This window comes from Aythya ferina (genome assembly GCF_964211825.1).
Source record: "Aythya ferina genome assembly, chromosome: 4".
Classification (NCBI taxonomy): domain Eukaryota; kingdom Metazoa; phylum Chordata; class Aves; order Anseriformes; family Anatidae; genus Aythya; species Aythya ferina.
The window spans coordinates 34,821,873-34,893,961 of NC_140300.1; the positions used below are offsets into that span (position 1 = coordinate 34,821,873).

The following is a 72,089-nucleotide window of genomic DNA, read 5'->3' on the forward strand; positions in this document are numbered from 1 at the left end:
TTACATCATAGAATATGATGTTTTCTAATTTTGTTTTCATGTACAGCTCAAATACAATGTCTCTGATGAATGTGGAGATTAATTAATGGCTATTTATAACAAAGGTCATCAAAAGAGTCCCTGTGACCTCATTACCATGCTACATGCAATCTAATTAACTAATACAAAGGCTGTTTCAAACCCCTATTACAATCTTGAAGTGCTAGATTCTCTGTATAGGTACATATTCTTAGATTGTTGCCACTCTAGGAAGTTGATGGAGGCTGATAAATAGGATGTACTTCAGAAAACAAACATGCTGTTCTTCAAGTGGTAAGGGAAACTAAGGTACAGTTGCATAATGATTTGTTTTCTGAGTCTCTGAACACATTTATCTGGGAAAAAAAAAAAAAAAAAAAAAAAGTAAAATCCTCCTCCCCCCCTTTTTTTTTTTTTCTTTTAGAAATATAGTACTTTCTTTATTTATCCTGAGATTTTTCTAGGTAATAATGTTTATTACTAATAACGTATGAATAATAGTACAAGAAAATACCTAGCCAGCATTTCAAATGAAAGCTGAGACTATACAATCTATTTATCAGGTACTGTATATCCTTGGTTCTTGAGCTTTAATCAGAATTTCACACGTTTGTTTTTTTTTTTTCTCCTGTAGTTGTTGATTTCTTTTTCATTTCTTACATGCTTACTCAACGACATTTACATGTATTATACCTTGACAGAAACAAACTGAGTTGTGAAGAATAAGGGATAGTGACATGTAAGTAAATGGAAAGCTACAATAATCATGACGGGAAAAGGAGATGAAACAGAGACTTCTGATTTACAATATTTAGTTATAAATTAAAACAATGTCATTTTTCTGCTAAACAGAAACACTGAATAGTAGTCTCAGTCTCTAAGAGCTGGACTTGGTGGATCTTCTTCAAGTTCCTTGGAAAAAAATATAAAATAATTATCTTCTATAAGCCTCTTTGTGCCATCCTTTCCCTCTATTTCCCTCTTTCTTATTTTGCTTTCTGTGTCAAATTTACTATTTGCACCGGAATGTGATTGCTAAGAGCAGGAGACAAAGGACTGCAAAATGTGTGCAAGAAGACATTTTTAACTGTTAGAAAAGAGAGGACTGTTCCCCATGTGAGCTTTTTCTGGAGGACCATGGGTCTTGTGCTTTGCTTAGAGACAGCCATAACACATCATTACAAAAATGATACATTCTGGGCAGTAGAGCAGATCAATTTAGTAATATTAACTATGTTGAAACTTGAGTACAAATCTTTCATGCTAAGGTCACATATAAAATATATCTGTTACTCAAAACTAGTGTATTCCCCAAAACAAGCCCTCAAGAAAGTAACAGTCTTCTTATCTATTTTGGGACTCTCATTTGAATTAATCTGAATGAAAATGTATCTGTACAGGTTAAACTGTGCTGAAACACAAGTGGATAGCTTCATTTAAAATTCAGGTACATTTTCTTCTTTCTTCAAAGTTATATTATCTCAATACAAAAAAAAATGAATCAAAGTGAATCTTAGTAAGGGTGATTAGTATTAAATTAGCATTGCTGTACCACAAGTCTGTGCATCTAACTAAACTTAACTAGAATATTCTAAATGTATACCTTTAGTTGATTCAGAAGAACTATCCCGAGCCTTGGTAAATTTGGCATTTTCTGTCTATCATTTCTGGAGGCAAACAGGTCAAACCTTACATGAACAGAGCAAGGCCCAGAGCTCCTGAGGACTGAGCTCTTAATACCCACATGAATCTCTGAGATTAGTATCACCATACTGCTTACACAATTCATTGGCTTTTGCCCAATGAACCTACTCCAGCTTCAGGAGAGAGACTTTGTGCTTGCAGTCTGTGGTGTTGCTCTGCACAAAGCCAAGAAATTCTTGGAAGCAAAGAATTTGTTTGCCAAAATCTGCAGTATATTTTCACCCCAAAACTATTCACAGACTTAAGCTGAATGCAGTCAACAATTGTGGCTGGAGGTACTTTTGGCCAAGTATAATTTAGTCTGTGATACACCAAAGAACACAATAGCAAGAACAGACTTTTACCCAGTGACCCAGTGATTCATGGTACCATACGGCTGCAGGAGACCATGGCACAACTTCTCCTTGTAGATATTTGTAAAAGAACTTGGAATATCTTTAATCTCTGTCATACCCTTACATTTATAGGCAAAGTAGGAAAGTTCACACTTGCCACTACTTGCTTCAGATGACTAGAAGACCTAAAAATCTGAAGCACATCTTTGCTAACAGACCTCTGCTGACATTAGTGTTGTGTATATTTTGTAAGCAAATAATCTGTCTCTTGCCATTAAATTACTCCTATTTTTTATTCTAATTGCAAGTAAGGAAAACTGGTTGTATGATATGATCCTCCTAATAAAAAAGAAAAACTACCAATGCATTGACTCTTCTCCCTCCCTCCAAAGGCACATATCAACACTCTGTAGTGTTTAGATTATATACGTGTAAAAAGTAAGAGAAGAAATTGGTTAAGCAGTTAGTCTGCTTGGTCCAGTTGCAGATACAGCATACAATTCACAGAAGAGCAATAGTGGAGTGACAGTGTTGAAAAACAGGGCTTCAAAGGAAAGTTACTTAAAAAACACAGACAGCACACAGAAGAGTAATAACATCTTGGCTTAATCTGACTTCAGAAAGGAAGCCTGCGATGGCTGTGATCTCACAAATGATACTGGGACCAATATGAATGCAGGTGGGGGTTTCCTTCCTCATTTTATGTTCTTCTTGGCTTTTCTTCAGGGGCTGTTTTTTATCAGTTTGGAAAGTCAAAATCTTAACAAAGTGCTTGAAAAAGAAACAGTGAAAACCAGAACATGTCTGAAAATCCGGATGGCTAGAGGACTATTTTTCATTCCACCTCCTTACTTATCTGCATTTAGCCATTGCATATTAACATATTAATACAAGGAAATGCATATTAATAGCACTCCGCTTATCTGCCCAGAGCAAAAAGCAAACGAATACAGCATATAAAGGAGCAACACTAGGTGCAGAATTCAGACCCATGTGCCTAAGAAGAAAACAACACAGCCTATTCTTTAATCTGTTGGTGTTGTCATATTAATGAAAGGAGAAGTTAGCCCTTGTAGTTTAATCTACACCACACCATAGACCTATCTTGGAAGTAGCTTGTGTTAACTGCATTAAGAAGGTAGGCAAAAGGTTGCAAAAAAAATGAATAATTTGGCATTCTCATGTTTGTCATTTTCCTTTTTAAAATAAAGCATTTGAGCTTGACTGCCTGTTTTACTTATTTTTATTAGACACTTTACCTGATAAATAAAAAATGATCCATCTCTGAGATATTTGCTGTCTATAACATTCTCTTTCTGATAAAACCTTACTAATTTGATAATATTTTCAATACTTTGCATGAAAAAAAAAAAAAAAAAAAAGATATACTCTCACATGAAAATAAGCTCTCCGAGTCTTCATTCAGGTAGGGCGATGTTGTGCTGTTTCATTGCAGATCAATATGCTGATCACAGCAACAATGGTAATTATGGAGTCCATCTTCTGGGAGGGGAGGATGCACAGCTCCCAGGAAATCTGCAAAAGTCAACAGCATTTGACGTCTTACATCAGGAGACTTTAAAACAGAGAAAAGCCAACAAACAAGTGAGCCAACAGACAAAATCCAGCTTCTACTTCAGAGAGGGTCAGTAGATTTTTCCTCTTCATCTATGTACTTGTGCCAGAGCTAAAGTACATCATTATGGACAGTCTCCTTCTCTGAAGCTAATTAATTCAGAGACCATTTTAAAAATAACCTATTGTTTTGTTTTTTATTTTTTTTCCCCATCTTGAGCATGTTTATATCTCTGTACTGTGCTTTCTGAGAGACCAAGGAAAATAACTAGAATCACCTATCTTTTTGCCCATTTTTGAAAGATTATGAGAAGCTGCATTTTTCTTTATAGACTGAAGCTTTAATCTTTAGGAGGCATTTGGATTTAGATGATAAGCTAAGTGGAATGTTCATGTTAGTGCTTTATATTTAAAAACACCTTAATGTCTGCACTAAATAAAAAAATGCTGGAGGTCCATGGGGATCACAATATTGATATTGTAGAACATTCTGTGTTTCCAAGTTGCTTTTTAATGTGACTCAGAATATTTTTAGTTGCTTTTGTTGTTGTTGCTGTTGATGTTGTTAAGTATTTTTGATATAAGAAAGTAAAATCAGACTTGTTCTGACCAGCTTTACCACAAAATAAATTCTTCCATGACAAATTTTACTACCATACTGCAAGTAGCAATATGGGTCTATGAGACTTTTATTCCACCATGGCAACTCATTTTCTTTTGATCTTCCATGGTTTACTTTACAGGCTCTTTGAAGCAGGGGCTTTAATACCAAGTTTGTGCTGAGAAGCTGCCATGACCACTTTTAGGGCTATAAAAATAAATCTAATACAGCACTCTTAACAGCTTGTAACCCCAAATATTTAGTTGAGGCTGGGTAAACTTTCTCCCATACGAAAAAAGTCTGTTAAACTGGTAGCAGTTGCAAGTAGACTGATATTCAGTGCCAGTAGTTAAATGAAAGCTATTGTAGAGGATTTATTTGTCATGCTTTTTGATCAGAAGAAGAAGAAGAAAGTGTAGCAGTGCTGATATTTTCAAACATTATCAGAAACTTAATTAGTTGTTTTTGATGTAGGAAGAGGAAATATGAATTCAAGATACAGTATCTAAGTTTGTGTAAAGTATTTTTTTCCAAAATTAGTAGGTGACAAATCTGAAATGTCTTAGGGGTTTCATTTTCTATGAGATCCCAGAAATATATGACGTTAATCTCAACTCCTGTAAGTTAGGAAATAAGACTGTGTGTTCCAGAGGGCTTGTGTTCCTCCCGTGTCTGATCAGACATAAACACCCTGAGGATGGATTATACAGAAGGATATTGAAGTTTTTGTGAACACCATGAAAGACAGCCTTTAGCCTTCAGCTGAACAAGAACAGAAGCCTCTTGTGGTATAGCACTCTGCAAAACAAAGCACATCAAGCTAGATTTGACAGAGAAGTTTTAAGTTACAAGTAAAGATGTTTTTTTAAAAAACTCACGTGTGGGAATTTTTATTTCCAAATTCTATTTTAAAGAAAATTTTAAACCTAAGAAAGTATGGGGATGGAAAGTAAAGGCTTGAATGAGATTTACAATTGTGTGAAGAAGAGCTGTGTGTAGCTGGGCAGTAGCACACACCATAATTGCCAAGTTCCTGCTTCACATCTGAGGCACTTCATTGACATCGGCCTTCTGTTTCACCCTTGCTTTCCCACTTTTTCTTCTCCAGATTCATTCTCCCAGAGGAGGTCCAGCCTCCTCATCTGTTCTAAGTGTCTGCGCTTTAGCAGGCAAAAATTGATTAACTGCCATAGCAAGTGCTAATGGATCATGGGCAAATGATCATTCATGGTGGCCAAGGAAGATTTATCTAATTTCTTACTGGACAGCTGAACAGTATGAAGGAAAGGTTTCTGAGATGTAAGCTTCAAAAGGAAAGAATGAAGCTGAAAAGAAGTGAAGTACAGCACCAAATCCATAAGCACCTGGAGCATCAATACTAGGAAACAGAACAAAGCATAATTGGGTTGGATTTGATTGACAGTTGGACTCGATGGTCTTGAAGGTCTTCTCCAGCCTAGATGATTCCATGATCCTGTGGCCTGCAACTCCAGCTACTCTACTCTCTCCCCAGGTGAGCTTATGGCTAACTGAATGTTACAGTTCATGGAGTATGCTGAAATCCAAGAGAGATACAAAGAGAACCAGAGCAAGAAACAACTGATTTTGACCAATTATTAATGGCCTTTTTGAAGTACTCCGTTTGTGATTACTATTTTTAAAGAAGCACAACTCCTTGTCTCCAAAGACAATTGAAAATATATAACTTTTTGCCACCTTGCTTGGACCACCCTGCAATGCCAATGGGTTCCCCATAGTTCAACACCATGAACAACACCTCCAATGCAAAGCTGCACCTATGGGTTGCAGGGAAAGAGTGATTTGGACCATTATCAGTCATCTAACATATCTACAAGAGCTTAGACAAAACACTCTCATACTTTTTGACACCATTGAGCTACGCTTAGGGGCACAATGTCCTATGTAAGTTGGTGGGGGCTGTGTCCCATGCACACCTTTGAAAAGCCTGACATTCAGTCTTTTTAAGTACAGCTTGAAAAGCATCTGCTTCCTTAAGGAAACCAAAGCCGATTTCTATTTACATGTATGTTATTAGTAGCAAAATGGTTGGAAACATTTTTCATGGGATTTATCTATTGAACTGCTGGCTTTTCCCTGTCAGGATACAAGGCCATTTTGGGCAAAATGAATAGTGAAGTTTAATAAACATAGATCTCTGCTGACTGCACTTCACACAAGTGAGGTGGCAAGAATTAAAGTCCTTAATGGATATTTAATGGTGGATGAAATGAGCTTTCTCCTTATTAGTGCAGCGGCTTATTAGAGCAGGTTGCCCTCTCTAAAGCGGCCACCTGACTCACCTCTCAGGCTGGTGTTTAAAAGCCCTGCTCTGATTGCTAACCTCAGCTTCCCTGATCTGCGGCTCTTACATACAGTAAAACCCCTTTTCAAAAGGCTTCCTGTGAGATCCACAGTGGTCATATTTCTGAGATTTGTGGCATAATTTGCAATTTCACTGAGGTCATCACGTTCTTCTCTTTGATGCCTCTTTACAGGGAGACTTTAATGCCTGCTTTAATGCCTCCTTCCCACCCCGAGTCAAAGGCAAAAAAAAAAAAAAAAAGTCATCAGTGTTTTCATTTTCATGCTCTGACATTATGCCTACATGTGATGCTGAATTTTTAGAACGGGTTTCCCTGACCACCTCTCCTTCACCTGACTTGAATGCAAATAGAACATTTGTGGCTTCCCACTGGCTGGATGCTGAGCTAAAGGAGATCAAGATCAGACATAAGGTTCTTTTAAAATTTCCATCTGTGTTAGTTGGGATTTCAGGGTTGTCACTTTTTCAAGAAATTAAAGCAATGACTAACATTTCCCTCAGTATGGTTTCAGCACAGATGAGGAAAACCCTTGGGTATGAGGGAAGAAATCCATGAATCAGTTCTGACACACATGGGAACATGGGTTACTGCCATGGGTCAAGCAAAACTACTCACATCTCACATTTTCAAAGTGGTGGGCATCCGAGACCAAGGCAAGTGGGTAGAGAAGAGGTGGCTGCCCTGTGAAATCATTGGGAACCTGCAGAACCAGGTCCTGTTTGCAGCTCTGCTGTACACTCTGAGCTCTATGCTTGCTTGCTGTTGGACCAGGCCCATGACTTTCTGTGATTCACATCTGTCCTGGCCAAGTTAGTTAATCAGCTTTTACAGAGCTGTATCTAATCTGCATTTAAATACTTGCAGGTTTCCTTCTGTACTTGACAGAGGTAAAATATTACAATTTGTGAGGGGTTTGGAAACTGCAGTGGAGAGTGCCATAAAATATCTGAGTAGTAATTCACATCAAATAAGATAGCAAGAGATTACTGTATATGGTCGCATGAATGGAATTGCAGGTTCTTATTTGAAGGTTTGAATATGAGATGTGAAAAGCCATACATTTGCCAGCATGGAAAATATCTTCTTATGCATGTGGTTTGTGGAAATCTGGGAGGAGATTTTTAGCTCCACCTGAAGAAATTGGAATTTTAGTTATGGAGTTCATTAGATCTGGATTTTACCTCAGCTTTTGTAATGGGAATAAGAAATTAGATACTGATATGTACAGAACTTTGGATGTATAATTGGCCAGTGCCTGGCATTACATATTCAGCAGAAGTAGTGGTAGTTATGACACAGATTGTAGTTATAGCTTCAAGTCAATGAGAGGCACTAAGTCAGTCAGTCTTGTCAAATGAGCCAACATTTTTTTTCCTGTTGAATTGAAATTCAAAATTCAACTCTGACAGCTTTGGCAGAGGAATTATTAAATGATGAAAATAGAAAAATCTTTGCTTAAACAAATTACCTAAGGAGAATATTGGAAAATCTCCGTGTCTTATTTTTGAGTGCCAGTTCTGGCAGAGGCACTCAACAGCTTTACTCATTTGAAAAATATATCCTGGTTTATAAGATTATAAGTAATTGATCTGTCTTAACATGTTCAAGCCTGGTAGTAATTCAAGAAGGTGTTTGGTTTTTGTCATTGTGTGTATATATCATCTGTACCCCTTTCGCACATTGCATGGACATAAAGACTTTTATTCTGCATCTGGACACAGAACGTTATGCTCCTTGCCCATCTGCCTACACTTATGGTTGGCCTTATCAGTGGCATCAACAGCTTCAATTCTAGAAGACGAAAAGGGTCTTACTGCCAGCAGCACAGCTCTCCTGAAAAGTGAAGACAAGCTGGGGAGTCTAGTGCAGGCAGGAGTTCAATCTGGACACACCACAGAGAACCCAGAATTGAAATATTTTTCTGAATATCAAAGAGCTCATTCTTTTAACTCATCCCTGACCTGGAAGTTATCAGGGACAGTGTGCTACTGGAAACACAAAGTGATTGGAAAGGCACTGGAGGGTAGCAGAAACGGAGACTAGGGGGCTGGTGGGAAGTGTGGGAGTCCCAGGGCTGATGGCTGGGAGGAGACAGTGGGCAGAGGGGATGATGTTTGCAGACCTGCTCATGGACAGGGGGCTGGGAAGTCTCCCCCAGTATAACAGAGGATGGTGTTTGCATCTGAGGCATTGGAAGAGCTAAACATCCACCCATAGCAGGGGTCAAGGGGTGGGGAGGTGGAGAGTGGAGCCCTGTTGGGCATTTTTGGAAGGGACTTGAGTGGGATGTGGGCACTTTTGCAAAGCTGAGCAAGGGAAGTTGCAGGAGCTGTGATGGAAAATGCGTAAGGGAGGTGAGGAGCGGGCTGTGAGGGATTATTGTCTGAGCAGAATGGGAAGGCCAGGTGTTGAAAAGAAAGGCTGTGGAGGAAGAAGCAGCAGGCTTCGGATCTGGCATTCACGCAGAGTGCGAAGTAGCTGTGGTTTATTTACCTTGGAAAGGCTCGAAGCACTTCTCCCTACTGAGAAAATTAAACAACGTGAGTGTTAACTACAAAACTGTGTACGTTACAATCACCTCTCAGGAGGTCACACAAGTGACTTCAAATCTTGGCTCCACCGTCTTCCTCCTTCCTTCCCATCATGCACACACATCTATTTGCCTCCACGATCATTTCTTTGTTGGAGGCTCTGAAGGGCCAACCGCAGGGGCTGGCATGCACGGGGTGGGCTGCGGCAACCGCGATGGATGCCTGTGCCTGCTCCTCTGTGTCCTCCAGGTTGGACGGGCTGCCCCTGCCCCGGGGTGCTGATGGAGACCAGGCCATACAGCCTGCGTGCTCGTATCAACAGGCCACGGGGCCCACACCAAGGTGTTGTCTGTCCACGTCCTCCAACATGGTCACCCCTCGCTGTGGCTGGGATCAATAAGGGGTTTGGGCTTTCATCTCAGGGCCTTCTTTTGTCTCCTGAGTGAAGACAAAACAGGAGAGCCTCTCCCAGAAGTGAGAGTGAGCCATGGCATTTCTATTCTTCACACATTGCATTTCTGTGATGCGGTGCTGAGTGTGTAATTTTATCTGGTAGGTGGTCTAACACTCAGCTCAGTCCTTTGCTAAACTCCTGACATAAATTTCCATTTCTTACATCCCCGTAAGCTACACTCCAGTGAAGTATGTCTTTTTGGAATATTGCTCAGCAGCTCATGTGAGTCTCTGAAAACAGGTAAAAAATCCCCATATTGACCTCTCAATCAGTCTGCATCAAAAGAACATCCATCATGATTACTGAACTTCATAATTGACCTTATGAGACTGCTAGAGAAAACTCGCTAAAATTATATTAATTTCTCCTGTGACACCACTATTTTCTTCCATGTTGTATGAAAGACAATTAAATGAAGGTCGCCTAAGGTCAAAACATCTATTCAATAGATTTGAGCCCATTTCCATACACGCGCTCTGTGAGCAGGGGTTATAAACATGACATCAATTTCAATTATATGTACTGATGCCTAAGAGACAATGAGCTGATTTATGAGGACGGCACATGGTGCTGGAACACATTCATTCATTCATGGACTTGCAGGAAGATTAGTGCCTCTGCTGTGCTGTATATGTTGAAAATATGCAACATTTCAGGATACATAAGCAATAGTACATTACTGGAACATTAATATAATGTAGTTGTACTTCTGTGATGCCTTATTAGTCAATGCTATGAATGATGTAATGTCAAACAGGTATAACAAGTAATGAATAATCAGCAAATTTGATTATTTATGAAGAAGAGATCCATAGTTAGGATCCTTTTCCTGCCCATTGGCCACTCATTCTTGAAAAGAACAGGACTGAAGAAGTTCCAGCTTAGTGAAACCAGATCAGTTTAGGTGACATAAGGCAGCTACCAACAACAAAGAACTGACTAAATTTGTCTAAAATTTAGTTTTTATTTGGAATAAAACAAGATTATTCTCCAACAGTAATTCAGATGACTAGACCTGTTTTTTATATATATATATATATATATATATATAAACAATAATGTTGTTTAAATAAACGTTTAGCTACAGAACGCATGCTTTTACTTTATATTAACTGTCATAGCTACACTGTTTTATCATGATAGAGGGGCTGTTCTGATATTTCTGAATTCATAATAACAAAACTGACCCTGTGAAACTAAGCTGAGGTTTAATAATGCATTTTCTCTGAAACTACCTAGTATTTTTAATCTGGACAGAATATAAAAATGCATATCTTTTATAGATATAACACGCTGTGGTTGGGAAAAAAAAAAAAAAAAAAAAAAAAAGAGAGAAAGCATAAAGAAAGAAACAAGGAAGGGTACAGATGAGAAGCAGAATAGGAATTTACCCCAAATATCAGGAATGCTCTGGGTAATTATTTATCTTGAAATAGCAGGTTGTAAAAGTAGCTTCTTTCTCCATTAACCTGTCCCAGTAGCTATCTGCTGCTGCACTGAAGGCCCTTTGTTAATAAAGACAGTTCCTGATGGTGGTGAGCAGATAACCCAGCTGATTGTAATCGAGGTGCTGATGCTGACCTTGCCGGCTGCTATCTCATTTACTGGTGCAAGGGGAAAGAAGCCTCCTCTGTCCTCTCCCCAGAAACCTGTAGGGCAGAGGATGACAAAAGAGAAACAGCAGTGGTTGGGCTCTTGGCACCGAGGAGTCAGCAGCCAGTAGGCTGCCTGTTTGTTGGATGGGAAGTGTGGGAAACACTGTCTTGTTGAAGAAAAAAATACTTTGAAGCACAGTATTAATAGAAGCAATGCGATTACTTATCTCGCTGGATGGCTGATACACCCCTGCTGCACAAATAAATGCCGGGAAAAACATTTGTGAAGTGCAGGCCAACCATCCTGTCACAGGTGAATGGCCACCGGTCAAGCTGATGAAAGTCTGGGATGGCCAGATGGAAAAAAGAAGCAGGGAAAATTAAAGCTACTCCAAATAAATAAATCCGTTCCCAAACCGTGACAGACTTATCCCACTGAGATGCCATGTGTCATTTTGCCTGAACATTTCACAATTTTCTGCAGTAATTATGTGTTGCATTTACTATTTAATTTCTCTACTTTTAAATACAAGAATCCAGCAAATAATTGCCTGTTAGTTAGAGCAGTTGCCTATCTGAGAGTACATAATTAGTCCCTTCCCTCAGCAACTGCTACAAGCTACTGGCAGAGACAGGCTATAGGAGGAGGTGTTTCAAAGGCTTTTTCTTATGGATTGTATAAAAGATTAAAAAAAAAATGAAAATGATGATATTATTAATGCCATCATATCCCTGGAGAAAGGACTGAACAGCTCTGCCACCGTTCCTCCTGTGCTGACAGCTCGCTTGAATCGGTCCTCTTAACTGTAAATCATAATTAATGAAAATGACAAGAAAACATCATGTCTGAGCCTTTCCATTTCAGAGGGAGAGTAATTGAGTCCCAGTAGCCCTGGTTTGTGCCTTGGAGCCACTGGGAACACAAGGAAAACCGTACATGGGGCCTTCCAACCCTGCAAGCACACAAAACTCCCCGACCCTCGTTGATGATCCCACTGCACATGCCAGCAGTGGACTTCGCTCACTGGTTCTCACACAGTGAAAGTCAGAAGCAGTTTTCTCCTTGTGGAAAAAAAAATAAATAAATAAACAAGGATGTTGATTAACAGAGCTGGAAGTGTTTACTTCAGCCATTCACATGCAGAAAGATTTGTTGCTCCCTGCTCGGAGACCAGCAGTGATGCTTGCCACCTCTCCCTTTTTGCTCTGGATTCCTTAGTTTTTGCCAAGTTCACCTACATCCAAAACATCCAAAACAATTGGTTGGATGAACAGCAATAATATATATATACATACAAGAACTACGCTAGGAGAGATCATGCTCAGGCTCATATTACTTGTTTTTCTTCCAGACAGGATTTAATGCACACTTATATCCCCAAAACTGGTCTGTCCAAGAAAAAAACTAACACTGTTCTCATGGATTTAACATAGATTTCATCAGAATTAGAAGTGAACTGACACTGTAACCTCCGCAACAAATTGCTCATTACTCAGCACTGATGTGCCCTCCCTTATGAAGCAGCGGCCAGCCACTCACCCCTGCTCCATCGGTGCAGGGTTCCTGCAGCACAGGGGGCATCCAGTTCAGCAGACATGTACACAGTGCTCTGGGAGCCTAATTGCAGTGGACTGAGGTGTTTCCCACTCAGATTTAAACAACCAAACTGGGCACCATTGATTCCACATGGTAACATGGGATTCCAAATTAATTTCAAAATAGCCGGGCAAGCTGCCTGCTTCGAAATCTGTGCTACATTGCTCTGTTGCTGCATCCCAGGGAGTGAGCTTAAAGGTAGATCGGTATGTGGACACAAACTGTAGTCATACCACCAGACTGCAAAAGAGACCTGCCCTTCATAAGTCCTGGATACAGCTGATTAGGTGTGAGGAAAAGAAAACAAGAAAAAAAAATGAATATTAGCTCTTTGGCTTTCAGCATTCAGCAGTGAAATAGCATCATGCTGGCAATTAAAGTAATAATAATAAGACAAAAATCATTCCAACAGAGAAATTATATTCAGCCATGTGCCCTTGCTTCAGTCAAGCAATACAACACAACATGTCATGTCCAGCAGTCTTAACTTTTGTCATGTTTTCTACTTTACAACAGTATTGCTTCATCAAGAAGGAAATCCAACGGGCTCTCACTTGAGTTGACTCCAGGGAAGAGTGCATTGCAGGGTTTTCTAGTCAAAATTTAACTATATAGCCAATCCATAACTAGCCTTTTATTTATTACTCTAAATCCGACATTTCATAAGCCTTGCCTCAAACCAGCAGAACACAATGAGGCCACAGAGAAGTACGATCCCAGAGGCTTTTCCCTCAGTTTTCCTTCAGACAAGTCTAAAGATTAAACCTGAAAAAACGTCCATCTGCTATTAGCAGTCACAGCTCTGCTCTGGCCAGGATGGGATAAGTGCTTGGCATCTTCGGGGCCTTTTGTCCTGCTGAGGATGGAGGGTTTGGAGATGCACTCCTAATCTCTAACTTCAGCCTGGTCCTTCCCTGTTTCCTGATCTGGGGGGAGGAAGAGGAAGACAGAAATTTGGATTCTGCCTGGTTCCCCACCCGTAAAGAAAGTCTCATGGCCGCAGGGGCTCTCTGGTGCCGTCAGGAGCTGGGCAGGACTGGCCAAGGCAGAGGATGTCTAAACCCACCCCTGGGCACTCCCCACTCCAGATGTCCCTGAAATGGCCCCTGCCCAGTGTTTCTATTTAAAAGGCATTTGGAATGAGCTTACCATTGCCAAGATAAAACTTGTTACGGGATTTTTGTCCAGTGATGCCTGCATGAAATCTTTTCATTTGGAGGTCATTGCAGTGATTTAACGGTGCTTGATGGTTTTGTCTTTTTTGTTTTGTTTTGTTTTTCTTTTCCACTGAATGTGGAACCAATCTGATCTCAGTGCTTACTTATGTGTTGCTGGGTTGTATCACCACGTGGCACCAAGTTTGCTATAAGCAAAGCCAGAAGATTTCTGTTCCATCAGAGAAACCATTTCCCCTCTTTTGTTTCCCATAAAATCCTGTTGGGGCAGAGTGGTGAACTTTAAGCAAGCTGCAAATTCATTGTATCAACACTACTTGTGCCCAGCTTTTCTTTGTTACACTCCTTTAGGAGCTGAAGCAGTCACAGCAAGAAGCTGGGATATGTCAAGAAAGCTGAGCATTGAGATTTTATTACCAAAACTGATCCGTGGCCATAACTCCTCAAGATCTTTGAAATTTACTGAATTTAAGTTAATATTAAAGTTGGTACCAAAGAGAATGGACTGTTTTGCAAATGTTCTCTTACTTGTGCTGAATAATATCATTTTTTGCGGGGAGGGGGTTTATCCTACAACCTAATAGTAACTGGTTATGAACGCCATGAGATCTGTATTGAAGACAGAACTGCAACACTAAGCCAATATGTGATCGTGAATGATATTTTTCTGTTTCTACATACCAAATTGCTCTAATGCTCCATCTTCCAAAAGAGGTAAAGAGGTGCTGTGTTGATTCAGATAATTTTGACAAAGAATAATCACACAATGAACTATTTCAGCAGATTCACTCTATAAATAGCATGGCCTCATTCCACCCTAACACATTTTCCATGCAACCATCTTTATAAGCAGCTTGGAAAGATTCTCCTGATGGCTACCAATAAAAACAACCATCCGTTGCAATTTCGACTGTGCAAGTAATGTCTAACCGCTCCATCTGTATAAAAGATGTTGTCCAGATCTCCTGATGATGTATAGCACTTGCCCTGATGGCAATGTGTTAAGGATTAGAATAATAATAATAATAAAAAAATCCAGTTCTATGATATGAAGCCTAAAAAAAAACACACAACACAGGACTTTTGTCTTTGGCTTTTTCCTCTCTGGTCTCCAAGGTGTCCAGACAATCTCAGCAATGTATTAATTTCTGCTCACTTGCCACAGCCCTAGAGGAACAATCAGTTTGTGGGAGGCACACATTTCCCAGGGACACATTTCCTGTTAGAGACAGCAGGGTGAGCCTTGCCTTCCCACAGAGTGCATCCAGCAAGCTCTGGCCTTCTTCTGGCAGTGCCTTGTGATGATGCCCAGTGGCTGTGGGCACACTGAGCTCTTCATGATATGTTTGGTATCTTCATTTCTCCCTATCTTTGCCATTTAATTGAATGGCATTATTTCACAGAACAAACAGGAGAATTCTCACCAAATTTACCACAGTCCCCCATGCTTTTAGGGGGTGAAACATAGTTTAATGGTTGAATTACAGAAGTTAATAGTCACTGTTGTCCAGTGATTATCAATCAGCTCCTTTCAATGTCTCTCAAGAGAAAAATTCCAGCTATCATCCTCATTAACGATGTAAATGCTCCTGGGGCAACTGATAGTTGAAATATGGTCTTTTATTTGTCCTGCCTCCCGTGGACACTAAGACACATTTCACTATGCTGGTGTGTATTGTAAACACGAGCAAACACATTCAAAGGCAACCTTATCCTATAACTTTTTATTTCCAAACCTCTTAAAAATGAAAACTCTTCATTGTCAGGAGAGCTTTTAATAGCTTCCACGTTCATCTATCACAAAGAGGGCTTACTCAATCCGCCACCTCTGAGCTGTCAACCATTTCAGATTGCCTTGTTTATACGCCCTGGAATTTTGTAAGAAATAAAACTGATATTCTAAGTTGTATAGACTTGCAGACTTATTCTAAGGCTAAGGCCACAGCAAATTCTGTTTGTTGTATCAACATTTAAAAACTAGCACGGAACAAATCTCTCTGCTTAATGGCTCATGTGCAATTTGAAATGGAAATAAAATTATACGGTTAAAGTCTGTATAATACATTTAAATGGTTTAAAGAGAGAATAAACAATCAGTGACAATACATGTGTGCATTAATGCAGAGGAGGATCAAGTCTTTCAAGTCTTTTAGATTTCTAAGGGGCCTCCCTGTTTTAAAAGTGGCAGGAGAGCTTGTTCACAAGAGGATCAAAATATATTATCCTGCAAGGAAAACACAATTTATCTCCACACAGACAAAAAAAAAAAAAAAAAAAAAAAAAAGGAAGCACACACAGATCACCAAGGAAAATGAAATGAAAAGCCAAATTCAAATCATCTCAGCCCAACATCTACTTCTTTTGGAGATCCAGACCCAAGAAGGTCCTGTGTGGTGGGTCTCCTCGCCACTGCTTGGAGAGGGCAGCGTGGTGCTACGTGGGACACGGTGCCACATGCTGGGTGTGAACGTGTGTCTTCATTCAGACCATGGGATGTCTTGGGAAACAGCCGCTGCCACAGCTTTCCAGTCAGTGTCCTGCATTCAAGCATTTGTGGTGCTGGCAGAACATGGTGCAGGCATCTCCTGGGTGCTTTATCCTCCCCTACGATCCTGGAGCACGCAACTGAGATATGCATAATGGCTTCTTCCCATCCAGAAATACCAACAGGAATGGGCCCTGCCTGGCTTGCATCAGAGAAGTCCTGACTAAAGCAATATGGTAATTATTTACTGTACAGAGCTTTTTAGTAAGTGTTTTGCTATAAATATTTAGTTGTACCACTGCAATTCTTTCCCCAGCTAGAGTGTTGCAAGCTGTAGGTAATCTTCTCTTATTGTTATTTTTCCCCTCTCTTGAGAGCTGCCCAGAATAACTCAAACTGAGTCTTTTTGGAGAAAGGACCATCTCACTACCTAAGCAGAATACCAAAACCTTTATGCCAGGTAGAGAAGGAAGCCAGAGGCTGATAATCAAGATGTAGTATGTAGGTTTAGCAAAACTGTAAATTTTCAGCTTTGGGAATCTAATACATTAAGTTACCAAAGGCCTGATCTTTCTCAAACTGCACACAATGTACTCAAAAACTGAGCTGAAGCTTCAAATTTTGTTGCCAGACAGTTAAGCTGGTGTGGCTTTTGTTTGACACCAACCTCCAACTGAAAGGCAGTGGGATCTTCAAAGGGGCTGCATGTGTTTGTGGGAGGGAGAGGGAAAAAAAGATACAAAAATGTTCTCTCAGTTTCTTAACAGGACCCTCATTTTAAGAGGTACATCTGAATGTTAGCTCAAGGATTTAAAACATCTGCTCCCATAGGTCAGTGAAATTACACTGTGATGTATATCCTTGGGTTGTGGCAAGGATGAAGCTTGGTGGGGAGATGGTGGTGCTGGGAAACTTGGAAAAGCTGGACTGCTTTGGAGGATGGCTAAGCAATGGCTTGGTTTCCTATGGTGCTTTGTCTTATAATGAGAAGTGTATCTCACCCCTGCAAGACTTTTAGGTAGTGGGATCAGGCTGGTTTAGACTTACTGGTGATGTGCCCACCCAGCTCCTGGTCTGAATGTTCCCCCTGCCTCCTCCCCATACCTCTGACATGGCCCTGCTGGGTGTACTGGGGTCCCCATCTCTGCCCATATTCTTTCTCTTCTGTTCCTTGGGATATCAAAGTCCCTATATGCCTGAGGAAACAGTAGCATTTCTATTAGACCTCTATCAAACAGCATCAAAACTCGGAGAAGTATGTTCAAAAATAGAACGGGGTTCACAGGCTGAGGGAGGGCAGCTTCTATAAAGTTGTGCAAACACCCAAGGAAGCAGCCTCTCCCATGTGCTAATTTAAAACCCCTCTGCAAATGGATGATTATTTCTACATTAAATATACATGTACATACTGTTAATGTTTGATAAATAATTCAGTGCTATAATACCACTGAAAAAATAGGGTGCTAAGCACAGATTTGGTAATGCATTGTATATTATATTTAGCTTCAGTCCTCTATTTACACCAACCTTTTTCTTTTCTATTTTTCACCCATATACATGTATATATATACATACATATGTATACATATATATAATAAAGAAAAATAAGGTAAATTCCCTCAAAAGCTTTGTTTATGCCTTTATGAAATGCAAGCTACCCCATGGCAACTGCTGGTTCATCCCTCTGTTACATATGGTCCAGAAGTGTCTATCAGATTAAAGTTTAAAAGGTTTAAAGTCCTTAGAAGTGGTGGGGGAGGAACGGGACTGTGTTCCTTGTGCTGTGATGAGTATTTCCCTCATCCAAGCTACAATCTTCATTGTATGACATTAGGAAAGGCACAGAGGGTCACAGCAGCTGGCTGCCTCGTGTAGCCACCTCGGTAGGGGAGAAGGCAGGGCTGGGGCAGATGGGGAGTCCTCTCCTCTGCTTGGGATTGAAAGTGGGGAGGTTGTCTTTTGCCCCCCGTAATGGATAAATATTCTTCAGCATTGGCTGATGAGGGTGGTATCACCATTTATTGAAGTACCTTGCAGTGCAAGAGGGTTACATAAATAAGGGCAGCATCCTGAAGACTTCTGAGGATATGTAATAGCTTTGCTTTCCCCTGGCACACAGAGATTTACCTCTTGCACTAGACATGGTAAATTTAGAGTGCCATCAGCCAGGCAGCTGGGTCAGCATTTCATCAGGTCTATAAGCCCTCAGCCTTCAAAGCACCAGCAGAAGTTGATGCTGTCAAACCAGATGGGTTTTGACATCAGAGAGCTGCCCCTGGGTGCTGCTTGCAGATTGGGGTTATTGACCTTCTGTATTGAGTTTGTGAAGAGCAACATCCCTTTCCCTGTCAAGGAAAACCTCTCCCAATGCCAGTGCTGAGTCTTCTTGCTGAACAAAACTGCATCCATACAACTAGCCAAAGGCCAAGGCCCTCCTACAGAGTGAGCCTTGATTTATGATTATGTTCACAAATTAAAATTGTGAATGATTCAGGGTAGGCATGTTGCCATTTCTCTGTGAGGACTCTAATCATGAGGGGTTTGTGAATGCTGAATGTTTCACGGATTGTACGATGAGTTATTATCAGTCCAACATTTTGCATCAGAAAGTGTAATTTATAATCAGAGCTCTCTGTTCCTTCCTCAGATCCTTCATTCACCCAGGTGGGACAGAAACAACACACAAGGTCAATGGCTAATCACACAGCCACCTATGAGACAATCCAAAGAATCCTTTAACACACAAGGATTATTCATCCAAACTGCTCTGAGTGTATTTATTAACAAATACCTGCTATCATGATCAGCTCACTAATGACTCACTTCGAATCTGGATAATTTTCAGATGAAAGGGAAAGGACAGTGGCAGAATCATAATTGCAAGATGATTATGAGCATCTCCTCCCTTTCCCTCCCTCACCACTGCGGGAGCTTTAAGGAGTAATTGGATATTCATGTATGAAGGCTGAGGAGCTAAATCATGAGCAGGTCAGGCAAATGCCCTATCTTTTGTTCACAGAAAACTTTAAATGACTGTTGCTATGCAATCATTTCCAAGACAGCTCTTTTGAAAAAGCATCATGGTTACCAAGATGCTTCAGAAATACTGCACATAGACACAAGGAATTGGGAGTCTTCAGAATAGTGGATTAACTACCCAGGATGTATCAGTGCAAGAAATGAACGTCCACACATGTTATCATCAGGAAAGCAACACTATGTAGCAGAAATGGTTAGCAAGGAACGCATGAAATGGAAAACTCTACCTCCATGGGTGGTAATAGTTGGTAATATTTCAATATAAACTATGGAACCATTTAGTTGCTGTGATGCATTAATATGATGTCTCTTAGCAATCCTTATCAAACTTGTTCCTCAAAAACTGAGACATTGCTGCAAAGATCTAGGTGGCTTTTTGAGGTCCCTATCAGCCTTTCTATTTGTGAATTTATTTTTAATTAAAAAATTAACAGTTTTCTTTGGAGAGCATCCAATGTTAAAGAAATTCCCATTCTATGTGGTTACAAGGAGTACTACTGCAAATATTTACTGCAGTGCTAAAACATTATTTCCTGCTTATCCATTGTGATTAACTGAAAATAAACTAGGATTTTACAAATTTGATCTCATAGTACCAGGACAATTTTTGTTGTTTATTCTCACATTTTATTGTTTCATATTACAGGTTTTGTGCAGACATTTCCAGATTTTCCTAATGTGGCTGTTTTTCTTCCTGGAAGATCTTTGTACCTCGGTGAGTTGAATTGCATGACAGCTTTCCTGAATTTCAGAACTGATCAGTAATGAAGCATGTATTTTCTGTGACCAGTAATAAGTAGAAATCATTGGCTGAATGTAGAGTGCACCATGGAAAATTGTCTGAAGAAGTGCAGTGAGAGAGAAGAAAAGGTATCTTGGACAAGTTGCTTGTCTCTGTGTCTCCTTTCTTTCATTTTCATGCTTTATAACCCTGAAAAATTGTTTCTCTGTCTTGGTGCCAGCCAGGTACAGCATAAGCAGATACAGGATGAAGTGTGCAGCACCTGGCAACATTTCTGAACCCTGAGCTGAAATGACAACTGTGAAAGGACCAGAAGGGAAGTGCAATTTCTACAAGAGAATCCCTGTCATGCCCGCTAATTAATGCCTCCGGCATGTGAACCCCTGTCCCTATCACACTGGGCTGAAACTGAAGCTGTCAGCTCATTTGGGGCAAGTCACCATAAGGGCTATGAGGCTGTAATATCCCCTACAGCCCTGTCATGTTGTTTGCAGCCCAGAACAATATAGTCAGCACAGGGAAGCATCCTCCAAGGAGGAAAAAAAAAAAAAAAAAAAAAAAAAGGTGTTGGAAAACAAGAGAACACAGAAGCAAAATCACATAGCAGTAAGAATTAACAAGAAACACATGAAAATGAAAACTACCTCCATGTATGTCAATATTTGCCATCTCCAGCAGCATGACCCCCAGAACAAAGGCGACGGGTTCCCTGCTGCCTAGTGACAGAAATGAAAACAAACATTTCCTACAACCCAAGCCTGGCTGCAGAGCTTGCAAGTAATCTCTTATTTATATATGCTGCTCAGGGGATAACCTTAGCTCCAGAAACGCCTGGCATTTCAGCAGAACAAGCCCGTCTTTGGGAGGCACACAATGGCCGAGCTGCAGGCACAGGGCTCCCTGCTGTGTTCTGCAGGAAGGGCTGTGATTTCCCTTCTTGGTTTCTCTGCATTTGCAGGGGTATTACTGCTTATTCACATAAAACAAAAGAAGGAATACAGTGCATATGGTCCCACCTTTTTCTCCCCTGCTTCAGCATATTTAGCAATTACCACGAGACCCCATGCTGGAGAGATGACTTCTCGCCTTCACTCTCCTATCAGAAATGCATTTCCAGGATCATTCCCAGCAAATTAGTCAAATCAATGACTCGGTTGTCATTAGATGAGAATGTAACACAAACTCTCATTACTTTCCACACTGGCCTCCCAGAAGCACCAACTGCTTGATGAAAATGCTTTTGACTAAGCAGTACCCAAGGGTAAGACCTGGTGGCACTTTGAACTGACCCTTAGCTCCTACCCCATGGTCCACAAGTGCCCGCTCCCTCAAGGGCACTGAGACAATGAAACCATCCTCAAACCTTGTGTCTCTCTTCAGAAAAGATTACTTTTAGCTCCTTAACATGCCTTAAACCCATCCACGTGAGCTGTAGGGATGGGTGGCCAAGGGACTCGGGAGAGGAGTATGGGACCACAGAAGCTTTGCTTTGTTTCTGGTGGCTCTCATGAAGTTCAGGAGGAGGCTCTTGCCAGCACAACAAACATCACACAGCAGTGTGGCAGGTTCCCACTCGCACAACCCTTCTGATGGGGAGCCTCACACTTACTTTTTTGTCATACTACACACACATAAAGTCTTAGGGCATGTGGTTCCTTAGTGCATTTAAGGTCTGGGTGTTATAGCTTGGAATAAATAGTAATGCCATGTAAAAAGTGGGGGGTAGGGTGAAAAAAGGGAAGAAAACTGCTTTCATCTCCACACCACCTGAGTTTCCAGTTCCTAATCAGCAGTTGCCTGAGTTTAACGAGGTTTAGCTAACTTGTCTGCTTGGGATCAGTACCATCAGAGCCAGCCCCGTTGGTATTCCTGTCACCCAGGTGCTTCTCCCCGCACCTCTCGGGATGTCATACACCCTGCCTGGACCATGCTGTTAGGTCCCTGGATGCTGCACACCCCATCTCCCTCTGCTCTCTCCCTGCCCCTGCTCAGGCGATGTGGGAAGACGGATTCATTTGCAAATGTAAATACCGGCTGTCAGAGAGGGCAAGGGATTAGCTTTACATATGAAGAGGGAGGTGGCACTGCATGCTGTCAGGCTCATTAGGGAAGCAGGGCCCATGTAGCTGGACCATTTGGTAATGATCTACCCACTCTATCCTTCCTTTGTTTCTTTAACAACCCTCCGGCTCAGGCCAGGTCCCCTGGGCTTTGACATTTTCCCTTCAAAAAAAAACCCTATAGCCCTGATCCATTTGTAAGACGGGTTGAGAAATCCAATACAGACGCAGAAAGGATCTGTACAATAAGATATATATATATATATATATATATTTTTTTTTTTTAATTAAATGTAACCCCAGCCATACCTTTCCATCACCAGCCTTGTATCAGTTGGTGCATTCGCATAGCAAACTGGATCAGCTCACAGATCCTGCCAAAAATAAATTCTGTAGGATAGCAGTGGACTTCAGCAGGATCCATGGGCTGACTGCATTCACTGTACAGCTGCATGATCAAACGCACAATATTCAGTGCAAACACACAGGTGGAGGTGGGAGAGTGCAGGTGGAAAGGATGGAGAGTCAGCAGTCTGCTTCGGGTGGCTGCGTCCTGAAACAGACACAGAAAGCTAAATTAACTTGACAGGAGCTCATATTGTGCTATGCATCTTGGGCCCAGCGGATGCTGCAGGCCAGAACAGACGTGATACAGAAAACACCTGGGAATTTCACCACGTAGCTCTGGAACCAAGCCCATAGCTTTACAAAAGCCAATATTTATTAAAAAAAAAAAAAAAAAAAAAAAAAAAAATCAGATTTATTACCACTACAGCTGTGGATCACTGGGTTCCTGAGGACTTGTCATCTAGCTGAAACCAAACTTTGATTTCAGCTTTTTGCATCACTAGCATGAGCTTTTTGCAGTAGGGTCATTAGGAGGTGGAAGGGAAGTCCATGGCTGCTGCTGCACCGCCAAGCACACAGCTGAAAATTGGTAACATATTCTCTGGATTTCCATACACAGGAGTCGAAACCAGATGACCTGGGTGAAAAAAATCAGGAATCCTGACCATGAGAGAGTTCTAAAAGGATTCCCCTACACCCTGTTTTCTCTCTCATTCAGATCCCTTGCTTCTCTGCAGTTATTTAGACTAATGTAAAAACAAAATTCTCTGTAAGAGGACTTCTGTAAAAATTAGTTGAAAATTGGCTGCTTATTTCAGATGCTCTTTGAAGGCAGACATGCACAGCCACCACACCATGCACTCATCAGCTCTGCGCTGCACCACCCATACAAGTTTCAGTTCCTGGTCCAGAGATGGCCAATCTCTTCAACATTCACGTTGTCTAAAATGAAATTCCTTAAGTCAACACCCACTGCCCAAACCATGGTTACTAACCCAGCCCAAACAACTTGGGATAAAATGCATTTATATTCTCAATTTGCATAAAAATTAGTACAGAAAATGTTCTTAAAGGCAGCAGTGGCATGAAATAAAATGCAATTCTGCTCCATTTCCTACTGGCTGCAGCCCATGCTGGCCATCCTGTTTTCCAATTTCAGTCTCTCCTTTGAAGTTAATTGTTTGCTAGTGAGAGCCGCTGAATAGCAAACCCAATGTGACTCACTGATAGCCTTTCCTCTGTTCGGCAATTGCCTTCCAACACCTCCTGCAGCCCAGGAACCTCTGGGGGCTCACACTTCCCCGCCAGGCATCTTACACCAGGACCTCCTCCCACGGCTCCGTGGTGGGACCTGCCCAAGGACGGCTCCAAGCTGCCCATGCTCTTACTGGGGCACCTGACCTTTGCGACTTGAAGTCACACACTGGTTTCTTTTGGCTAATTCAAAGGCTTTCACTGTTTAGAAACGAGGAGCAGGTGGCTCTCTGTTTTGGCAGGTGAGGTCTGTATACTGTTGTTTCTGTATGCTGGGGAACTGCTCGGTGGATTCCCTTTGTGAAGGGAAAAGAGCACTCTCCAGACATCTTAACAAACTCTTGATTTTTTAAAAGGGACTAAATTCTTCACAGTGTGAAAGTAAGAGGGAGAATTAAGATCTTTTTTTTTCCTATCCTTTCAATAAAAGCCTACAGAAAGTTTTCTATTAAAAGCCCCTTTTCACATCCACACAAAGGAATTTGCATTTACATGCTTCTGCGCTCAGGAAGCCCGTGGTTTCATCACCTTGTCTTCCCGACTGTGAGAGCTGGGGTCATGATGCACAAGTTTAACCAACCATGTTTTTTTCTCCCATAAGAGATAGTACTTCATTATTTCTCTTAACAACTGCACATATGCTTGCAAGCAACACATTCAGGTACAAACAATATTATAAAGGAGAAAATAAATTTTCTGTAACAAGCCATGCATACAACATCATTCACAAAGGCACTCAGACAAGAACACATTAAAATACATGCAGCACAGTCAAAAAAGTTGCAGATTGCTGTATTGATGGGTTTATTTTCTTTATTATTTCTTCAGCTCTAGCTTTTAGCTAATAAAGTCTTATTATGCACCTCCCTACACTGAGAAAGAATTATATTTACTAGGAGAAAAAGAATACTATATTGCATCCCAGACCGCCTAAGACATTTTTCTATTTCTGTGGGTTCTATAAATGGACTTTATATTTCCTTGAATACATTTTAATACATAAATGCAGGAAAATTATTCTCTTGCCTGAAGCAGACAACTTGGCAAAATGAAACAAAACAAAAGAAAACAAAAAAAAACCTGAGTGGAACAGCTGTGTTCTCTAAAAGCTGCTAAGAGCTTGGATAGTACCGTTTGTTGCTTTTGTGAGAGAAGACAGGAAATAAAAAGGTCAGAACTGTGTGAAAAGCACAAAATAAAGGGAAATCAAAGCAATTCAAGGTTTAATTTAATTTTCCTTTGGTTTCTTCTGGAAATGTTAAGACTTTCATAATACAATGGAATTTTGCCCCAACATTAAATTTAGCTAAGCTAGATGTTTTAAAACATATGATTATGTTTTATTAATTCAATGACTTTTCACTCTTTTGCCCTCCTGTTCTTCTCATCCCTGCTATTCAGCATGCTCCATTACCACAAGGAAATGCAGGAGCAGGAAATAAGAGGAACTTAATTAAATTGCAAATCTCCTTAGAAATCTATGTGATCTACTTTCCAATCACCTTTTGGATCTGTCTCTGAAATGACCACTGCCATTTTCTTCATTTTTACTATCTTCTAGGGTGTTTTTCTCTCTTTTCTAATCACAAGTAGTCATTCCTCTTTTCTGAGGAGCTATACTCTTCATATAGTGTACAAGTCAATTTTCTTGGCTAGCAAAATGGTTCAGTTCAACTTTGTTTTTTCATGAAAATGTGTCTGTTTTACTCAGTTGAAGGGAGTTGGAGAGTTTCTTTAGCATCCTACCTTCTAAACTCGAGAGGTCTGCTACAAATTCAATAGTGCAAAACCTCAGCTAAGTTATAAATTATTGCAGTGAATTCATATCTCCTGGAAACAAACCAGCATTTTGTTTTGGTTTAGTTGATTTTGGCTTTGTATTGCTTCTATATAGAACAACTGTTTTGAGAAAGTGCTCTGGTCCAGGGCTGTGATGAGTCTCTGCCGCCTGTGCCAGACAGGGAGTTGCCACCACTGTGCCAATAAAACACAGGAAGAAGTCCATCTCCCATCTCTGGAGCTGCCCAGCCCTGAGTTAAGACCTTCTCCTGTCACTAGTCGCTGCAGGGACAAGAAGGGAGAAGTTGGTCAGATCAGGAACACAAAAGCGATGCATGTGATGTGCTGGCCTGCATCACCTCCTCCCACCCTAACCCCTGCTTCCACACCCAGCCCGGCACTCTCCCCTCCCACTAGCACTATTTTGTATCTCCCTTCAGAAGTATGGAAAAGCAAGGCATGTTTTTCAAGCTTTGAACTTTAATGAAATAGGTGTGGGCTACACAATACAAATACCTATTTTCACTCAGGCCACTGCTGGGAGAAAGTGAAAGAAGAGACCAGGTGTTATTTGTTTGCTGCTCCCTGTAGGATTTTTGCTTTAAAGTGCTGTGTATCCCAGCCACTCTCCATTCTGCTATCCATAGCATGGCTAAATATAATTCTTCAGGACTGAGGAGGAAGCCATCAGCACTGAGGATGCTGGCAGCCTCAATGAAAAGCACTGATCTTACACAGCTTATGCTGTAAAGCTACAGGATCATGACATCTTAATGCAAGCAAGGATGAAAGCAACTCTAAGCAGACCCTTAGGTGATGTATAAACTAGCAGCAACAAGCCGGTTCTCCAGCTAGGTCTACACTAGGGCGACTGGAAGAGCACTGAAGTGTGAGGTCCTGGTGTCAGACACGCCATGACTTCAGGCTGGGTGGCTGCACTCCATTTCCCTTGACTCCATGTCTGGAGTGTCCCCTGAACCAGCATGTGTTGATATTCATCTGAAACCCAAACTGGTCAGATTTAATCATGACGTGGCTTATTAGACTTACATTTTATTTTTAGTGTGGTGTGAACATGACTGAGGAAAACAAAGATGCAGGTAACTGCAGTGCACTATATCCCTGCCAAATTGACATTGTATGTGTCACTTCAGCTCAATCCAAAGCAAATATACTTCTCCACATGCAACTGCCCCGACTGGTACTCCTGAGTAAAATCAACATGCAGGGCTTTACACCCTGCTGCAACCAGGCCAAGTTCACTTATGGCCAGACCACCAAGAGGAATAGAGATTTCAGCAGGAATTAAGTCTTTTTTCTCTTCATAAATATGAATTGTGTTCCTGTTCCTACAGTTTTGCAGGGTACCTGGAGGCAGGGGAATTCTTTTCAGTGTTGAGCAGTAGAATCATTTCTATATTTTTGTAAGATATGGTGAAGATGGGTATCAAAAGACAGAACTGATACTGCCTGTATTTGCTTATGTATGATGTTTATCTCATTCTGAACTGAAAAGATGCAGGTTCCCTTATACAAATGCCTTATAAAATAAAGCACAATCTACCTCATCTACCTCTACTTGACTTTAAAACATAAAAGTGAGGTAATAAGAGAGAGAATCACCATTCAGGGTTTTCCAAAATCCCCAGTACAGACATTGTTTTTCATTTGGCATTTCAAACAACAAAGCTTGAGGGCCTACCCCGATGTTTCTTTATTCACCTGTTTTCAAAATAAAATAACTTTAAACATATTCCTTGTTAACTAGGAGTTAATCCTACACAAAGAATAAAGACTTGGCTGTGAAAGTGGTTTTTGCCCTGCTTATTAGTCTCCTGGGGGGGAAAAAATGTAATATCAATGCATCAAAAACTTGATGCAAGCCTCTAAGTCGGCAAATACCTGCACCTGCACTCACATGTGGAGAGTAAGAACCTGACCCAATGAAAGTCAGTGGGATTTCTGCCCTCAGCTCCAGCATGGTCACTGCTTTACCCTGTGAGCAGTCAGATTAAATGAGAACTGTGCACAATCAGCTACTCCAATATTTGTAGGGGATTGTGCCCATGTTTTTAATTCTCTCTTAAATTAAAGATTAATTATTTCAAAGTGTCAATTGTATTATTTTGCTAATTTGTCTGTGTGTGATTCCCCATGCCAGCTGGGCACATAATAATGTAAGCACCACTCATTTTGAAAAAGGCTCAAACCAGGCAAAATGTTGAACACCCTTTGTAGCGATTAAGTCCTCTGAAAAGAGCAGAGGATGGTGTGGTAGTCAGCTTGATGTTCCCAGCACAGAGCTATATAACAATCTCCTGGTGTGAAACTTTGAGCGAGTTCCTGGCTGAAATGTAGAAAACAAAAGGAAGAGGATTTCTTGAATGTTTTGCAGTTTATGTTGGAAGCCAATTGGGTTTTCTTCCATAGTAAGCAGGTAATAAATACCTTGCAGAAGCAGGAGAGAAAAATCACAGTTAGCAGTTTTCAAGTGAAAACTGTTTTCAAGTGAAGTCTAAATTATGTTTCCTCCCAAATCTTTATCACTCACAATCCGTGTCAGGAAAAAGAGCAGACATTGACTTAGGCACATGCAGCATTAAAACCAGTTCCATCCATGTTCTGCTTCCCAAGGTGAATACAAATGTGGAAACTGGCAGAGATGTAATGCCTTTATCTTCAGGTAGTTTGTGAAACTTAGATCAAAACAGTCTTTGGGGGAGCTGCCATTATTCCTGTTTGTGGCAGAAGCACCCAGCAGCCTGACAAAGTGAGATGTAATGTAGACAGATGGAATTCAACCTCACTTTAGGAAGGAGAAAAACTACCTTAATGACGGTTTATTTATCTTAAGCCATTGCCAGTCCACATCTCAGGATTTTTGTTAAACCTTTCATATCAAATGGCACATCATGTGCGGCAACTCATGAACAGCTGCAACTTTGCTGTAAATATTTTATATGACTTCAATTAAACATCTGTTTTGTTGGTGTACTGCAGCCAATGCTTAACCTTGGCTCCTATCAGAATAATGTGCACCTCAGAGCATTTCAGTTTCTGAAATCACATTTAAATAAATCATTAGCTTCATAAATAGGGACATCTTATCATATGTATTGATTGTTAAATGGATCTTCTCCAGGAAGAACAGTCTAGTGAAGTAAGATTTCTTCTTACATGCACTGATGTTCAGCTTCAACAAACATGTGCAGTACATACATGGGCAATATGCACCAACAAAAGGTGTCCATCTTCTTGAAAAAGCAAGGCCTGAATCTGAAATGACTGGCACAGGTTTCTTTCAAAGAAAATCAAAGCCAGAATCCAGAGTGTGAGAGCCTCAGAAATAGTATCTTTCTGTTGCTCAGCAGGGTGTGAAGTTATCCACTGCCCCCATGAAAATTACCTTACACTTTCACTGTAATGGTTTTGACATCTTTCTGCCCAGGTGAAGAAAAGTTGATTTTCTTTCCCCTTAGTTTGATTTAAGATCAGACAAAGTATGTAGAAGTAGCAACACTCATACTGTGTTTATCAAAATGCGGAGAAAGAAACTATAAGCTCTAATATACAAGGATGAATGATTACAAGAAGAGAGTTGTACAAATAAAGAAATGGGATGTAGAACTGCTTTGCCACACTATGCAAATCAAACTGTCATTATCTCTACAAGTTTAATCACTCAGCATTTATCAGACTGATTTTTTTCAAGAATTCAAATTAAGGGTCTGGTTTCTTATTTCAGGATTCAACACCTCCATAACCAAGTGGAAAAACTACATTATCAATCAGCAGAGAAAATGGAAACTGTATATCACAGATCAGAGCGGCCCTGCGTATGTCTCAGAAATGCACAACATATTGGATAAATTTAATAGGATGAGTTCACATCACACAAACAAACTCAGCAGGCAAGTTACCAAAAATTAGGTGTAAAGAACTGAAAATCTGTAAACTTCAGAAGACAACCACATGCTTAACAGGAATCCTAAACATGCTTAAAAATAGACATTTCCCTGAGCTGGAAGCTGCTGAGTCCCACATCCGTTGCTCAGAGCTATCTGAATGCATTCCCAATTAAAGGCACTGTTAGCAGCAGTGCAAGTTCAAGCTCAGGCTTTCCATGAAAATGGGCCAAGGACACTGATTTTAATATGACAGTGAATGTAGTGAATGCTCATTATCTCTTGCTGATTTTGATGGAGAGCTGAGAGAAAACATCACTAGAGTGAGGGGGAAAAAAAACAAGAACAAGAAACCTTACATAGGCATGTTTGATATTCTGATATAATGAAATTTGGGGATTCAGCTTTGGTGACTTTAACACAGGAGAATTTAGTCTAGCAACTTATATAAATTCCCAACACCCTGCTAGAAAGCAGAGTGGAGTTGAAAAACATTAAATGAAAGGTGTTTTGCTTCACATTTTAACTATGAATCCCAACACATCTAACATGCAGTATTAGGCCCAGCATCACCACATTGCTGGCTTGCTTTGGACATGCTCAGCCATGATTAGTGTTTATTTATGACACCATCAAGCCTTTAGCGCATGCCTGGGACCTGCTCAAAAGCTGTTTTTTGTGTCTGTGTGGGGGGCACATCCACTGGCATGGATGAAAGCTAAGTTGGGGAGAGTAGCTGCAGCTTTTGTGTGATGTCCGTAACTGAGGTTTTTGGTCATTAAAACCGAAGGCCTTACTATTAATAAAGGCCAAGCTGTTCTAGTAGTGGATTTTACCTCATTTAATGCAGCCATGTTACTTGTGATCTTCCCTTCAGCTTCACCTATTTAAATTCAGTCAGAAACATGATGCCTGGTTGGGTAAGAAGGCCTAGGGCCTCATGTGCCTCAGCTGTCCTTTCTTTCCCCAAGCTGTCATGGAGAAATGAACACTGCAGATGCCTATGGAAATAGCAAAGGAATCACTCGGTCATTTTGAAGAAAAATACATTTACATTTACAAGGCCCAAGGTGGGCAGGGCCTTGAGGGGCACATTTTAGAGGCCCAGCCAATGCTGGGCTTGTTCTTCCTTCCCTCCATGACACAACCAAGGCTTGGAGAGAAACCATGTGTCCTTGCATCAGAAACACCTCCACAGCCATATATTCTTGTGCTGGAGGGGCACCTTCTGGTGTTTTGGGGATAAGGAAGAGAGGTTGTGCCTCTGGTTCCTGGTCAGGTAACGGGCACAGCCATCCTGTTTGCCAGATCATCTCAGTCCTCGGGCAATTACAGGACACATTCTTCATCTATCACATGGCACCATGGCTCTTTCTGAACGCTGTTGGCCCGCTTGCCACAACTGTGAAAGGCACAAGGCCTGGGCCGAGAGTTTTTGTATTGAATTCAGTACTGATGCTCAGTGCCAGCCACCGCCTCAGATCCCTGGGAGAACAAGGCCCCACTCGCAGCCCAGGCTTTGTGAGCCCAACAGCTATCGGTGTTTCCAGCGATGAAAGGAGAGATGTGTCTGCCCCTCATGTTACACGGTTGTATGCTGTATTTTGCTAGGAAAGCTAGATGTGTGCTAGACCTGTTGGCAGATTTATCACTTGCTTTGCAATGCTGTAGGTTCTTTAGAGAACAGCACAGTAGCTTCCTGTGCTGTTATTTTAAAGCAGGTTTTCTGTTACCATTGATCACAGACACCGTCTGTAAGCTGAGAACTTTCCACAACTTAAATCTCGATGTGAGGGCTCTGAGGGACCCCTGCATCCATGGAAAGATATATGCCTTTGCTTTGGAGGGGAGGGGGGTAAAAATAAAGTCAACATGAGCTTTTTGTCCTTGACCAACTTCAAGAGTTTAAATTTCCTAACAACAGAGAACTTTGCCCATGACAGAAATAACAATTGCCCTTCAATTCAGTGAGGAAATATTTCCTCTGTGCTCCCAACTAAGATTTGTGTGCTTGCACCCTCCATTCTTGTAAGGTGCAATATACCACTTTAGGGATGTCCTTGCTAATCAGTGCATAACGCCAAGGAGAAGTGCTTTTTTATTTTATTTTATTTTATTTTATTTTATTTTATTTTATTTTATTTTATTTTATTTTATTTTATTTTATTTTATTTTATTTTATTTATTTATTTTTATTTATTTAATATGTGAAACATTTACTCAGTTTATATGCTAGAAATCAATCTCTGCCTTCAAATGTATGCCTTCAAAGGAAAGAAGAAAAATAACTAGAGAGAGAAAAAGAATGAAAGAAAGAACTTCGCTATGAAACTTTGGAGAATATTTTCAGGTGTTGGTAAAATCCCTTAGAATCACAGAAAAAGTACAGCATCAGGAAGAGTTGTAAAGAAAGGGTCCATGGGTATCTGTATAGCTAGTTGTTCCCTTCATTTTTTGGTGGCACTACATTTCTGAAGTAGGAAATGAAGTCTTTCCTTGTGGCTGGTTGAGTATGGGCCAAACTTTTTGAAAAAAAATTTGCCCATCAGTGAGTCCAAAATCAGATCAGTTCATCTTAATCATCTGCCACTGTCCTTTTGCTTAACACACGACAAATGGATGTTCCCAGTCCCTACACATCACATTTTATAAGGGATTATTATGAGAAAAGCTTATTAATCTTGTCAAATTGTTCAGAACACAGTTTAAAGGATTATTTAACACCAGGTTCTCTCTCTCTCTCTTTTTTTTTTTTTTTCCCCTTACCCATTTTATGCCTTTTCTGTTTGCTCAGCAGTTTACCACCTTAGTCATGGTACATTGCCTCTCACATAAAAAAAGACAATGCTTTCAGTGACAAGCATTTGACATGCTACATGGAGCAAATATAGGAAAAGATAAGGCTAACAGAATACCAGTGCAAAGACAGCTTTTCTTTTCTTCACACGTTGGAAACGTGAACAGGGCGTTTTAATTATCTAAAGTTTTTGCAAATGAAATTTGGATTAGTTTTGGTGGCAGTTTCATTAAGGTAAGGATTATTACTATTTTCCTTCATAGTCTGTATACAGGTACCTTTCTCCATATTTCTCTGCTCTCCAGCTCTTTGGCTCTCCTATCTCTTTTTCAGTCTGTCTTACCAGTAACTTGTCTTTTCCCTTTCAAAAACACCATCCATCTGGGACTTCTGACAATCTACTTATATTCAATCTTGGGAATTGCATCTAATAATTTGTCACCTTTATAATGGGCTAGTTTTGGAGGGTTCATTTCTCATATGCATGACAAAGCTGATTTCAACAAGAGAAAAAGAGAGAGAGAGAGAGATTTAGATGCTAATAGGAAACGACATGATGTGTGCCAGAACAGAGAATCTCCACTATCCCTTTCCACATAAAGGAGTGTCACACCACTCTAAGAGGGTCCAAAATATTTTTTACCAGCAAGAAGTATATGTTCTGTAAATGAGTGACACCAAAGTTAGAAATAGTTAAATATCTCTGAGTAGAGTAGCCTTAAGTTAATTTCACTGCTTTATTAATTAAGGACTAACTTCTGTCACCCCTTGTTAAGGAAGATGCTTTGATCTAACTGTATGTCTAAAATATGAAAGCTAAATTATAAATGACATATAATATATCTTACAGGTATGTTTTACAGTGAAAAACTACAAAGCAGTTATATATACTTAGTGCTTCTTTTCTGGTATATGTTGAAATATCTTTTATTGTGGGAAGTGTACTGCAATAGTGAAGGACAAGTATTGCCACCAATTGGCAATACTTGTGTCATCCCTGTCTGTCAATCAAACATCTTTGTCAAGAAACTAAAGAAACAGAAGGAATAAATATCTATTAAAACAAACAAGCAAACAAACAGAACAGCTATCATGATGAAGTAAAGTTTTATAACAATAGTGTGGTAAATAATTTGATTCTGTGCAAGAAAGCTATTTAATCATACCATAGAAAATCAAAATATATCCTGGTGAATGAAAAGTTTCATAAATGGCTGCCTCTCAGATGACTGGGCTGGGCAGGTCACACTTCACCCCAAAGCAACTCAGTATGTGTGCGTGTTTATGTATGTGTATATGTGCATACATATACACATGTGTGTGCATGTGGGTGTATTTAAATACACATATACTCAGTAACAGGATTCTGGCTCCTTAATCAACAAGTTTATATTACTTAACACACTATTCCTGGCTTTATTTCTTCTTCTTCTCTGGATACATAGAGTCAATCACCTTGATACAGGTTGAAGAGGAAGCCAGTGGGGAATCCAGGCATCCTCGAGCCCTACCCAGTGGCTTTCTGGCTTCATTCACTGCGCCCCAGAGGACTGAGCCCTGACCAGTGACCCATCAGCCCTTACCTCCAAGCCAAAAGTGCTCGGAACAGCCCAAAACAGTCCTGCACCACAGGAAATAACATGGATTTCCTAAATTCACAAAGCACTGCAAATTACTGATTTGACAGCATTTTTTTCCAGTAATTCCTTTACATAAGAAGAAATAAAAAGAAAAAGAAAAAAAAAAAAAAAAAGAGAGAGAGATTGGAGATTGTTTTGGCCTCAAGAAATAAATGTGATTCTTTATAGATATTCACAAGGTCTCTTGCTGTTCTCATTTTACAAGTCATTTTGTTACCTCCTTCTGCAGTTATCCCTACCTTTTTCCCTTAAGATATCCAAATTTTTTAGTGGAACTAAGGGGTCATAACTCTAGCTATATGGCAAAGAAGCAGACAAATATGTGAAGTCCTCTGATTAATATGCATATGTTGCTGAGTTTAAGGCCAGAATGAGTGTTATTCAAAATTATAAGCCTCCAGCTTAAAGAATAGCTAACAGAAATGCTGACAGAAACTAAAGCTGCTCTAATAGCAAGAGAGTGCAAACAACTGAACATTTTTATGCCCTTGAACTATTAATTATACTACCTTGGAAGGATTAAAAAGAACTTCTGACTGACCTAAGTTCTGCTTTGAAAACAGAGAGAGAAATACAGTATTCCCTGAGTCCCTGACTAGTTTAAGTATGCATTTGTTAAATTTAAGACCTGCCAAAACCCAGTTATTATTTTCTAGCTGCTTTGTACCCAGAAGCTTCTTATAAGAAGTGACTTATGGAACATTTCAAGGCTTTTATACCAGCAACAATAACCATCATAAAACTTGTGGAATATGACGTTAGACTCCAAAATACCCACAGCATATGTTCTGACAATATTTTGTACAGCAGCAGACCCATGAAAAGATTTTAATACAATTAACGAGGCCATTAAGAATCCTAGGGATATCATTACATTTGATAGGCACTCTGTGAATAAAAATAGCTTAAATTATTGTAGCTTTCCTTATTAAAGTCAAGTATTATTTAAAGATTTTTTTTCTGTGTGTGTATTTCACTGCTAACATGCTGGGCATAAAGAAATCAATGTGAGACAAGTATCAAACTCCTTCAAATCTTTATGACAATCAAAATAATTAATTTACTAACTCATTTTGACTATGACAATTCCAGCTGTTAATCTCACCCTAGATTTTATTTGGCTTTGAACAGACATTTAGTGATTTCCACTCTGGAAAACAATTTAAAAGGCCTGTCTTGAGGAGAGGGTTTGGTAAAAAGCTCTCACCAACTTAAGGAGAAGAAACCCTGCTTTAAGTCAGTGCAATCACTCCAGCTATTGCCGTAGACCAGTTTGTAATGTCTTTGGAAAGATTTGGGCTGTCTGTCTGGTGACTGCACTTGTGCTCTCTGAATCTCCTACCCACTGTGAATTAAATTACAATCGGAATAGCTGGAGTATTTCTTGCAGAAGAAATGTAGAAACCATCTTCGTAGCCCTGATGATGGGGAACTACTGCCAATCACAGATCAGTATTTGTATGCCCCAAAAGCAGCTTGTATGCTTGATCAGGACTCAGATGGGCAGCAAGGAAGATTTATACCAATCTTTGGTATGAAGAATTAAAGCAAACAAGCAGAAATTGATTTCCAGGAAAGACGAGCACTCCAGAACATAGTTTAAATAAATCAGCATGTTGATGATACCAATTGATTCATCAACACAAGTAAAATTAGGTACAAACTTCAGCCTTCTGCATTTTTATTTTTTTTTTTTGTCAGTCCTGTTATTTTCTGAAAATTAGTTACTAGCGAGAAAACTAGCGATGATAATGGTTTTGTTACAGGCTATGATTTATCATTTTGTCATTTTCTCTTTCTCTTTTCCTTTTCCTGTTTATTTTTCTGTGGAAATGAAGGTAAACAGTCCCAGCAACCAAAACAGGGAATGCATTGGAGCAAGAAGCCACTGCAAGCCAGAAGCTAGGGCATAAGTACCAAGGCTTGAGAAGCTCAGCCTGGTAATGAGCTTGTCCGTAACCACTGGAGAATTCCAAAAGGAGCTCGTCTGCTAGCAGAGGGAATCTGTGAAATTATTCTTAATCGAATATTACACTTTGTTGTTTAAATGGGAGCCAGCTAGAGGAACACAAATGCAGCTTCTTGTGTAGGTGTAGATATTCGACATGGCTCCGTACGTAATTGAGTTTAAGTGGTGGGTGGATGAGGGATGAGGGGAGCCTGACTTCATGAATGCAGACCAGAGCCCAACTGCAGTGCCTGTCTGATGGTTACTGAGTGACCTTGGAGAGAAGATCTCCACTGGACATCTGTCCCTACCACAGTGGATACCAGAGCTGGTGCTGGAAGCCCTACCACTGCAATATCTAATCACGAACTGAAGATGTTTCCCTTTGGCAAACATTCCCCACAGTCCAACTCTGAGGTCCATAAATAACTAGATTAGGATAAAAGACAAAAACAACACAGTCCCTCCAGTGCCTCTATTCACCAGCCATAGTGCAGCTGCTCAGACTGTAACAGCCGTGCAGGCAGCACTGTTGATGGGGACCCGACGTTTTGCCAAACCATTGTAAAAAATAGATGACACATATACTGCTGCACTAGGACTGACGTGGTCTTGGCTCCCGCGCAGCTGGAAAAGAAAGGCAGTGTTTCTGCCTACCATATTGCACCTCTGAGGTGCAAGAACACTTCAGCTTTCAGAAAAGACATGCATCTTGCCAAGGAAGTAAATTTTTAATGGTAAAGTCCTCTTGAACTTTATTTTTCTGAAACACTTCTATGTGCACCTTCTCTCTGCTGTGTTCCTCCTAGGTAATGTGCAGCTGTTCTGAGAGAAAATGGCATTTTTTCCTGCTGCTCTGAAATTCTGGGAAGTGTTTTCTGTCTCAAAAGTTGCTTGTTGGGGTTGTAAATTCAAATTACTGCCATATCTTATGGCTTTCTTTGGCAGCAGAGCAGCACCACAGAGTGCAGTGACATATTTCATCCCAGGGAACATATCAAGCATATGTACACTATGCTGGCGGTAAGAAAAATGGAGCCCCTTTGTGTTCCACTAGTCACGGCAGGCATTAATATGCAAAAGGAAAAGGCTATGCCAAATGAAGAAAAATGGGAGAGTGGCGTTGCAGAAGAGCAAGAAATTTACTTTCTGTAGGTGCTATAAGTACCCATCACTGGCAGACTGAAGCGTGCTCTATCTCATACCACCACCAAGACAAATTGGTGGTAAAACCCCCAGTCAACACGAGCTGCTTGGGAAGACATTTCATGCAAACACCAAGGCAAGGCCCCATCTCTGAGGGGGTTTGCTCTGTGGGAGTTATTATATTTCAACAAATTATTAGGGACCTAAATAAAGTAGAAAAATATATGTTGTAGGAAGACATGTCTGGAGGAAGATCAGGACAGCAAGGCTACAGCTAGGTTGTGAGCTGAGACTGTAACCATGAGGTTTCTCTTAAGAGTCGGGAATGAGCTGACAGACCTGAAACGGCCAAATGTTTTAGGAAAGCCTCACCACTGGCAGGGTGGGCAGGTTGCTACCAGTACTGCCTAGGCTGTGATGTATAGGGAGGTCGCCAGCCCTCAGCTGTGCCAAGAACAAGACCAGAACAAGGCCCTTGGGGGCACCTCTGAGGAGGGCGCGGATCAAGTAATATGAAGAGCAAGCTGAGAGACCGATAACTCATAGGCCACTAGGGCTAATAAAACATGAATAAAATCTGGAAAATTTAAAATAGAAAAGGAGTCTCTGGCCTGAGTCTCATACCTTTATTTATGAGTGGTCATTGCTAACCAAAACTCACCATAAAACACTCCTTGCCATTGCCAAAAAGGGCTAGCAAAGCTCGTTCTCTCCTCACACCCTGAAGCACAGAGATCTTCATATAGATGCACTGGAGACTGTTTATCCTGGTCATGCTCCCTCCATTTTTATCCCTTTCCTTCAGGTTTTGTTTGTGGTTTTGCCTGTGCAGATGTAAGCCTGTTCTGAGTGGTGTGTGTCTTTCTCTCATGTAGATATGCTATCATCAATCATTTGGGTGCAATGGTAGCATTTAATCTTTTTTTTTTTTTTTTTTTTTTCTGTTGTAGAGGCTCAGAAAGCCGGTCCTGCAAATCCCTTGATTGCATTTAGCTTGTGTGATTTAGCCCTATACAAAGTGAGATAAGAGAGTTTCAACATAACAACTCCATCTGTCCACTACTGCAGCCCCCAACCGTGTGCCCAGCTGTTCCCACTGCCCCTCTTCATCCCTCTTCCTCTCTGCTTACCAGGTTACCCAAACCTAGATTATTTGGACATGGGTGAGGGAGCCCTCACATGAGTGAGAGCTGCTGTGGGGTAACGCCAGCAGATGCTGACACCAATAAATATTGTGGCTCCTGTGGGGCCCATCCAGCATGTGTGGTGCTGACCAATGATGGGCAAACTAGCAGCAGCGCTGTTATAATTAGCAGTAACAAAATATGGCCATCAGAAAAAGGCAACATCTTTCTCAGGAGTCAGGAAGGGTAGAATACAATCCCTTTATGGCTCTAGGTTAGATGACTAAATGAGACATCATCCAGCCAAGCCCCACAGCCCTCAGACACCTGGAGACAGACCTCAGGAAGGCTTTCTAAGTTTGAATTTCTATCCTTTCTCAGAGAAGTTTAAAAATTTGGACAGCTTCACCAAATTCTTTCCACTCCCCTTTTTGTTTGAAATGTGCAGAACTACATGGAGGTCACAATTTCTACAGCATTTTGGTGTTCAGACCCCACAAGGCTCAAACTTTTTAGGGCATGCCATAGGCAGCAGAGAGCATGGCCTGCTATGAAAGCCCTGCATACAGAGTGCTGCCTATCAATCCTCTGTGTCTGGAGCAGACCAGGAGCACAACAGAGTGCCCTTTGCAGTGCTGAGAAATTGCATACCCCGCTGGCTGACTCGGTGAATTTATTGCTATCCATCTTTCTTCCCTGAATCATCACTCAAATCTTTCCTATCCTGCTGTAAAATGTCATTCCGATTAGACAGCTGAAGAGAACGAGAAAAAGTAGAGTCATAAAATGGCATAGCACAGTCAGAAAGTAAATTTTAAAGTTATGGGTCTCCTTCAGGTTTCCAGGAATGTAGGCTTTATTCCCTTTTTCTGCCGCTTACAGTTTGCAAAGTCAAATGACCAAAATATAACATCCAAACTTAACTACTCTTATTTTCTTATTTTGGATGCATTTCATTATCAAATACTCAAATATTTCTTATTTGGATATATTTCAATATTTCTGCTTTATCACTTGGCCATTCATAACAGCAAACCCAAAACCTTGTGTGGAAAGGAAATATCAGTGGAATAAGACATCCGTGGCAGTACAGCTCCAGCAAATTAGATGACACTGTTCCATGATGAACAAAACAGCAGCTGAAGTAAAACAATACTGCTATATCTCCATTTTATATAGAGAGGGTGAAATAGATGCACAAAGATGGTGGCACTGTCACGATCGCTCTGCAGCTCAGCTGATAATGAGAAAAGGATTCATTAAGCCTCCTGTCATACTTTCCTCTCTCACATGTGCAGTATTTTCTCTCACCTTTTCCTCAAATGTTTGATTAATCAAGTTGAACTACAGCCCTGGTTTTACTAGTCTATACAGAGCATCTGTATAGGTACACATTGCAGAATATCTTTGTCCCTCTTCAATCAGCGAGGATTATTTGCTGTGGCAGGGGAGCAGCCTTGTCACTCCCTGAGCCCCATCAAGAGAGCAGCAGCAGTAGCTATCCCAGTTATTAGTGAGAATGGTAATAAAAAAATAATCTTCTTGTGGCTTTGAAGGTCCGTTATTCCATTGAAGCAGTAACAGTTATATACTTTTTTTTTTTTTTTTTTTTTTTTTAATGTTTAATAGATAAATTTGCTTTTCATTGTGGGGTAAGGGGATTTAGTTCTGCTTGGTGCTCCCAATGGAGAGGCTAAATTCACTTTCATTAGAGGTGGATCTGGCCCTGCATGGCTACACGCATAGTCCATGAAGTTGAACAAGAGGGACATAACGGCAGCATAGCATCTAGTCCTGTAATACTGTAAGAATAACAGCAAAGTACAATTATTCATGATTCATGGTTCATTTATTTACAGTAATATTTTGCATAACAAATAAATGAGGATTTTGCAATCTGCTTGTGGACATGCTCATGGTTAGGAAAACTGGAGAGGCTCATCCAATAAATAATTAACTGTGAATTAAACATTCATCACCAGCAGTAGAAAAGTAATAAAAGCATTTGTTTGCATTCCTTTTTTATGAAGAGTAAAAACAAAGATTTTTTAATTGGTTTTTAATGACAGACCTAAGCCATAAGTGTAGATGTTGAGTTGAATATCTCTGAGGAATTTTTACGTGTTGAATTTTACTTCAATCTATTATAAAAATATACTTCCATATATACTTCCAATATACTTGCAAAATATACTTCCAAATACAAAGACTGTTGCTACTTGACATTTCAGTGACCTGGATCCTGGATTTCAATCAAATAAACCAAATGAAGGAAATATTTACAGTCGACAGGGGCTAAGCCTGTGTGAATTATGTTTAAAATTTAAACCAATTTATCATTTGCTTATTTGTTTTCCCTTTCAGATAACAAGAAAAAAAAAATGCTCAAAATCACCAGTTTATAGTTACAGATTGATACAAGGCAAGCATGTTTGCAACACCTTGCAGCTTGAGCCTAGCCCAACCAGACACAGAGCTTTCCACGCTTTCCAGATGCTCAGGCACTGATGCTGTTTTCATGATCCATGCCATTTGGGTTCCTAGTAAAAATCATCCCACTGGAAAATGGAAAAATGCACAAAAAAAACAAACTCCTGTCAGAGTGCCCCACAGCCAAAAATCTTAATTTTGTATTTTGCTGAAAGGTTTCTGAGATTTCAAAGGAGCCAATGTTTTAATGCAGGTCAGATGGCTTTGTTTCTATGTATTATTGCATAGGAGCTTCCTTATGGACAAGAATACAGTTGTTGCTTTGTTTTATTTTTCTTAGAAATATTACGTCCAGGCAAATATTTGATGGCATTACTAAGAAAAGATTATTTTCTCAGAAGTAATTTTACCTCTCCGTGTGAAGTAAAACCCAATGTTTCATTTCTGTGGGAAAAAGTCGAAACACAAGACAAAAGTGTTTAGGATTTTGTTTCATGAAGCTATCAGAAATGTGGTATTTTATTGCTTTTGGCACTACCATACGTTGTTTCCCAGCTCCACTGCTCATGTCCCAGCACATACAACCTTACACAACATGACAGGCAAGTAACTTTGGGATCTTATGTAATACGAAATTCCCAAGAAGGAGAGTGGGATGACTCAGGAGAAAGAAGCGCAGCCACATAGTTGGCCTGAAGACAAGCTCTGCCACTACTAAAGCAGGATGCATTGCAGTGCTTATGACCACGAGTGAAGCCTGGGAGATGTGTGGTGGCTTCTGCTCCCCATGAAGGTCCTACAGGACTGTGGGGAGCCACAAAATTTCACTCGTTTTGCAGCAGTTGCAATCTGCAGCATCGTGGATGTGGGATTTTTTTTGGAGGACTGCACAGGCCTTGTGGTGCTCAATGTGATCCCTGCTGGCAGCCGGGATCAGCCCCAATCATTTGTCTCCGCAGCAGCCAACTCAAAGAGATTGCATGTCCTATAGGCAGCAGCTTATTTCTGGGTCAGCCATGACCTTTCCCTGCTCGTATGGATGTCAGCTGCTCCGCACTTATCTCCAGCTGGAGAGGACTTGCATATTTTGCTTCAGCCTGTCATGGGGTGAATACAAAATGCAGTCTGCAAGCACAGAGCAGAAACGTATGTGTCTGTTGGTCTGGTGGAAGTCAGGCCAGCTCTGTTACGGGCCTCAACATTGGCACTGCAGTGTGGGAACAGAACCTGGCTTGTTGGGGCTGATTTTCATAAAACACTTTTTAATGATTTATATTCCTTCTTTGGGTATTAATTTAAATGACAGAGAGAGGTTTGGGCCACTGCATTAAATATATTAATGCATAGTTTTGAGAGTATTTCTGGGCATGGATACCAAAATTGAAAATTCAGTGTACTTGCAAAATTGCAAGTATAAATCAAATAACATCTAAAGCATTTCCTCAGACCAATGGTTTTAAGTGCTCTCAACAGCTGGAAAAACTGCAGACTCTTTGCTATGCAAAATTGGCGTGTATAGATTTGGAGCACAGACAGACCTTTGCTAAACTGCAGCAATCTGTCATGTTTAAATGTGTTTGCTGTTAGCAGGGCACAAGCCTGATTTGATTACCGTGGTGTTCTGACAAAAAGAAAACCATGCTTTTATTGGGAAAGACAAGAAAATAAAGTTTTTGAGAACCAACTCAAGTTACCAAATATTAGAAAGGGGAGTTCTGGTTGTCATCTCCAGTATTCTCTGTTTTGGCTTTCCATTTATTTATTTATTTTGGAGAGAAATGGGTCAAAAATTAGAAAAATACTTAGATATAGAGGAAAGTACTTGACCTTTAGCTTCTGAGTGAAATTTGCAATTGTAGCAGATAAGTCTCATATTTTTTACATTATTTATACAATTTATTATCAGTCTTAGCAGATAAAAATAACCCCTTTTTTTTCGAAATAAGAGCTCCATGAATGGTTCTTCTGAAGGTAGATGTGGAACCAAAGAGAAGGAAATGGTGCTTAGCAGTTACTGATCATGCACCAAGTCTCTGTAGTATCTCCTGTAGCTGGCTGAATGAGGAATCCAGCTAACTGGAAGAATTAATTTCACTGAGGTTTGCTAATTATATAGTTCAGTACACATCCTGAGGTTTATTCTTCAGAACAGTTATTTATTTCAGCTTTCGTTGTACAATTCACCTTTTTATGAAAAAAAGAATTTGACCTTTTGTGTTACTTTGACCAGAAGAGTTCATTAAAACTTGGAAAACAATACCAAAACAGAACAAAACAACAACAACAACAACAACAACAAACACACCTTTAGAGTTCAACTGAATTGCCATAGCTCTTCTTTGCAGGCACTGCTTCAGTTACCAGCATGCGAGGAGAGAGCCTGGACACCACGCAGAGGAGCACTGCTCACTAACAGGCTGCAGCATCCAGGCAGAGAAAGGCACATGCTGAGCACTCAGTAGTTTAGGTAAGATGCTGCCAAATGGTTAATAATCATCCCGGAGGCAGAGGAATCAGCATGTGCCCTTCAGTAAAAAGGCTACAAGCCCACAGCTGCACAGGGAAATGGATCCCTGGTGTTTTGGAGACTGTGGGAAGTGGTCAGTGAGCTGTGATGAAGCAGCTGTGTCAGGAAAAAGCAACAGGATGCAAATATCCCTGCCACAGGGACTGGGCTAACTTGTAGTTATGTTGTATATTACGGCTGCCTAAGTTTTATCTTGACACACCGTGAGAAAGGCCTTTTTCGTTACAGGCTAGAGATTCCTGTGAGCAGAGCTGTGCCCTGGGCTAGTCACTGCAACAGGCTCAGCTTTGCTTTGCATCTATGCTGGGCTGCACTGCAGCGTACTGCTGGCTTGGAATAATTGTCTACTTCGTTAGCTGCTGTAGCCACATATTCCATCTTCATGCAATGGTAATTGCTGCATGAATTCGAGGGAGGCTTAAGTGACAGCAGAACTCATTATTTATAGATCCACAGCCTATTCTAAAATGCAAGAGTGCATATGTTGTGTAAACAGGCATGTTTATAATGGGCAAACAGTTGCAGGAGATGAAAGCAGATACTAACTCAAAGGTACTTTCCTTTAATTATAATACGCATGGGAATTAGGAATAATGACTGTGTCCCGGCACTTTTATAGGAGCCTGGGGAGAAGAGCTGCCAAAAGCACTACTGAAAAACAATTGACAAAATATTTATTATTTTCAACCATATGCATATGCTGGCTTTAACTATGCAAATGGTCTTAGATGCAAAGGTCCTACATGATAACTGAAAATAATTTCTGTATTGTTATTGTCCAAAGAGAACAGACAAACAAAAAACAGAAAATGAGCAATTCTGTTCTTTGTCTTTATGTTGGTGATGTTTCTAACATTCCCCAAGAGCAACAGGTATTTATCTAAACTTGGAAAAAAAAAAAAAAAAAAGAACAAGAGAGAGATTTAACAAGCAGGACCCAAGTAATATCTTCGTTTTTTAATAAATTTTCTTTTCCTGTGAACAGTGACACTCTTGTGTTTTCCTTTCCAAGATGTAGCTGCAAACCAGTTTATCAGATACAAATAAAATTTTCGTAACTTCAGCAGAGGAGAATAATGAATTGGCTTTATAAGCCTATAAAACAACCTGAGTCTGTGGACATTTGGAAATAATGGTCTCAATTAGGATCTGTAATGCATTCTGTGAGATATCATAAGAAATGTGGCAGCACGCTCATTTTTTTCCTCTCAAAATGATCACCTGCAATATGCAATAAAATGCTAGGATGTACTCATAAAAGAGCCATCACAGTATCCTCCCTAATATATATGCAAATATTTCATCACTTGGAAACTTTGAGGCACATGGGAAAGCTGTTACAAATTAACAGCAACTTCCAGCTGCCATATAAATCAAAGCAATAGCTCTTCTCTAAATAAAGTACCCGCTCAGGGAAGTAAGCTACTTGGATTAAATGGTGATATGAACTGGTCCTGCTCGTCACCGCTGCAGACAAGAGACAGAGCCTGGCTCTCACCACTCTGCGAGTGTCTCACCACTCTTCGAGTGTTTCCCATCGCTGCTTGCCCATTGTGGTGCTCTCACCTTGGGACTGTCACCTCTCTAAGGTTGAGGCTTTTACAGCTTAGAGGACTTTACAATCCTCTCTGGTCACCACACTGTACTGATACTGATCCACTGAGGCCTGACCACTCCTACTGATTCAAGGCTTTAGGAGGTGTCTCCATGCTCCAGGTGAATCCCAGAAGTTGAAAGGGGGTGAGGATGCCCTGGTTCAAACCCTTTCCTGTGAAAACCTTTGAAATCACAGACAGTGGCTTGTTCTGTGCACTTTGTACCAAAAAATAAGGTAGTACTGCAAGAGACTTCACTCTTCACAGCAGCAGGCAGCAGCAGGATGCCTGCCCACGTTAGCACATCTCTGGAATAAAGCAGCCTAAAGGAAGTAATCAACATTTTTCTAAAGTTCAGGGGAAAGAAAAATATAAGCGTTTTGCTCTCTAAGAATCGTCACAACTAAATGATTACAGAGAAGATGAAGTCAGGCAGGCCAAATTACATTAGTGCCCACTGTGATACTGCAATGAGCAGTGTCCACTCAGGAGCAAGTGCTGCTCAAGTAGCAGTGTACTTTTTAAGGTCTGCTAAGTATTCTTGTCCTCAGTGCATGCAGAAAATGATCATTAAATCTGTGAAGGAAGACTGTAAATCAGAAACCACTTGTTCCTGATCAAACAGGGAAGCGCAGAAAAAAAATAGGACATTTAGGTGGCAAGATAAGATAAAAAATGAGATAATCCAAAAGACAGATAGCGTACCAAATTCATTTTCACTTGTGATGAGTTCACAATTCACTCATGTCCTCATGTATGCACACTTTTCTATGTATAAGCTGCCTTTGCATACATCTACACTGGATGAACATTAAAACAATATCGAGGTCTGCACAGAACCCAGGAACTGCTGCCAGTTAATGAACAAAATGGATTTGGAGGCTGCAGGCTGTGCCGCCTGCTGGCTGGTGTTGCCCTACCATCCCCCAGTTCTCCTCAGGACACACTAAATGGCATCATGGGTGTGGAAATGGGCACTCTGCACCAGCTCCGCTAATCCCCGGCCCTGCTAATGCAGGCTCATTCCCTACTGACAAACAAGTGTATTTCCCTCTGGTCTGACTTCAAATGTGTCAAGTAGTGTGGCTCCAGTGGAGGTGTATTTCACAGGATAATTGATTTCACTGTCAGAAATGGAGCAACTCATGGCACGTAATTCAATGGATAACGTTTCTTCCCCTGCCCACGGTAATCCTGCTAGCAGTTCAGGAGTCTCTTGACTGTCTCTGCTTTGGGGAGTGCTTTGTGCACAAATTTGCTGCCAGGCAGAGAGCAGACCTTTGCAGGTGCTGTCTTGCCAGAGCCTGGGCTGGTTATTCTTGGTCCAGGGACACAGATATTCCTCACTGGACACAAAACCCCCATCTTCAGCAAGAGGATCTAAGCAAACCATTAGGGTTCAAAAGCTCTCTGGAGAAGTTAAAAAAAAAAAAAAAAAAAAAAAAAAAAAGGTGAAACAGGAGGGAGCAGCCAAAGGCAGGAAGACTTAATGCTGAGCACTGTATAAGCCCTATAATTCAGTATTGCTTCACAAGTATTTTAGGAGAGTAGGCCCTGGATCTGATTCTCAGCTCTTCTGGCTCAGAGTATGCTGAAAATTTTCAAAAGCACAACATGTCAAGGGAAAGGAAAGAAAGATAACAAGAGCTGCTTGCTCTGAAATTTCAGAAAAGGAAACATTTTTGCAAACTAAATGTTGAGCATTTTCAAGATAAACTCCAAGGAAAGTTACACCATTTACTAAAGATCTACTCTTGGTTTTGGAAAAGATTAAAGGCAGTAGTGCAGTTTGCATTAGAGAGTGTGAGTTATATCTCTGTAAGTTATATAGCATAGACAATATTGCCCATGAAGCAACTGTTATTGAAAGCTCATGGCTCCTCTCCAAGAATGAAGATTTCTTTTCCTTGCCTCTCTGGAGAAAAGTTTATGATTTATGTGCCCTATCCCCAGACAAGCTGGGATGTTGCTTATTTCTGAGGTGAGCTGTTTTGTTCTTGGACAGGGAGTGGGAGGGCAGCAGCAAGGTTACCAGCTCCGAGAAGCTCAGTCTTATGAAAGCAAGACTTATGAAAGCAAGGAGAGGAAAGTGGGAAGAAACACTAGTGTTGGCTGCAGCCACGCAGGCAGGCATGGTTTATTAGCCGGAAAGAAGTAGCTGCTCACAACAGCAGCATGGAAAGTCCAGCAGTGAGGGGGCTCACATTAACTGTTTTACATTTCTTCATGGGAACAACTTCTAACCCCGTCCTGCTGATTCCAAAACCCAGGAATTTCATGCTTTGAAGAACTATAATAATGCCTTTGTATATGCTTACGCTACATCCATGTGTTGTGATATTTACAGCTGGAGCTGACAGAGGCTGCTTGCTGGGGTCTGCACATGCTGGGAGACCAGGCAGAACATCATGCAGCTCCTCTGAGCAGGGCAGAACAGAGCAAGTACACGGAGCGTAGCCACAGCTGCCCAAGCCATCACATCACGTATGGGAGGACCACGGCCACACAGCCTGAGGAAACCAAAGTGACTTGGTGTTTGTCCAGTCCTTACAAGTCCTGTAGTAAGTTGATCTTCACAGCAGCAAGTGGGTACCGTCAGCAGCTGAGGACTCCATACATACATGTATGAGGACTCCATACATACATACATACTTATATACATGGCCTTCACTGTCTGACATCCAAAGGGGCCTTCAGCTGTAACTTCCCATGAAAGTCAGCACACTCTTTGCTCCCGTGTGTCTATTTTAGCTGAAGAATTAAGGATTAACAGGAAGGAGGGACTGAGTGAACTGAGTCCCTGCGGCCTGAAGCTCGTACCAGACAGGTGGACAGATCAGCCTGCAAGCTGCGAGAAGTGACTGCAGGCCCTCAGGAGCAGGTAGCTCCCTCTGCACAAAGTCAGGGGGACACAGCGAGTGTGCTGGCTCCCTGAAATACCCAAATCCCACTTGCATGATTCCTTTTAAAGAACCACAGTTTATAAAAACAATTTAGAGCCATGCATTTCAAAGAGAACATTGTGTCATGCAATAGGCAGCCAATACCTCGCCGGGTTTTTCAGGAGTAATTAAATTGGTTAGCTTGCCTAATAGGATGGACAGAGAGTTTAAAGGGTGTGTTTGGATAAGCATATAAAGCTTACTCCAGCTTGTGAGCCTGCCAGAAATGGGACTCTCAGATTTGCCAGAATGGCATTTGTGGCTCCTGCAGGCTGGCTACATGTTCTTCAGCAATGCCACCTTTTGTTGGACTGCCCTCTAAAAAATGACTGCAAATTTGCAGAAAGTCTAATTCTGGCACATCTTTCAAACATTATTAGAGCTCTAGTCTGGCTCTAACTATCTCTTTCACTGCTAGTCACTAACCTGGCTAAATACAGATGGGTCTTCAATGTCACCTGCCGTGCTCTCTGCCCTACCCTCCCCTCCTGCTCAAATGCTATTTCCACTGCAATAGATCCAAACAATCAAGGCTTTGGGAGGAAGTGATTTGTTAATGTGGTACCCATGGCATTAAAAACAAAAAACATCAACAATATCAGACAAGTGCCTGAGCAAAAATCAAACGATGGAAAAAATAACATTTCTGTATACAGGAAGTGCACAGATGAAGGAAATAACTCTAGAGGGAGCATAAAGACATATCATTTTTAGGGAAAAGAGGAGACATGCAATCTGCTACATGATTTTGGGCTTTTTGTTTGAATGACGCTGAGCAACCCTTCTTTTTAGCTGATGCCTAGGAATACAAATTGTCTACTAAATATCCACAGCTGCAGTCTGTTCTGCTATTGAAGTGGCTGCAGCATGTCACTGCTGTTTGCATTGTGTAAGAAGAGAGAAGGGGGAAGGGTTCAAAGAGAGACAAAGACCACAGCAGCATTACTAAGGCCTGTTTATTAAGGCTGTGGTTTTTAATGTTTCCCCTTTCAATTTCCCCTGCTCCTCTTGGTTTGTTCAGTAAGAGAAGGGGAAGTGGCAGAACAAGGATAAGTGAAGAACCCGAGCTAGGTGAGGTCCATGTTCAATTTGAGACAATTCCTTTCAGTAGCACACAGAATTTTGTTTTAGGAAAAAATAAAAAAAAATAAAAAAAATTAAAAAAAAAAAAGGGGGGGAAAAATCATGCTGTTATGAAGATAGTTCGATGAAGGATTTGGAGGGGTTGATGCAATAGAGGTTAATGGTGAATTTTGAAAAATCATTCCTATGCAATGGAGTCTAATTGTCAGACCGCAGAATTATCTACAGGAAATGCAGGTGAAGGAGCTTGTATCAGTGGCAGAATGAGGAAGGCAGAGGATGAGGACAAGCAGAACCTGGGATGGTCAAAGCAGAAAAGGTCCATGGAATAAAAGGCTGAAGTGCTGTCATGGGTCAATGAACAGAGCAGGGCATGTCTTCTTCATCAGATCCAAAGGGAGAAAATACACAGAGTGGAAGGAGAGAAGAGATGCTTCTCCAGGAAAAAAAATATATATATAAATAAAATAATCACAGATCCCTTCAAGCACTTTTGTTCCTCTTTAGGAGATATAACGTCTTGTAAGTACTTATGCCTCACTCAGAAACATGGTTTGGATTTCTACCTGGTCCACATCCCTGGTCCCTGTGTCTTTCATGTTGGAAAAGCCAATGCACACAGCTGAATGTGCTGTCTCCCTGTTGATTTCTTGTCATTGCTATTATTTATTATTTGTACTGTGGTAGGATATAGAAGTTCTGGTCATGGCCCAAGATCTTATTTTTCAAGGGACAAATACAGACAAAAGCAATGTAACCTTTTAGAGGACTAAAGATTTATTGATTTTTTTAAGGATGTCTGTAGTATGCAAAGTGTCTTCCATAATGCAGCAGACCAGATTATAAATAACACACAAATGGCGTATTAGAAGCCAAAGAGAAAGCAAAGCACAGATTCATCAAAAGCTAGAAACTCATAGCCCACATAAAAGACCACTGAAGCTCGAGGTACAAAACTCATATGAACTTCTGGGATTAGGCATGTTGTACGTTTTTAACCTTCAAATAAAAATGATTAGCAAGAGTAAAGGAAGTTGTAGGAATGTTATATATTATCATGTTGCTTAAGTTAGCACTTTCTTTCCAGTCTGTGCTGTGTTTAATTCATGGCTGCTGAAAACCAAAATCACTTTATTTTAGAGAGTGAATCAGTTATAATACTATGTTAGACAACAAGACAAAGATCAAAAAGTCACATTTTTAACATTTTAGTGAAGTCATTTAAAATATAATATCTGCGTCAGGCCCTTTAGAACCAAGTATGCCAGTTGCACTGCGAAGTCTCAAAGCATACAATGTTTTTCTTCGGTTCTAAATTCCTTCATTTAATGTCCGATGGTATCACCACTCAATCACAAAGAGCGTGAATCCTGCTATCTTCCTACTGATTTCATGGGGGATAAGGGCTTTGTTCTTCTGACTTTGAGGGATACATTTGCACATAGATCAATACAGAAGGCAAGGTGAATTACATCGGGAAATAGAGACAGAGAATAATATAGTACTTTAAGTCATTTCAGCTACCTGCATTTATCAGATGAAATATACTAATCAACAAACTTAATTGACTTTCAATTAATAAAATCTCTCTAATTTGAGGTATTTTTAAGTCATATTTTAAAATCCAGACATTACTCTATTCAGACACACTTGGAATAATTTTGCTTGTGTTTTGAATAGCTAAAGAACCAAAAGATTATACCGGGGCCCTCTAAATTAAAATTACACTCACTAAAAATGAACCCAACTTGCATATGCAACACTTGAAGTTTTAGCAAAATTTGATTACTAAGAGATCTGAATGTTAATTTGCTTTATTTTTCATAGCAAATGTATTATTGAAATATAGACATTTATTCAAATTTGTGTAAGATACGCTATGTGTAATAGCGTGGGTACAGTTTTTGGAATAAAAATTGACAGTCAAAGTGCTATTGAGAGACAGAAAGGTACAGTTCCATGAAAATAATGTTTTAGACATGTTTCACAGCAGGAGAAGAATGGCAACAGAGAGGAAAAGGAGAGAAAAGGGGGGAGGGGAGGATTGAATCAGAGGCAAAAAGACTTAGAAAAATGTTGAAAGATGGGTAAATATATTGAAAGAAAAATGCAATGGCTTTGCAAGTGTTAAACTACTCTGAGTTTCTTGCTATAAACCTAAAACTTACAGTAGGCACACGGAAATAAATCTCCATTTACTGAAGTTATTTCTGGTTCCAGTGACTCCGTGTGGATATATGAGTAGCTTGACTGGGTCAGGGTAGAAGCATAGCTGAGCACCAAGTGCAGTCACTGATATGTCTGTTCCTTTATGCTGAAAGACGGGCTTGATGAGTTTCATCGCATTTTTGCTCTATCAATTGATTAAGACATCTTTTCAAGAGGAATCATTTCCAAAGTCTCCTTCAACTGGTGCTTGATTGAGCGTGATTTGTCCTTACACCACAGCATAGCAATCTCCTGGCAGTGACTGCAGGCATCATGAAACTGTTCTCATCACACAAGCTGCAACACTCATCTCCATCGTTGTGCTCCCTGAGTGGAGACAAGTAAGGAAATAGATGCTTTGGGCCTCTCTCTTTTCATCTCTTCTCAGAAGGTGTTTTGTTGTCCTTTGTATTTCTGCATGGGAGAGAACTTTGCCAAAGGAAAGTGAACCATGGAATGATTTATTGAAGAAAGCATGTGATAACAGCAAGAATTTCGAGTTTGCTCGGTTTTGAAATATACTGCTGGTTTCCAATAATGTTTCTCATGGTAATATGAAGAGCAATTCTTAAGCCAGTATAATCTGCTAAAATGCAGCTTCAAGCTTTTTTTTTTTTTTTTTTTTTTTTTCCTTGTTTGTTTTAGTATCAATAATATTTTACCTCCCTTTACAGCCATGAGAGCCTTAGAATTGTTTATGTTAGTGACCTGCTTTCTGAGAGCAGTTACTGAAATTGTGTTTAATTCAGGTTCTGGGTCCATGTATGTCTGAAAGCTCTCCTGGCCTTGCAAGAGCCCAATGGAGTGCAGGGCAGTTTTCAGACCTGCCCTCAGGTAACTGCACAGAAACCATCACACAACAAGAGCTTTTGAAACTCTTGGCCACCCCACATTCCCAGTTTCCTTCCAGATTTTTCACTCCTTGCAGAGCATCCCCTACAACAGAGGTGGTCATTGCACCATGGAAACAGAGACACAAATTCGGGATGGCTTCGACAAGTCTGTTTTGCTCTTCCATCCATAAGGAAGAGTTGCATACTAATTCACCATGTGCTCACTTATTCTGAGTTGGTATAAAAGGTGATCTAGCTTGAATGATAGTTCTGCTTTCCCATCCTGAGTGTATGTAGAGATCTGCAATTAAAATTACCTATTTTATTACTTTTAGTGTTCTGTTTCTAATATAATCACATCTGGCTTATATCAGACAGGTGCTAAGCATTTTGTTCAACTGCTTATGGAAAAAGCTAAAAGTGATTAGAGGTGACACACTGAAATTTGATTTCTTTACCTAAAGGAACAATGCAATTACAGGTATTACTATTGAATGTTTCAAAATTACTGTGTTCTTAGAAACAAATCATCAGTTTATGGGGTTGCTACTTTTCTCAGAAAGATAATCCTGCTGGCAATTTGGCTATTAGGAGCAGCTGAACAGAAATTAAAATCTAGGCTGAGCAACACTCATTGAAAGGAAATTATCTGAAGGGATTAATTGATTCTACACTGTAACGTAGCTCTTCAAACAGCTCTTTTTCCCATCATCTCCTTAAAGTTAGCAGTGAATTTCAGCTGGCAAAATACATACCTTACAAAGACAGCAAAATAACTTTTTGGGGGGACTGTGGAGACCCCTCCAATGTCAGGATTAAATCTTCCAGCTGCTTAGCAGGTGTTGTCACAGGTCCCCATTGTGCAAGGCCTGTGCCAGCATCTTTAGGGCAATGAGCCACTGACAACACTGGGATACCGGGGAGCATTTCATAGAATTATGGAATCATTTAGGTTGGAAAAAAGCCTTCAAGATTATCAATTCCAACCATCAGCCTTACTACTGAGTCGCATCACTAAACCACGTCTCTTAGGGCCATGTCCCCACTTCTCTTAAACAGCTTCTGCGTGTACTGGGTCTGGCTGGAATGTTAACTTTCTCGGCAGCAGCCCATACAGTGCCGTACTCTGTACTTGTAGCTGAAACAGCAGTGTTATCACACCAGTGTTGTGTCTACTGCTGAGCAGCAGTGGCACAGCATTGGGCCTTTCTCTAACCCTCCTAGGGGGTGGGCAAAAAAGTGAGGAGAGAAACATCACTAGGGCAGCTGACCTAAACCAATCAAAGGGATATTCCATACCATGTGGTGTCACACTCAGCAATAAAAGGTGGAAACAGGAAGAAGAGGGGAGGGGTGGGCTCTCGTTGAGAAGACGTCGGTCCTCCTCTCGAACACCGGCTGCGTGCGTTGAGGCCTTGCTTCAAGGACGTGGTCAATCATCGCTCATTTGTGGGAAGTAGAGAGTAATTTCTTTCCTCTGCACTTCCATATAGCTTTCATTTATTTTGTTTGTTTGTTTTCCTCCCTTTTTTCCCCTTTCCCTTTTATTTCCCTTTAGTTAAATTGTTTAGTTCATGGTAGTCTTTATTTAATTATTATAATTATTTCCCTTTAATTAAATTATCCTTATCTCAACCCGTGAGTTGTTCTTTGCTTTACTTCTCCCCCTCCTCATCTAAAGGAGGGGGAGTGAGAGAGCGGTTGTGGGGTTTAGCTGCCCAGCACGGTAAAACCACCACACTGGGATGGGGACTCCACCACTTCCCTAGACAAAGTTGGGTCTGCTGCTGCCAAGGGGCTCCTTTTATTTGAAATACGCCTTTGTGTTACATTTCTTCACAGTGACATACTTCATTTGAAGTTAGAAGGAACTTCCCATGTTTGTGTGTGCACTTTGCAGTGGTTCCATTACATATGGTGGCTGTAATAACCTACGTGAAATGCCCTACCACAGAACTGAGCCCCATCAAATCTGTTGAATGGGGATTTCTATTGAGCATAGCTGTAGCTTTGCTTCATGTAACAAAAATTTCTCCCCTATGTTACCCATCCTCAAAAGTCATACTTCATATATGAAATTTTATTGTGCTCTAAGCAACAGCATCTTCCTGTTGCCTGAAATAGATAATTTCTCCTACACTAACAGAGTGGAATAGCTAAAACACCCAGATCTGGCTTATGAAAAGTTTATGACTGCATTGAAAATACTTGCAAGTATGATATTTGATGGTCTCACTTCAAAATAAATTATTTAACAATTCATATTTTTTTAGCCTTTTAAAGCCATAAATTATATTAGCATATTTAAAGAATTAAATTAATCCTCAAAAATCACCTTGTAATTGAAAAGCAAGTCAATTAAACCAAGGAGAAATCAGTCAGTCTGACTATATACTTTTGATGTTACTCCTACATGTACCAAAGCTTATTTACAATTAATAATAATGGTTTTATTCAAAAAGCAAATACTTGAAAAGATATGCTTTCTGTTGAAAGAAAGAAAAGAAAAGAAAAGAAAAGAAAAGAAAAGAAAAGAAAAGAAAAGAAAAGAAAAGAAAAGAAAAGAAAAGAAAAGAAAAGAAAAGAAAAGAAAAGAAAAGAAAAGAAAAGAAAGGAAAAGAAAGGAAAAGAAAGGAAAAAAGGAAAAAAAGGATAGTCTGATCTTTCAAAAATCTTTTTGCTCATAGACTTTTTGACAGAGACAGTTTGGGGCTGCTGCTCACCAGTTACCACTACTGACCTAGTAGGTGTAAATCCATTGGTTCAACTTGCTTTGCAAAACGGTTTCCTTCTCTTTGACACTTCTTTTGCAGGCATTTTACCTTTGTATAGGAACTTCTGTTTATTTCCCCTTGGGATTTTAAACCAGCAGTTTGGAGCAATAAATGTATTATTTGTTCCACCAATTGGCTGCATGAAGCTGTTACAGACATTTTACTCTGTAAAGGCATCTGGCTAGAAACAGGCAATGTTAACTAGTATCATAGCTATAAAAATAAAACAGAGCTTAAGATCATAACTGTAGCAATAACCTTGCCCTAATAGTATAAAACAAAATAGGACCTATTATGAATTTATTTATTTTTTTATTACCATCTGTCACAATTTCCATTTTGGATAACTGTGGAACAGTTTCATCGTTTCTTCACACTAAACAAGTTTGGAATAAAATGCAAGTTAGAAGGAAATGAGATAACATTAAATCAACTTGTCCTGCTAAGTGCAAGCATTGGTATCATCATCTTGATTTATTTCTTCCTACCCTTTAAGACGTTGGCTTATGATCTCCATTCCAGTGAGAAAGTACGAGACAGAAAGCAGGGAACAGCACAGAGGCACAGAGTATTTCTGTTTTAGTAAATCTCCTTGAAATGACACCAGAACATAAGGGGTACATAAAGTAAAACCACCACAATGATACGGAGAAACAATATTCTTTCCCTGTTTAAAATGTCAATGCTGTTCATAACAGGTAGGCAAAAACTAGTGAAAGGATAGTTATAAGAAAAATTAGCACAAAAGGAAAAAAAAAAAAAATTTTACAAATGGCACATCATGTGAGTTTTGGGAGGTTGACAGTTTCACTGGGCATATTGGTGTAAATGATCTGGCCAGAGGAAGAGAAATGGGACAGCTTCCACAGCAGAAGAGCCCTTCCTGGAGGTGATGCTTCATTGTCTTCCCACTGCCAGTCCCATTGCTTCACCCTGCCTGGCTGTCTCTGGCTGAACCAGAACACAACCTGCTGCACCGGGTCTGTGCTGTAGTCAAAATCACACCAGGGACCAGTCTGTCCTCTCCACTATCTGCCTCGTCAGCCTTTGGGCCACCTGGAAACTAGATTTGCTATGTTTTTAAGGTTATCTCTCCAAACCACTGATATGAGTGCTAAGCAGTGCACAGCCAAACTTTCTGGCCATGCTCTGGCTGCCCACTGTGAGGACCCATAAGAAACCCTGCTGCCAGTGATGACTCCTCATGGGTAATTAATGTACTCTACCCTAACTGTCAATACTGACCCCACTTAAGTCAAGGCCACTGTATAAATTTCTGCCATCATATCTATCTCCTTTAGGAGTATGCAAAGCTGTGGTCTGTGATTTACAGTCTTAGGAGCTGAAGAGCCCAGCGTAGATAGAGTTATACTTTATCAGTTTAAGTTCATTCCAGTTTCTACCTACAAAAGAGAGAAGCTGCTGCAAGAAGCTGCTGCAGAAGAGCACAGCTGGATTAAACTAGCTAGAGATACAATCATTTTTTGGACAGCATGGCTATGTAATTCTATCTATGCTGGAACAATTTTGTGTGTGTGTGTGTGTAGGTAGGTAGAGAAAGGGTGCTACAAAAAACAGTCCTTAGCAATACTCCAAAATATGAAACTAAAGGGTTCCCGTGTAAATATTTGCTACAAGATTAAAATGACTTCCTATGGATAAATCCATGCAATATAGATAGATAGATAGACAGATAGACAGATAGATAGATAGATATTACCTAAACATTACAAAGGTTGTTTGCAATATTTTTTTTTAAATTCCAATTGTTTAGTTGCTAACAAAGTGTGTTATAATAAGTACACACTTACACATTTTTACATACATTTCTAATTCATAATTTCACTGACTCTTCTTTCTCAAAGACTGGAATGACTATACTGTCACTGTAGAGAATTTCCTTGACTTTATTTTTTCCTTTTCTAACAAGATCAATATGGCATTAGAAAATCAGTTACCAGTAGGACACATTTTCAAGTACCCCTAAATGTAGGAGTGAAACTGAGTGTTTGGGTAGAGGTCCCTGAAACAAAGTAAAGCAGCTGTTGGCTTGTCAGTGTAAAACATCCTACAAATGCATAAATTTGTGACATATGTTCACTGAAACAATTTTGACATAATTTTGGCTCAACATACTGTATGCATCTTTCCCTAAATACTGTATATATATACTCTTGTTTAATATTCACAGAATTGTGTACCATTTCCCAAAAGCATAAATTAAAGAAGTAATATTTCTCTGTCATTACAGTTTATGTCCTAAAATAAAAATACAAGGTTAAAATGATTTCCCAATCACTGCACCAAAAGAAAACATCACAGAAAATGTATATGCACATGTAAATTGAAGTAAATAAAATGCTCTGAGTTGCAGTGGCAGAAGGGTATTCATCACTTTTGTAGCAATTAAGACAACTTGGTACACAGTTTTCATCATTTATAGAAGTTGAGGGAAATCTGGCTGTTGTTGCTGTTTAATGTTTAACTGAACAGCTTTACCACCATTACATGTAATTCACAATGCTTTCTGAAGAGAGTTTGAAATTCACTTCTTTCAGGAAAATTATATCATTTAATATTTTATCGCCTTCCCTCCAAACTCCAGTTTGCCTGTTCAAAGCTGAAAACTACTCCCAACAACAAGGTATTTACACCCAGCAATCTTGTTCTTCTGAAGGTATTGAATCACAGAATCACAGAATTTCTAGGTTAGAAGAGACCTCAAGATCATCGAGTCCAACCTCTGACCTAACACTAGCAGTCCCCACTAAACCATATCCCTAAGCTCTACATCTAAACGTCTTTTGAAGACTTCCAGGGAATGATTCAGAGCCAAGGCCAAAGAAATCCCCAAAGCACAAAGCACCCTTCAAGATCCCAATACCCCAATGGGCAGTGGGAGAGAGGATGGAAATTTGAACGGGAAAACCTATAACCTGGAGCAAAGCATGCCAAAAAAGCTTTTGTGCCCATGTCTGGGAGAGGGGAACCAGCCTCCAGCTGGCAGCTGGGCACTTGGGCTGCCCACCTCTTGCCCCAGACAGGGCTTAAATAATGTAGTATTTACATAGAGGAAAATGATTTGTATGCTGCATGCCATTTTTTTTTCATTATTATTATTATTATTATTATTATTATTATATTTTTCTTTTCTTTTCTTTTTTTTTTTTTTTTTTTTTTTTTTCCTTTTCTTTCCCAGACTCAAGCTGAGTTTTTTGAGTCCATTTCATTCAGCACTAGAAGGCCTTGTCAGAAAAGCAGCAAGATACATAGGACAGGTCTTCCAGGGAAAGAAATATAAATTTTAGTCAGCATTTTTATGTTTTGAAGATCTAAATGTTTTAAAAAGTGATAGGTTATATACTATTAATTTTTATGTGAGTCATACTGTTAATTTTTATGGGATCCATATACTAGTGAGTAAGTCTATAACCCAAAATTATCTCCAGTTCCGTAGTTTCTTATCTAGCAGAATGTCATTTCAGTCAGAAGCAAAGCTGCTACAGTATATCATTGTCATTAATTAGTTGAATCAATAAGTTTCCAAGTCTGATTTCAGAAACTGTAGTTTCCATTTTTGTGGACGCTTCGGGACAAATCCTGCTTGCAGAAACTGTGGTGCAAGTTCTGAGAGGCAGCGTTTATGCCGGCTGAGGAGCTGGCCAAAGAAAAATAAATTTTACTGAATTTCAATTTGGCATATGCCCACTGCCATCAGTATCTTCCAGTTGGGATTTATTTATAATTTTATTGTGTTTTTAAGAAATCTGTATAGCTAATACAAACACGGTTTTGGCCAATCTGTTTGCACTGGAAATTCTCAGGCCTACACGCCTCTTCAGTCCCAAGCTGAATTTGGAGCAGTGGCTGCTGGGGACAGGGGAGTAGGCAGGGCCTGGGGCCTAGGGTTCAGCCTACTTAAACCAAGTTAGTGCTAAGGAGGCTTGTTAAGGTGTATGGTCTCCTGAAGTTGTCACACATACCCAAGCGTTTATTTCACAGCTTAATTTGTCCATTTAAAAAAGTACAGATGAACTCTTTGTCCATTCTAGCACATTAAACATGTTCAGAAACTTTCTAGAAATGCTTAAATGCCTTTAATCTCCTAAACTACGTATCTGCACTGAGGCTGTGGGGTTTGGTTTCTTGACTCCCAGGCCATGTCCAGGACACTGGACAGTGCCATTAGCCACAGTGAGAAGAAACATGAGCAATGTGCAAGGGCAGTGCCCAGGAGCAGCCACACTCTACGAAGTCCTTCATTTCCCTGTCACCAGGCCTGCCCTTCCTTGCAAAGCCTGTGCTGAAAATCAGTGGGTGTGTTAGGCTGGCTTTGGTGGAGAAGATATATATATGTGCCCCTGGCTGAGTATTTAATATTGGCTAACAGGGGAACTGAGCTGTTCCTGTGCCCTGGAGAGCTCACTGAGGTTCAAAGCATTAGGACATTGACATACAAGTTTTCAAAATACAGTTTTTATATTAATCACAAGTGGACTCAAAACTTTCTTGTTTGTGTTGTACCATCTTCATTAGCCTGAGGAAAAATATAGCCTTATCTAGGTGGAAGCAAAAGAAATGAATCCCTTAATTCAAGAAATAACAGGCTTTTTCAGTCAGGCCACACAATTATGTTTGCGATTTAATTTGATATAGTTGCAAAGTTCTTCCATCATTTATTGGTTGTGCAACATTTGAAAATGCGCAGAATGAGAAGATACTGGAAATTGCTTGCAGCTAGTAGAAATATAATTTCATTCTGCGTTAGCAGAGAATGCATGTGTCATTCAGTGCCAGTGGAAAGTTTTGTATCTTTTCCTTTTATGTCTGTTGTTAAGAAAAGTCAGACAAGAGGCATTGTTCACAGTCTCATCAAGTCATGCTGCCATGAAAAGAAAGACAACAGCAATTAAACTAGGCTGATAATTATCAAGACAACAGAAATCAGACTCAGTTTTAGAGGACAAAGGAGTGGGCAGGGGGCCAAGAAGAGTTAAAGGATGTAGTCTCTCTACCTTGCTGAAAAAGGAACAAGATCAACTTTATTTTGTGTGTGTTTTTGTTTTTGTTTTTGTTTTTAGATTGCTTCAATATCTATAAAGGTCTACCCATTCTTTTCTTATGGCTTCCTTTCATAGAAAACCTCTTTCTGTTTAAGGACTAGGGCTTGTAGCAGAAATTACAGGGTGGAAGCAGCCTGTGCTATGTAGCAGATCACATTATGTGATCAAAATGGTCTTTTCTGCTACTAAAATACCATTGCTAAATATTCTCAGATTTAGTAAGCAGTTTATGAAGCACTTTGAGAGCCTCCTGGAGCAAAGCCTATAATTAGGACCACCTGATGCTGCCTTAACATACAGGGATGGACAGCCACATCTATGCTGAGCAGTGAGTCTGTATTGCACAAATCATTGTTAATGAAGGTCCTCAGGCTTCCTTAGTCTGTTGCCTTCTCAATCCCCAGGATTTCTTCATCTCATCCAGAAATCACCCCTGAAAAATTCAAGGCCAAGGGGAACTGTGTCCTAATTGAAAACAAAGCCCCACTGAGGAAGATCGCTACATTTTACTCAATTAGAGTTTGTGTTTGACACTGTGAGCCATAATTTATCCAGGAAAAATGTGCCTGTAGTCTTACAGCAGCCCCTCAAACTGACCTACATCCTCAGGGAATGAATTTTGTTCTTGGATTCCTTTGAATTTGTATCTACCAAATGTTGCTGACGGCAGGAAAGAGAGGTTTGGGGATTAGAGCTCTTTTCATTTGTCTTGATGCTGTCTGCCATAAATATTGTTGCCTATGCAATGATGGTAAGGCCACTATGCAAGCATGAGAACAGAGTAATTGTAACTATTAACGGTACTAAGTTTTCCACATCTGTGGGCTATAAACTCAATTTAACAGAAAGAAAAAAAAAAAATGGGACCAACAAAACATTCCACAACAGCTAAACCTAAACTTGCTATTCAAGTTCAGTTCTTTCTAAGTACCTCTTTGTTAAGTCAACACTTAATCTTTTGACTGGTGATGGTGAAATTATTACTTCCTCAGGTCCCACTCTTTAAAGCATTTAACCCCTTAAATCTCTTAAAAGCACACTTGTGGTATCTGCTGCTTTTCTATCAATACTGTCACTGTGGTTGCTTGGGACTGGACACCTTTGGGCATCTGGTCTTTGTAATACCAGCTATATCAGTCACAGGGGGACACTTGTGCCTGACATCGGCTCATGCAGTGACATTGGTTCATGCAGTGACACTTCTAGAAGATGAGCTGTCAAGCTCTTTGGTGCCTGAGGGACATCACCTATGCTATTGGTACAGGAGCTGAAAATGTACGTGTTCTTTATAGCAGCTGAACTAAAGGCACTTCATTGGGTAAATGACAACAATGTGTTGACAGATGTTTCAGGACCAGTACAGAAGAAAATTTCATTCTCAAGCTCTGTGAAAATGGCACGTTCATGCATGCACATTTGTGTGTGTGTGTATGTAGAATTTTGCTTTTTTAATGTTTAAAGAAAGTTTAAAGATCATTTAATGTCTTTAAAAGTGCAGTCATGTCTTAGAAAAACTGCATCTTCAGGTCATTTATGAACAGTCATATTTGTAAATTTTGGCTGGTATAAAACTCCTCACAGGCACATGCATTTCTAGTATGAGACAAAGATTGGAGACTACGGTTACATTTAGGTGGCAGAGAGTAAAAGGTTTGCCACTGCTTAGCTTGTGGAGCATACAGCATGAAATTTTACAAAGCTCTTTGCCACTTCATTGTTTTGATTTTCATCTTATATTTATTGTTTCTGCTTTTTTTTTTTTTTTTTTTTTTTTTTTTTTTTTTTTTTTTTTTACCCCTCCTGCTACTTTTTTAGATGAGGGTCATACTCTGCCATTTAACCTACACGTTACTCCCACTGATGTCCTACTTATCAGGATGGGACAGTGTATTTAAGAGTTAAGCATCTGAGATAACTCTGTTATTCACATATCCTTCCTGTGTGATGGCTACCTCCACACCCACACATTATTTTCCCCTTACCCGTACCTTTTCCCCTCCCTCTTCCCTTCTCCCCAGTTTTCCTGTTCAATTCCCACTTTCCAGTTCTTTCTGACTCACTCTCAGACTTGTTTTGTGCCTGATACTAGTGAGAAACCTTTTGCCGCTCACCAGCCAGCTCTCATACCATCACCTCTTTCACCATTTCCATCCACATGGAAGAAAAGGAAACTTTTAGTCTAAGAAGCTGCCAAGACGCCGTGACCAAATCTGAGCTGAGCCCACACAGTCAACATCTTTTATCAGTGGCAGATCCGGGCCTATATTTTAACAGCACACTTTGCCTTGGAAAACTTGAGGTTGTGGAGTACTGGGTGGGCAAGAAGCTTTAGTTTAGCAGGGAGAGTCTCACAAAATACATTCACACCACAGTCCTTGGGGCTGGCAGCAGTCACTGAGCATTATCTCCATGCACTCTAGCTGCTATGTCAGTTATTTCTTCACTGAGTGGTAAAGAACAGGCAGCTGTAATTTATACATCAACAAACATGATCATTTGTGTCACAGAGCTTAGAACAAGAGGGAGAAACTGTTTTGGTCAAGTTTTTTAGCAAAAAAATAAAATAAAATAAAATAAAATAAAATAAAATAAAATAAAATAAAATAAAATAAAATAAAATAAAATAAAATAAAATAATCGACATCTATAGCCACAATAAAATATACAGTGACCTTGTGCTTGATAATTGTGCTCCTTCAAAAAGAAGGACAAAAATATTCAAAACTTGGAAAAAATGTTTCCCTTAAAGCAGTATCACCAAACTTGTATGTGCTTCACTTGTTAAATGTAAAATTATGATGTTTCTTTTTAAAAGATCTGTTTCAGTTCTGATGCTCAAAATCTGAGAGGTACAGTGACACATTTTGCTTGAACTGAACAGTTTTGGTTCCTGGCCATCTCAGATAAATTTCTTCTCTTCTTTTCATTGCACTCCTCAGTTTTACCATCATTAGCAGTTAGAAAGCAAACACTTGCTCACACAGTTCAACTCAGATAGTCTGCAACTGCATGGGAAAGAAACTCAGGGAGCAAGGCTTTGCCCTGGGTATGGATATGAGACTTTTGCTATGCATCAAAATCAAGAGAAACTCATGCCTTGGTCCCTGGGGACACCAGCACCACTGTCGAGCTTTGCAACAGCCTAGCTCCGTGCATGCACTGGAAGAGGTTGTAAGAGGGATTGAAATGCTTGACATGTGGGGAAAATAAGGTAAGTATCACTCCATTGTGTTTATTGATCACATTCAGGTTGTACAAGCTTGATGAGAAATAGTCCAGAAATTTAAGATAAGAAGAATCCTTATATTTCTCTGTTTATATGAATTCTAGATACGGAAAATTCATGTACACAATGAAAACTTTACACAGGTTGGACAGTACTATTCCTAGTCTTGCAGATTGCTCTCCTACTGCAAATAGCTGCCTCCCTTGCTACATGTCTGAGAGATGACTTCATATTTTAACAGTCCTCTTCTCCTATTGTATGGATGGGAAGGACTTCCTACATTTTATGTATCAACATGCAAATTTGAGACCTTCCCATAAAATCCTTCAGTAAACAGGATAAGTTTGCTCTAAACAGTTTTCATCCAGTAACAATTCACTTTAAATTCAGCTAGCATCAACAAACTATTTTCCCTTGTGTTCTTCTAATATCTGTTTCCTGGTGTAGAATAACACGAAAAAATAACAGATATTTTGTCTACCCATTGAAGAATTTAAGTTAAGTTATAGGTACTTTTTAAATAGTTACAGTACTCTGGTAGTCAACTAAATTTTTTTTTTAATTTTAAATGCAAAATAATGAATGGAATTAAAATTGGAATTGCTTGGATTCAGTAAGTGTAGTATTGCAGAAAATTGAAGTAGGAAAAGTTTCAGAAGTCCACTACTTGGCATAAACAAGAATTTCACAGAAGATATCCTTACTGGAATGCATTAATAGAGTAAATAGACTTTTGTTAGATGTTATATAAAAGATTGTCAGAAAGATTGATGGTACAATAGTAAGCAAAAGAAAAAAAAAAAAGGCAATTTCAAATTTTACGCATATTGAAATTCATACTTGATTGTTTTCAGTGCCAAAGTTAATGATAATAACAGGATAAGGAATTGATAAAAACAGTACAAAGAAATATTCGCCCAACAGATATAACACTGCATAAGGTTGGGATATAGAAATGAGTCTCACTAGGCATTTGCAAAATGCAGATTAATATGTATGTTTTCTTAATTCATAAGTTGCTATTTCAAGAGAAATACTACCAGGAACACATTTTTAGGCTTCTATGTAGTCTTACTAAGGGGTAAAAAGCAAACAAAGTAGATGCTCAAAGAGAAATGTCAAGAGTAACTTGGGCACCAAACTGGCACTACATTAAAGTGGCTTGAGACCAGGATCAACAGTTGTCGGAGCAATAAGGGGGTGACAAAATGGCTTGACTTATTTTAAGAGAACCTAAACATTGTGTTAACGTTGACAGCTGACAGTGAAAACATTGCTGAAAATGGAGTGCGAGACAGAGGTTTTCTTGATAGCCACAGGATGTCCTTGGAACAGAGGCTGCATCTCAATGAACTTGATTCCATTCACAGTACATTAGAAAGAAATTAGTTAGGGTTGAACATTATCATAATGTCAATGTAGTTTCTGCTCCAAGATCCGTCATTCCAGTTAAGAACCATGCCATACTTGGGAAAAACAATGTCTTGTTTCCAAACAAGTCCAAACACACAGCAAATCACTTCCAGACCAAACACAATGTTTCTCTCCACCTTTCTTCTTCCCATGTTTTCTTCCTCTTTCAAGCACAGTTATAAAAACTCATGTTTTCAGCTGCTTTTGTCAGGAGAGCTAATGAGTTGGAGAGGGACTAAAAGAAAACACGGTAGAAATGGGGTCACTGAGAGGTTAAACTTCATGAATTTATTCATTGGGATTCAGCTCACGCCCTTCTGAAATGAGATGTCATCATTAAAATTGTGGATGACACTGTTGCACAACGATGCTTCCTGACAAGCTGTTAGAAAGACATGAAGGAAATAGGTTTCATTTAGCCTTCAATACATCATTGAGATAAGGAAACAAGCCTAAATGAAACAAACAATGTCAGAAAAGTCCTGAAAACAATCTGTATCTGTGTAGGATGATTGTAAAAGAGAAATGTTCTAATTTCATTAAAAAAAAAAAAAAAAAAAAAAAAAAAAAAAAAAGCATCTAAGCATCTCATTATTCCTTTCTTTCTTTTCTGGAATTAGTAGTTGTGAGACATGAATAGCACAAGTACCTTGGCAGTGAATTTATCGCACATTTCATCCTAGTACTTCTGGTATAGCAGAAATGTTAGCTGGGTGTTTTTTTAAGAGAAGTGAAGAATCTAGTTTTTTGAAAAGGAGAAAAAAAGGAATAACAACCATTTCTGATGAAGCACGAAGGGTACAGACTAAGGAGGTGCAGTCCAGGGCAGATATAGTCCTTTCAGTGCACGGGCTGACACCACTGGCAGATGAATCAAACAGCTATCCCAAGGCAGAAATCAGTCATATCTGGGCCAGTCCTGACTGGTGCTGTTCTGCCTTCTTCATTGGGGGTTGGCATCTTTTTCCAAAATGTTGCTTTAGTGCATTATTATCCTTTATTGCTAGATGGCTTTCAAGTGGCTAAATGAAATCTTCCTGGCGGTAATTGGAAACCATTACTTTGTGCCTTATCTGCAATAAACCCTTTCCTCTTTGCCCTCTGTACATTTAAACACTGCCACCCTATCCCACCCTCAGTTTCCTCTTCCTTTAATTCACTACACCTCTTCTCTCAGGCATGTTTTGGGGTCTCCCCTGGCTCCTGTTCCCCTCTGGATTCCCCCTTGTTTCCCATCTCTCTCCAAACCAGCACTGCAGGCATAGTGGTTTTTAGGCAATACCTCACCTTGAGAGGAAAAATTGCCTGTCTACAGCCTGCACTCCCATTTATGCAACCCAGAATGGCATTTTCTTCTCATGAAACAACATGCCATTTACTGTCTGATTCACCATCAAACACAAACCACTTCTGCTGAGCTGCTGCTTGCCAGTGTGTGCTCCTGACTTGCATTTGCACAGCTGGCCACTAACTTTCTAAAGTGGCTTAACTATCACTTGTCCCAGCTGAGCCTCCTTTTATTTGCTGCAGACCATACGTGTATTTAGGGAAGAACATTTGGAATTAAAATCCCATCTCCTAAAACGTTTCCAGCCCTTCCCTGCTTGCTGAAGTCTACAAATCTAATAAACCTACTCACTATTAATACCTCCAGCTTTTTATAACTGGATGTCTCAGTTATGAACAGCATTTTTCCTACCATCCTTGAAGGCTGCCTTGTTTTTTGGAGAATTTACGGGACTCTGAAGCTAACCAAGTTGCCCACAGAAAGGTTGCTGGCTCATCAGTGAGATTTACAGCCTGCTAACTACTCCATAATAAGGTAAATTGGGAACTGCTGGGCCATCAGGGAGTCTGACACAGAGAAAAAAAAAAAAAAAAAAAAAAGGCAGTTTCCTCTCCTTTCCCAAGCCCCTTGTCTTGTTATGTTTAAAAAAAAAAAAAAAGTTTTAAAAAGATGGAAACTTTCCATTTTAAGATAAAACTAGAGCTTTACTAAAAACTTTGAAAACTTTGAAAAACTTTGTAAAACTTTGAAAGTAGTTGTTGAGATTAACAGAAGTCAAGTCTGAATAAATACCATGGAACTTTAAATGGGATTTCTATCCAATGGAATCCAATGGAAACCAAATGCCCTACAAAAGAAAGCCATCTCTCTGATTACTCTCTGTGCTGTATAATTGTCATCCATTTTATCATGACTCTCCAATTCAGAACAGCCTTGATTTTTACAACTGAGAAAACAATGAATAGGAGAAGACAAAGTCCCATATGACATACAGCATTTGTTGGCAGGGAATGGAAGCATGCACATGAACCGTAGATAAACTAAGCTGTAAATTAATTTTAACAGAATTGAGATTTCCTGGAAAAAAAAAAAAAAAAGGGGGGGGGGGGGAAGGAGGGAAGGGGGAATATACCATTTTTTCTGGAAGAATTCATGGCACTTTCTCTGCTCTACATTGGTGATGTCTCTGCTTGCACTTTGCATTGCTCTGGAGTAGATTAACTTTCTGGGTAGCCCTCATTACCACATTTCATTGTGTGACAGCATTTCTGTAATGCTGAGCTTTAAAAGACATTGCCGTACACCTACTGCTGGATCCCTTCTGTTCTGATTAGCTACCCTGGGAAAGCTACAGACTGAAAATGAACTCTTCTTTTCTCTTCTTCTTTTAAACGTATATACTAATATGATGAAAAAAAAAATCACACTTGTCTGTGATGTTATTTGGAATAAACACCCACACATTGAAAAGAAGCTGTTTTCATCTCAGTACGTCTACTGACTATACCTGCATAACCTTTTCAAGTAAGACAACCACAAAAGGCAGGTGATTTTGGTATTATTTTGTTTTAGGTGACTTTTTCAGTATACTGTACAATTAAGCTAGCTGTTGTTGTTGTTTTTTGTTTGTTTGTTTGTTTGTTGTGTTTTGTTTAAATCTCAAGAAAATAAGTCAAAAAATTCAGTGCAGAGAGGCAGAATTAAAAACTGACCTGGAAAATATCACATAACTGGAACTGCAAACACTGATCTTAGCAAAAATCTGAAGGGAAATGCCAGCCAGAATTACACATTACCTTGAAAAGAACAAACACAATTTTTTTCCTAGAGCTACCAAAGGATCTGGTCCTAGTCTATAGCAATATAGTGTGGTTTATATTCCAGGTGTCCTCAGTTCACTCCCTTCACTGCTGAACTCAGACATTTAGTCTGCAATTTGTTCCATACAGGTGGACATGTGCAAGCAACAGTTATGCTGATTGTGACAAATTAGCTCATTTGCTTGCAATTGCTGAGGTTGAGGCAGTTGGAAAATGTAACAGCAAGGATTTTCCAAGTAAATGGCAAAAACTTGTACACATATGTTCAAGATAGCTCATCTGCAAGGTAGTAGTAGTGGACAAACCACTACCCAAAATACTGAATGTAGCTATTGCAAGGAAAACATTGTGTGCTGAAGAAAGAAACAGGGAAAGTGAAGGCTGAGATTCCTTTGGAAGATCCAGTTCTGCCAAGGGCTCTGTTTGAAGTGGCCAGCTTGTAAGAACTGTTTGGAGTGATGTGCAGAAATGTCATAAAATCACTTCTCTATTTTGAATAGCTTCACTTGTCCAAAAAAATATATTTTTAATGCAATAGGAGCACCTACATGCCAAACCAGATCAAGCAAAAATCAGCAAAAAGGCCATGCACCACTTCCTCTAAGACAAGATACTGCTTCTCATAACCTCATCACCATCATCTGGGCTCTTTGAAGGCATTTCTTGCTTCTTTTCTGTTTGAAACCCTATGCTCATTTCAAGCACACTCTGTAGGGACAGACCCAAGGAACTGTGCTGTGTGGCCATAATGGTGATGCCAAGGTGCTGTTTTCTGTTCTGTTGCTTGATTTTTCAGCCCCTCACTTCTGTACACTGATATTAGGTACACGGCATGTATTTTGATTGCTAAGTGTTTCACGATAATGCCTTTCATATGTGGGTAAAAATTACATCTGTGCTCAAGCTCCTGACCCAAATCCATAATCCTGACCTGAGTTTCCTCCAAGGGGAAAAATGTTTGCATAATAATGATATGCTTGACCTCAGATCTTAATCTGGGAGACATGAATCAGAAGACAGGACTGTGGAATGACAAGAACTAACTTATATTCTCATGTCTGGCAACGGCTCGCTCCGTGACCTGAGGGAGTCATTTCTTCCCTGGGTGCCTTGCTTTCTCCCTGTAAGCAGAGGTAATAATGCTTACCCTCACAAAGGCAATTTGAGGTCTATTGCCAAAGGCTGCTAGATGCATTTATAACTGCCTGGGAAAATTTTTGTTTTGTTTCCTAGAAAATGATCAGGATAGCAGCTTTTACATAGTTCAGAGGTATTTACATGCAGCAGTCCAAATCAGCCATTGCTAATACAAATCTGACTGGGTCTTCGAGGATCTCTGTGTATTTATTGTCCATCGACAGCCTCTATAATTAGGCTGCAAATACAGGAATGAGCTCATGTTTGGAGCTTCTGCCATTGTTTCACTGTTATAGGGAATTTCTATACCAGTTGCCCCACTACCAGTGAAGCAGGCATGTTGGAGAAGGAGGAAAGGGAACGAAAGGTCTTACCAAAGACCAGGACCCTTAGGACAGACCCTTCTTTCCATGCCCAGCTCTGCTAACGGGAGCTCTGACCCCCCCATGGATCCTCTCCGTGATGCCAAGCTTGGTGGGCACCCCTCTCCATGGGTACACACTTGCTGTGACTGCCACCCACTCTTCAGCTCAGCCTGGCTCTCCACTGCATGGATCTGAAGTTTATCCCCCCAAAATCACATGTCTTTATCCAGGGGAACACTGTTTCCTTAGAAGAGAGCTGGGTTGACATCTGTGGCACCTTCTGGGGGTCAGCTGCTGGTGGTGGGGCCTGTCACAGCTGATGCGGTGTGTTAGTGCAGCTAGGCCCTTCTGAGTCACTAACCCCAGGCTGGATATACAGGATGCAAACCCCTCGTTACAGGATCTTTGTCAGCCAGATACATGGTCTTTCTTCTTTCTCAGACTTTGAAGTGGTTTTGTGGTTGTATGAAAGCTGTTTAGTCAACACAGCTTCCCTGCCAGGCAGCAAAGTAGTTACTGGGATCAGAGTGTCAGGAAAGAAAGAAAATGTAACGCTGCATTCATTTGGAAATTTTATATTCATCTATGCGTGTTCCTGCAAGGTGGGAAGCCTCCCAAAGTTCAGTTAGAACAGCCACCATCCTCAGCTGTTCCCATAGGGATCTTTGGGGCTGCACTGACCACAGTGCCTGTGCCCAGGCCTCTCAGGCAGGGCCCACCTCCGCAACAGGGAAGAGCTCCCTCTTCCATTTACCAGGCCATAAAACTGGTTCTGCCTGTGGAGATCACCTCTCCCTGGGTTTCACTAGATTATGGACTTCACTGTTTTACGGGTTTGCTGCTTCCCATTTGAGAGCTATCTGACAATGCAAGTAAATAGGACAGAGTCTGCAAAGGGTTTTCCACATATGTAGATTTCTATCAAAGTCACGAAGCTTATGCAAATTAGGAAAAAAGTAAAAAAAACTGCCTGGAAAAGCATTTTACTAACCCTAAACATCCTTTGAGCTTAGAGAAATCCTTTCATGGGATCCATTTTGTATACCTCCTTACTCAGTAGACCTTTGGTCTATCTCTTATGTTGAGATAGATCCCTCTTCATCTAACAGGACACGGTCACTTCAAGCCTCTTCAAGAGATTCAAATCATTGTTGCTGGGGTAAAAAGAAGAGAAGAAAATAAAATAGAAAAAATACTGGTTAGATGTATTGAGAAATATTGTTGTGTTTGAATATGGGGTCTTTCTGGTTCATAACTCTAGATCTCAAGCCGTAGTCCAACAAAAGAGGGAGAAAAAAGAAAAAAAGAAAAAAAGAAAAAAAGAAAAAAAAAAAAAAAAAAAAAAAGCAATATAGTTGCCTGATCAAAATATTGCTTGCAGGGCAAGATAGAGCTTTTAATATGAGGTAAGACTCCATTTTTCTGGCTTTTCATCTAAACATAAAGTACCACCCCTATCTATAAATTAGTATTTATTTGTATTGTTGTATTTCTTAAGAATTGAGCCATGGACCAGAAATAATATGTTGTTCCTTAGCAAATACATGCATGCATAACCACAAAGCTGGAACCTCACTGCAAAGAGAGGATCTTAAAGGCTCAAAGAAAGAAGATGAAAATGCATCAGCTTCATTCCAGATCTAAATCACTTTTAACTCAATCATTTTTCTAGTTTCAAATGTTAAAGAAATTTCCTCTTGTGCTATGTAGCTGATTACTAGGTGTTTTCTGCCACATTTAATCATGATTAGATATAGTTTTATATCTTAGAAAGCTGTACTTTGCCTTTGTGCAATCTGTGTGTGAGAAAGGTTTGAGTAGATTCATTTCTCACCAGAAGATTATATTGGAATAACAAGTACACACTTGCAAAATTTTCTTCTGATTTTGAGGACCATCAGACTTTTATACGTTATTTTTTCCCTCTCGGTTTGGCTTTTCTCTGCTTTCTTTTTCAGTCCCTCAGTTCATTAGTCTCACGCTTTCCCTCCACTCTCTCTGTCCTGCCATACCGTCTTCTCAGGTTTTCCTTTTTGACAGCTGAAATATAAGAAGGAGAAGATGCTTTTACTGCTACTTCTGACAGTACAAGTATGAGCCAAAGGGTGATAAGACTTCAACTAACAGCTACGAGTGCCTGTAAGGAGAACTCCCCTTCCTTCCCCACCCCCACTCCCTTTTTTTTTTTCTTCCATTTCTCTTGATTTGGAACTAAAGAGAAATCAAAAAGCCTGATGCCTCAGCATTTGAACAAAAAACACAAGAGGAAAGAGACATCAGAGAGTGTGGCATGGTCCCAGACCCACCTATGATACACTAAATCACAAGGGCCCAAGGCTGCTGATGTACTAGTCTACTGGGCAGAGCTTTAGTGGGACAGCCAACAAAATACTCCTTATCGTCTCTGAAAGTTTAAGCCACCTTCTTCATCTTAGAAGTCCTCATGATGAGAGATATCTTTTAGAGATATCATTTATTCTTCCATGAAACCTATTATTACTCCTTCTCCACTGGGTTGAATAGGTTTACACTAGAGAATAGAATCCCTTAAAGTTTTCAAGCATTAGGTAAACTAATAGACATGAGAGATCCCTTAACAGAGGAAAGTATTATCCTAGAAGCTCTGAATGTTTTTTTCCTGTCATACAAATGAATATAGTGGATGTTAAAATCCAGCATCCTGAAGGTTAATATCTTCTTGCCAACTGGAAGAGGAGGCAGCCTGGAAAGGTTCTCATACACACAGCTCCACCAATGCTCTTGGTTTTCAGCAGGAAAGGGGCACTTCTGAGCATGGCAGAGCTAGTTTATAAGATGGCCAGCATGGCCATAGCTGTCTTTGCACAGCAGCAGGGCTAAAGCAGTGCCATGGCTGAGAACCGAGGTCCACTTGGTTGAGAGCTGAGGTCCATCTTTATGGCAGAGCCCAGTTTCCCTGCTGGTACCATACCCACCTGTCCTCCCAACTCATTTGAGTAAGAAGCTTTGGTTCACTGTTATCTCTGCTTTAAATAAGTGATTTCAGCAATCACTTTTTGCTAGTTTGAAGTGTTTCAAGCTGGCTATTGCAGATGTTGAGCACTCGTCTGGGTCTCTGCCCAGGTATCACTCCAACGATTTGAGCAGAAGCATTACATGCTTGAGTGATAGCTCTCTCCATGTCCCTACCTGGACCTACCCCAACACAC

The 72,089-nt window shown here is 40.1% G+C and overlaps 1 long non-coding RNA gene across 1 annotated transcript; it reads right to left on the reverse strand.

The window, feature by feature from the left end:
* Positions 1–3,466: 3,466 nt before the first annotated feature.
* Positions 3,467–23,974, reverse strand: LOC311436325. Its single transcript, XR_014692761.1, has 4 exons — positions 23,829–23,974; positions 23,024–23,241; positions 22,566–22,809; positions 3,467–3,593 (listed from the first exon to the last, which is right to left on the reverse strand). It is a non-coding gene; the product is annotated as an uncharacterized lncRNA (long non-coding RNA).
* Positions 23,975–72,089: the final 48,115 nt, after the last annotated feature.